The sequence below is a fragment of the Microtus oregoni genome, unplaced genomic scaffold (genome assembly GCF_018167655.1).
Source record: "Microtus oregoni isolate MIOR12 unplaced genomic scaffold, Mior012 000045F_ref0000178, whole genome shotgun sequence".
Taxonomy (NCBI): Eukaryota; Metazoa; Chordata; class Mammalia; order Rodentia; family Cricetidae; genus Microtus; species Microtus oregoni.
In genome coordinates this window covers 19,277,902-19,348,474 of record NW_024543219.1, presented here as the reverse complement: position 1 = coordinate 19,348,474, position 70,573 = coordinate 19,277,902, and the positions used below count along the sequence as shown (strand labels likewise).

The 70,573-nt window shown below is 46.2% G+C and overlaps 2 protein-coding genes across 2 annotated transcripts; one reads left to right on the top strand and one right to left on the bottom strand.

Annotated features, from left to right (window-relative positions):
- Window positions 1-17,035: 17,035 nt before the first annotated feature.
- On the top strand, window positions 17,036-30,537 carry Vdac2 (voltage dependent anion channel 2). The gene is made up of 10 exons (XM_041634076.1): window positions 17,036-17,176; window positions 17,377-17,435; window positions 18,378-18,446; window positions 19,250-19,299; window positions 23,391-23,543; window positions 23,641-23,693; window positions 24,226-24,453; window positions 26,320-26,470; window positions 28,819-28,876; window positions 29,985-30,537. Exons 2-10 carry the CDS (start codon window positions 17,402-17,404, stop codon window positions 30,074-30,076), a joined length of 888 nt encoding a protein of 295 aa, XP_041490010.1. The 5' UTR covers window positions 17,036-17,176; window positions 17,377-17,401; the 3' UTR covers window positions 30,077-30,537.
- A 2,251-nt stretch (window positions 30,538-32,788) lies between these two features.
- Comtd1 (catechol-O-methyltransferase domain containing 1) lies at window positions 32,789-34,434 on the bottom strand. The gene is made up of 7 exons (XM_041634158.1): window positions 34,294-34,434; window positions 34,072-34,196; window positions 33,746-33,851; window positions 33,537-33,655; window positions 33,406-33,460; window positions 33,130-33,263; window positions 32,789-33,002 (listed from the first exon to the last, which is right to left on the bottom strand). The coding sequence occupies exons 1-7, from the start codon at window positions 34,385-34,387 to the stop codon at window positions 32,850-32,852; spliced, it is 786 nt and encodes a 261-aa protein (XP_041490092.1). The 5' UTR covers window positions 34,388-34,434; the 3' UTR covers window positions 32,789-32,849.
- Between the last annotated feature and the right edge of the window lie 36,139 nt (window positions 34,435-70,573).

Sequence of the window (70,573 nt, the reverse complement as noted above, 5' to 3'; positions counted from 1 at the left end):
GCTGGTGCCACCACCCCCAGACTGCTGGACTTACGGGCTGGTGCCACCACCCCCAGACTGCTGGACTTACGGGCTGGTGCCACCACCCCCAGACTGCTGGACTTACGGGCTGGTGCCACCACCCCCAGACTGCTGGAGTTACGGGCTGGTGCCACCACCCCCAGACTGCTGGACTTACGGGCTGGTGCCACCACCCCCAAACTGCTGGAGTTACAGGCTAGTGCCGCCACCCCCAGACTGCTGGAGTTACAGGCTAGTGCCGCCACCCCCAGACTGCTGGGGTTACGGGCTAGTGCTGATGTGGGAGTGTCATATATCAATCTGTTGATTTCATTGGTTAAGCAATAAAGAAACTGCTTGGCCCTCATAGGTTAAAACATAGGTGGGAGGAGTAAACAGAACAGAATGCTGGGAGGAAGAGGAAGTGAGCTCAGAGACTCTACAGCTCTGTTGTCTGGAGCAGAGATGCCACGCTCCCTGCTCCCAGGTGGACACGCGATGAAGCAAGCTGCCAGGATGGACGTAGGCTAGAATCTTCCCGGTAAGCGCACCTTAGGGTGCTACACAGAATATTAGAAATGGGCTAGTCCAGGTGCGAGAGTTAGCCAAGAAGAGGCTAGATATAATGGGCCAAACAGTGTTTAAAAGAATACAGTTTGTGTGTTGTTATTTCGGGTAAGGCTAGCCAGCGGCCGGGGTGCTGGGGACGCAGCCTGGCAGCTCATAATTACAACATAGTGCCACCACCTCCAGACTGCTGGGGTTACGGGCTAGTGCCACTCCCAGACTGCTGGGGTTACGGGCTAGTGCCACCACCCCCAGACTGCTGGGGTTACGGGCTGGTGCCTGTTATTCTTTTTTAAAAAATGCTGCAAGATCCCCGGTGGCAGTAGGCAGCAGAAATGCTGTAGGTCCCAAATGGTGGCGGAGGGCCACGTGGTGGCAGGCAGCGGGCCCTGGGAGCAGCCAGTCCCAGGCAGAGACAGCTGCTGGTCCCAGAGCAGTGGTGGCGGGCCATGTGGCAGCAGGCAGTGGGCCCCAGGCAGAGAGGGCTGCTGGTCCCTGTGCAATGGCTGGTTCCAGGCAGGGAGACACATGGCGGGCAGGCCGAAGACAGAAACATGGATAGACACAACATGCAGGGTGAGGTTGAATGTTTATTCAGGGGGTTATGGAGAAGGAAGGGTGAAGGGGGGGACAGAGAGAGAGGGAGGGAGAGGGAGAGGGAGGGAGAGAGAGAGAGAGAGAGAGAGAGAGAGAAGAGGAGAAAGAGACAGAGAAGGGGGGAAGCAGAGAAGTGGGGAGAGAGGCAGAAGTGAAGCTGCCTCTCTGAGAGGAAGATGGAAAAGAGAACGAGCTCAGGCTGGAAGCTGAAAATCAGCCTGCCTCAGCGGATGGGGAGGGGAATGGGTGTGGCTTGTCTCTTAAAGGGACCAAAACCATAACAGTGCCACCCTCAGACTGCTGGGGTTACGGGCTAGTGCCACCATACCCAGTGTGCATTGATGAGTCTCTAAGCCAAAGCCCATGAATTCTTGAGCCACACCCCCAGCCTCAGTAGATTGCCTTCTGATAAGGATTTAGTTGGGCTCACAGACATCTGGCTGGCTATCAGCCCTTCACTTACTCCAGTGGCCTGTGCTAAACTTGGTCAGGAGCCTGGGAAAGGCATTTTCCCGTTCAGGCTCTGTGTGCACCCCACATCACACGGGTAATTTTGCAGAGGGTGCCAGGTTGTATGTGGTGGGCTTCACGCTCTTCGGTGTGACTTTGAGAGGATAAAGACCATCTCCACTACTCATGATGGCCCTGTCCTCAAAGTTTGCTCTGGAGATATTTGTTGAAAGTGTACTCACATACCTTCTAGCTTCAGAGGCCCTGCTGGCTTTTCCTTTCCCTTGTAGGAAGTCCAGGTGAACTGTTCTATCTGCCCTATCAGGAGAGAAGAGCCTAGGGGAACCTAGGCCTCACGGTCCACAGGAGTGAGCCCCGTGGGGACCAGCAGTCTTTCCATTCATCTTTTAGGGTCAGTGTTGTTTACAGCTCTCTGACGTGGTCTGTCCTAGCTTCTTGCCTCCCTCCTAAGTGCCAGCCTCAGCTCCATTTATTTTATTTTTTTTAAATTTATTTATTTATTAAGGATTTCTGCCTCCTCCCCACCACTGCCTCCCATTTCCCTGCCCCTCCCCGGATCAAGTCCCCCTCCCTCAACAGCTCGAAGAGCAATCAGGGTTCCCTGACCTGTGGGAAGTCCAAGGACCGCCCACCTCCATCCAGGTCTAGTAAGGTAAGCGTCCAAACTGCCTAGGCTCCCCCAAAGTCAGTACGTGCAGTAGGATCAGAAACCCATTGCCATTGTTCTTGAGTTCTCAGTAGTCCTCATTGTCTGCTATGTTCAGAGAGTCCGGATTTATCCCATGCTTTTTCAGACCCAGGCCAGCTGGCCTTGGTGAGTTCCCGATAGAACATCCCCATTGTCTCAGTGTGTGAGTGTACCCCTTGGTCCTGAGTTCCTTGCTCATGCTCCCTCTCCTTCTGCTCCTGATTTGGACCTTGAGATTTCTGTCTGGTGCTCCAATGTGGGTCTCTGTCTCCTTTCATCACCTGATGAAGGTTAATATTCAGGAGGATGCCTATATGTTTGTCTTTGGATTCACCTTCTTATTTAGCTTCTCTAGGATCGCGAATTATAAGCTCAATGTCCTTTATTTATGGCTAGAAACCAAATATGAGTGAGTACATCCCATGTTCCTCTTTTTGGGTCTGGCTTACCTCACTCAGGATAGTGTTTTCTATTTCCATCCATTTGTATGCAAAATTCAAGAAGTCCTTGTTTTTTACTGCTGAGTAATACTCTAATATGTATATATTCCACACTTTCTTCATCCATTCTTCCATTGAAGGGCATGTAGGTTGTTTCCAGGTTCTGGCTATTACAAACAATGCTGCTATGAACATAGTTGAGCATATACTTTTGTTGTATGATAAGGCCTCTCTTGGGTATATTCCCAAGAGTGGTATTGCTGGGTCCAGGGGTAGGTTGATCCCACATTTCCTGAGAAATCGCCACACTGCTTTCCAGTGTGGTTGCACAAGTTTGCATTCCCATCAGCAATGGATGAGTGTACCCCTTTCTCCACAACCTCTCCAGCAAAGGCTATCATTGGTGTTTTTATTTTAGCCATTCTGACAGGTGTAAGATGGTATCTTAAAGTTGTCTTGATTTGCATTTCCCTGATCGCTAACGAGGTTGAGCATGACCTTAAGTGTCTTTTGGCCATTTGAACTTCTTCTGTTGAGAATTCTCTGTTCAGCTCAGTGCCCCATTTTATAATTGGGTTGATTAGCCTTTTACGGTCTAGTTTCTTGAGTTCTTTATATATTTTGGAGATCAGACCTTTGTCAGTTGCGGGGTTGGTGAAGATCTTCTCCCAGTCAGTGGGTTGCCTTCGTGTCTTAGTGACAGTGTCCTTTGCTTTACAGAACCTCAGCTCCATTTAAAGGTCAACAGGTGATCAAGCCTTTAATCCCAGGAGGCAGAGGCAGGCAGATCTCTCTGAGTTTGAGGCCAGTCTAGTCTACAAGAGCTAGTTCCAGGACAGGCTCTAAAACTACAGCAAAACCCTGTCTCAAAAAAAAAAAAACCAAAACAAAACAAACAAAACAAAAACAAAAACCCCAGACAGACCCATTGCCTGTAGCAATGGTTCAGTAGGTAAAGGTGCATGAAGATCTGAGCCTGGCCCCCAAGCCCACTAAAAGCCCGGGCAGTGATATCTTTTGTACTTCCCCAGTATGAAGAGGTGGAGACAAGATCCTGGGACCTGCTGGCCCCTAGCCCAGCTGAAACAGTGAACTGGGGGTTCAGTGATAGATTCTGTCTCAAAAAAAAATCACTAAGGATCAATGACATGTCTCTGCAAGGTACTTGCTGCCAAGCCTGACACCCTGAGTTCCGTCTCCAGGCTGATTCTCATTCTTACGCCCTCAAAGAAATAAGGGTAGTGTGTGTGTGTGTGTGTGTGTGTGTGTGTGTGTGTGTGTGTGTGTGTTTTGGAGACAGGGTTTCTCTGTGTAGCCCTAGCTATCCTGGAACTACCACTTGTAGACCAGCCTGGCCTCAAACTCACAGAGATCTACCTGCCTCTGCCTCCTGAGTGCTGGGATTAAAGGCGTGTGTCACCACTGCCCAGCAAATAAATAAAATTTTAAAAGTGGCGGAGTGTGATCGAGGAAGCCACTTAATGTCAACCTCTGGCCTCCCTATGAATAGACACTACTGAGCACACACATATGCACACACATGAACACAACAAGCACACATAAAGGTGGGGGCCAGCCTGGATATGGTGGTGTATGCCTTTAACTCCAGTACTCCGGAGGCAGAAGCAGACAGAGCTCTGAGTTTGAGGCTACCCCAGTCTATACAATAAGACCCTTTCTCAACAAAAGAGAAAGGCAAGGGGATTTGCTGGGTTGGCTTATGACATCATCGCGGCTGTGGAGTTCAGCAATGGCAGTATGCATGCTGAAGAGGCTGGGGACCTGGAAGCTGCTCATTCCATGGACTGCGTATCTCAGCAGTCCTAACCTGCTTCTGGAAGATTCTTGGAGGGCTGCTGCTGGAGCTTTGTGTCAGCAAGCTCTAGCTGCAGCTAGATAGATGTGTTCACCTGCTCAAAGCAAAGGGAGGCAGACCAGGAGCCTTCATGCATATGCTACCCTCCCTCTGCCAGATAAACAAATCCTCCATTTTTTTTTTTTTTTTTTTTTTTTTTTAGTTTTTCGAGACAGGGTTTCTCTGTGGCTTTGGAGCCTGTCCTGGAACTAGCTCTGTAGACCAGGCTGGTCTCGAACTCACAGAGATCCGCCTGCCTCTGCCTCCCAAGTGCTGGGATTAAAGGCGTGCGCCACCATTGCCCGGCCAAATCCTTCATTTTTAAGACTCCATTTAATGCCGAGGCCTTCCTCATGCTCCCAGGGTGAGCGGACTTCTTCTTACTCCTTTGTAGTCCCATTCTTTTTTAAAGTAATTCCTCCTCCTCCTCCTCCTCCTCCTCCTCCTCCTCCTCCTCCTCCTCTTTCTCCTCCTCCTCTTCCTCCTTCTCTTCTTCCTCCTAAGACTCTGTGTAGTCCTGGCTGTCTTGGAACTCTGTAGAACGCTGGCCTCAAACTCACAGAGATCCCCTGCCCCCCGCCTCTGTGAGCCACCACCCTGACCCCATACTTCTTGTTTCTTTTTAATTGATATTTATTGAGCTCTACATTTTTCTCCACTCCACTCCCCTCCCTGCCTCTCCCCTCCCTGCTTCAATCCTCCCCCAAGGTCCCCATGCTTCCAGTGTACTCAGGAGATCTTGTCTTTTTCTACTTTCTACTTCCCATGTAGATTAGATCTGTATAAGTCTCTCTTACTGTCCTCATTGTTGTCTAAGTTCTCTGGGATTGTGGTTTGTAGACTGGCTTTCTTTGCTTTATGTTTAAAAACTACCTATGAGAGAGTACATGTGATAATTGTCTTTCTGTGTCTGGGTTACCTCACTCAAAATAATGTTTTTCTAGCTCCATCCATTTTCCTGCAAAATTCAAGATGTCCTTTTTTCTGTTGTGTAGTATTCCATTGTGTAAATGTACCACATTTTCCTTATCCGTTCTTCGGTCGAGGGGCATTTAGGTTGTTTCCAGGTTCTGGCTCTGACAAACAAAGCTGCTATGAACATAGTTGAGCACATGTCCTTGTGGCACAATTGAACATCCTTTGGATATATACCCAAAAGTGGTATTACTGGGTCTTGAGGAAGGTTGTTTCCTAATTTTCTGAGAAATCACCACACTGACATCCAAAGGGGCTGTACCAGCTTGCATTCCCACCAGCAATGCAGAAGTGTTTCCTTTTCCCCACAACCTCTCCAGCATAAGTTATCATCAGTGTTTTTGATCTTGGTCATTCTTACAGGTATAAGATGGAATCTCAGAGTTGTTTTGATTTGCATTTCTCTGATGACTTAGGATGTTGAACATTTCCTTAAGTGTCTTTCATCCATTTTAGATTCCTCTGTTGAGAGTTCTCTGTTTGGGTCTGTACTCCATTTTTTTTATTGGATTATGTGATCTTTTGGTGTCCAATTTCTTGAGTTCTTTGAATAGTTTGGAGATCAGACCTCTGTCTGATGTGGGGTTAGTGAAGATTGTTTCCCATGCTGTGGACTGTCATTTTTTCTTGTTGGCCGTGTCCTTTGCTTTATAGAAGCTTTTCAGGAGGTCCCATTTATTAATTGTTTCTCTCAGTGTCTGTGCTGCTGGAGTTATATTTAGGAAGTGGTTCCCTGTGCCAATGCGTTCAAGTGTACTTTCCACTTTCTCTTCTATAAGGTTCAGTGTGGCTGGCTTTATGTTGAGGTCTTTGATCCATTTGGACTTGATCCACACTACTTTCTTTTTTGTCTTTTGTTTTTTTTCTTCTTGGTTTTTCAAGATAGGGTTTCATTGTAGCTTTGGAGCCTGTCCTGGAACTTGCTCTGTTATTGACCAGACTGGCCTTGAACTCACAGAGATCCGCCTGTCTGCCTCTGGAGTGCAGGGATTACAGGTGTGCACCACCACTACCATCCTGCCCTACTCTTCTGTCTCAAGAGTTTTGATGGTACTCATTCATATGTCTGCCCCTTTCTAGTTTGTTAAGCAATTGGTCTCAATTCAGCCAACACTAGTTGCTTGATAAATACTTGTGGAGAGAATATGTGCCCCAGAATTTGAAAGACTAGTGTTGGCCCTTGAGATCAAGAGAGCCTGTGGAAAAGCCTTTTAGAGAGAATATAACTTTTTTTAGTGTGCTGGGGCAAGCCCTATACCATTGTACCATGCCTCCAGACTCACATGATCCTTGATGTCCGCTAAGAGACCACTGAAGCATTGTCTGGGACATCTCTAATTTACAAATAATGACAGTTGGATACTTTACACCATTTACAAACACAGAATTAGCTAAAATACTGTGAAATAAACAACAACAGCCATTTCAGTCTTAACTAGTAGCCCACTCTGTGGGAACAATGGATGAGTTGACTTAGGAAACATTCTCATCTATTGAAACAGATTCTCAAGACCTACACAAAGGAGCAGCTTATTAGCATAGCTCTACAACATTCCGGGTGGTAATAAAGTGAATGTCTTTTTATTGTGTCTTAGATGCAGACAAATCAGTCTCATCAACTGGCCCTCATTAACTTGAATTATCTTGAATTAACTGAATTTGCAATTCTGTTCACCACAGAAAAGCACTGGTTCGTTTTGTAGCTTGTCTCAGATGCTTGCTGGAACTCAGAGAAAATGGATGCCCTTTGGAAGGGGAGGGCATCTCCAGTACTCTTTGACTGAACTGGGACCGCATGAGTGTCTCCCTGCCTCCACAGGTACTGCTCCCAGCCTTCTCTGCAACAAACAAAATACCCTGCCATCAAAACAAAAGTCCCCAAACATATAGTATGAGCACAAGCATATAAACTTTGAATGACGGCCACAGAGGCTCATCTGACAGACAGAAGGAAGCTCTGGGGTAGGAGACCTGGCTACAAACAACATACTTGTCTACTAAGCAGAGAGGGCTAGGTTCCCAATCAGGAGGTGTTTCCTCTCCTCTCCTCTCCTCTCCTCTCCTCTCCTCTCCTCTCCTCTCCTCTCCTCTCCTCCTCTCCCCTCCCTGCCCCCCCCCCCCCGTGTGTGTGTGTGTGTGTGTGTGTGTGTGTGTGTGTGTGTATTTGGGGGTGGGAGAAATCCAGAAACTGAACACAGGCTGAGCTGCACTTCACTCAGCCTCCCTTGTTCACACTTTGATAGATATAATTTCCTTGGAGGCGTAGCTTCAAGAATAATCTTGGGGGATATTGTCTCCTCCCTGCAGAGGATTAAACCCTGAAATAGGTTTAAATCCATCGTGGAGCCTCTCTAGAGGCTGAGGCACAGCTGGGTACAAAGGTAGAAAACACAGGAATTCTGGTAGCACCATTATGGTTTGGGCTACCGAGATAGAAAACTCCTAAACCAAGGTAGCCTGAGGTCCTGAAGGAAACAGAAAGGCAGATTCTTTTTTTTTTTTTAATTATTTTATTTTATGTGCACTGGTGTAATGGTATCAGAGTCCCTGGAACTGGAGCTACAGACAGCTGTGAGCTGCCATGTGGGTGCTGGGACTTGAACCTGGGTCTTCTGGAAGACAGCAATCTCACCAGTGGTCAAAAGGCAGACTTTTGACTTGCAAGAAAGTCCATATTCTCAATGTCTTAATTTTGACCCTCAGTTGACACTTTTTTTTTTTTTTTGCCTAGCTAAGGACACTTTTTTTTCTCTGAGCTAAGAATTTCACTGCTAAAATAGTCCTTGCAAGGTGTGTAGGGTTTAAAGAAACTGGTGTCAATGAAGGAGCACAGAGTATATCTGAGGTTTTTTGTTTGTTTGTTCTGTGTGTAGCCCAGGCTGACCCCAAACTCACAGAGCTCCGTCTGCCTCTGCCCCTGAGTGCTGGGATTAAAGGTGTGCGCCACCACTACCCGGCTTGTGGTTTTCCTTTTAAACACTAATTCAAAGCTACATTAATTTATGTGTTTGTTCATACTTTGGCTTACATGTGGAGGTCAGAGGCCATCTTGTAAGAGTTTCTCCTTACAGCATGTGGGGCTCAGGGATTGAATTTAGATTGTCGATCTTGGCAACAAGTACCCTCACGTTCTGGGCCATCTTCACCTGCTGGGCCCTACAATATTTTGGTTGATCTCTACAATTGTTGGTTTTTCAGTATTTTAATTTTCAATATATGGTTTGAATCCATAGATGTGAAACTGATGGCTATGAAGAGCCAACCATGTTTATAATTCCCTGAACTATGGGAGAGACTCATCATGGTTCTGCCCCCACACCCCATAATTCATCTGTTTGTTTACACACCATCAGTGATGCCTTTACCTCAGGCCCTTCAGGGGAGTTGAAGAAGATGAAGTTTATACTCACCACTCTCACGAGTGTATAGTCTGACAAGTGGAAAAACCCACCCGAAGTTGTAAGCAAGCCTGGCGGTTCTGTTCTCTGAGTCCTGCAGTACACCCAGAGCTCTTACATTCCAGTTAGTCCTTAAGGGCGTCACAAGAGTGTCACAATAGCGGATCTCTGCGAGTTCGAGACCAGCCTGGTCTACAGAGCTAGTTCCAGGACAGGCTCCAAAGCCACAGAGAAACCCTGTCTCGAAAAACCAAAAAAAAAAAAAAAAAAAAAAAAAAAAAAAAGAGTGTCACAATAACCCGGCACTATACAACCAATGAAGGAGCTTCCTGAGGCCTTAGGATCTCCCAGGCTCTGCAGGCTTCTCCTCTGCACGAGGAGACCTCAGAGTGCAGATCAGAAGAAACAAAGGTCCTTCAAAGTGGCCGGAGCCTCCAGGGGGAGCTGGATCTTGTGAGACTATATCAGTACACCCGAGACAGGTGGATTAGTGCAGGTCCTTCTAACAGTCGATGCTAATGTGGGATTAGATTGATGTGCTGGAGATATGTTGTGGCTCAGCGGGTAAAGGGCCTCGCCTGAGTTCGACCCTGGGAACCCACATCAAGGTGGAAGGAGAGAACTCCACAAGTTGTCCTCTGATCGAGCTCCAGAGATGCTCCGTGGCACATGCCCCCAAGTAATAATAAGATATTATTAAGAAGAGGTACGTTGAAGGAATGTGCTTGAGGACAATGGAGGAAGGAGAGGCTTCAGATCCTGGTCCACGAAGATACAGTGCTAAGAGGAGCCGGCTGGGAGAAAGCACCTTCAAGCCAACGTAGGCCTCGTTCGACAAGTCTTGTGCATTGCAAGATGGGCCATTCTAAGAGCCACCCCTCCATCCTACTTGCTCCTCAGCTGGGAGCAGTTCTGTGACTCTCGGTGGGTCCTGATGGGCAGTCCCCGGTCCTGCACCTCACCACGGGAGATCTAAACCGTGTGTCTTCATGCTTACCATGATAGACCCAGAGCTGATTACATTTCAGGGCTGCTATGTTGGGGGTACTATTTCAGATTGACATACTTTCTGTGGCACTCGGGCTCTCCAGATCCTTCTCAAGAAATCCGGGGTTGTGTTGCATTCTCTCTTATTCATCAAAGAGAGTAGCAGGGTTCTTAGAACCTTCTGCTTAAAGAAGTGGATCAATGCTGGGGTAACTCATCGATTACCAAATCTGTCCAATCTCAGTTCTTTTCATGTGTGATAATTCTACTAATTCCTTGTGGGGTTAGCATTCAGCAAGGCTGTGCTGGTTTAGGAAGTCAGGTTTGGACTATGTTGTGGAGGCCTATAACCTGCACTCAGCTGGTCTGTGGATTGCTTCGTGGTGAAGTTCTGAGGCAGCGCCTTGTGCCTGGCTGTGTTCATCTGGCAGAAGTGTGTCTTGCAGACTGGAGAAGAGGGAGGCCCTCTGAGTCACTCCTGTCCGTCCTTACAGCCCTCCACCCCTTCTCCAGACAGAGGGTGTGGATCTTAACCAAAGCCCAGGGCAGGCTAGTAGGAGGGATAGCAGGTCACCCTGTACCAAACTGACCAACCTCCCACAGTGAGAAATAATGGCCCATTGTCCCTCTGCTTCCTCCACTGTTTTGCTCTGTATGGAGTGTCCAGGCAGCCTGCCAAACTGTCCTTGTGACTTCCTGGGGCCCAGAATTCTCCCTCATCTTCCTTCCACTGCCTCCCACACCAACTCCAGAGACACAGGGCAGCCACACAGCAGATACAGAGAGGCGTGGGGTGCAAGTCATAAGACAGTCTCAGCAGTGACCCCATAAAGCCAGCTCCTGGTCCCTGTTTAGTTACTGTAGAGGCTCTTACCCAAAACTTAAGTTAGGGAGGCAGCTATAAGACTGTGGACAAAAGCCACAGCAGGCCTAAAGCAGTGGCTTTTTCTTTGTTTTGTATCAGTCTCCCTCTGTGGGGAAGACTTGAAGTGGGCAGCAGTGTGCCTGGTGCTTAAGAGAGGCTGCCTCTGACTGTACCAGAACTGGGCTCAAATTCTGCCTCCCCACCCTTCAAGAACCGGCTGTGTGTACTCAGCCAGGGAGCTACTTATGTTCTCTGAGGGTTGCTCTAAGAATTAAATGGAGCATATGTTCCTTTCAGAGCAAAGGAGGTGCCTGGCATGTGTTAATAATGATTATTTTGATTATGTTCATGATCTTTGTCTATGTCAGCACCTTGCATGTTGGGGTGGCTGGATGTGTGGGTGGGTATGTGTGAGTAAGAAACAGTTCTCACAGTTAAAGAGCAGAATCTTCTAAAAGTGATAAAAGGCCATGTGGTGGTGGCGCACACCTTTAATTCCAGCACTCAGGCGGATCTCAGTGAGTTCGAGGCCAGCCTGGTCTACAAAGTGAGTTCCAGGACAGCCAGGACTATTACTTAGAGAAAGCCTGTCTCAAAAAGCCAAAAACAAAGCAAAAAAAGAGAGATAAAAGTAGCTGGGTGTGGTGCACACCTTCAATCCCAGCACTTGGGAAGGCAGAAGCAGAGGATCTCTTTGAGGTCAAGGCCAGCCTGGTCTATGGATCAGTTCCAGGATAGCCAAGGCTACACAGAGAAGCCCTGTCTCGAAAACCAAACCAAAACAAACAATCAAAAGTGATATAGGTAATTTTGTTTTGTTTTTTGTTTTTCAAGACAAGGTTTCTCTGCGTAACATTCTTAGCTGTCGGGGGCTGGAGAAATGGCTCAGAGGTTAAGAGCATTGCCTGCTCTTCCAAAGGTCCTGAGTTCAATTCCCAGCAACCACATGGTGGCTCACAATCATCTGTAATGGAATCTGGTGCCCTCTTCTGGTCTGCAGCATACACACAGACAGAATATTGTATACATAATAAATAAATAAATATTAAAAAAAACATTCTTAGCTGTCTTGGGACTCACTTTGTAGACCAGATTGGCCTCAAAATCACAGAGATCTGCCTGCCTCTGCCTCCTGAGTGATGGGATTAAAGGTGTGCACCACCAGTACGCAGCTGAGATTGCTCAGGGCTTAAGAACAATTACTGTTCTTGAAGAAAGAAGCTGGGGTTTGGCTCCCGGCACCCACATGGTGGTTCACATGTGTAACTCCAGTTCCAGGGAATCTGATGAGCTCTTCTGGCCTCTGTGTGCACCTCATAGTCACATGGTGCACATACAGGTAAAATACTCATACATATCAAAAATACAAAATTAAATTTGTTAAAAATAGCAAATGAAGCTGGACAGCAATGGCACACACCTTTAATTCCCGCACCCGGCAGAGGCGGATCTGAGTTAGAGGTTAGCCTGGTCTACAGAATGAGTTCCAGGACTGCCAGGGCTACACAGAGAAAAACCTGTATCAAAAAACAAAACAACATCCTGGCGGTGGCGGCGCACGCCTTTAATCCCAGCACTTGGGAGGCAGAGGCAGGTGGATCTCTGTGAGTTCGAGGCCAGCCTGGTCTACAAGAGCTAGTTCCAGGACAGGAACCAAAAAGCTATGGAGAAACCCTGTCTCGAAAATCAATCAAACAAACAAACAAACAAACAAAAACAACAAACAGCAAATTAAAACAATAACAACGTTTGCCAGCGGTCCGAATCGCTGGCTAGACAGGAATAGCAAAGTCCTTTCACATCGGTCTCTGTACCAACCCTGTGTCTGAATTGGGAGCAGCTATGTGAAGTTTGCACTTTGGGTCCTGTTAAGCTGTAAATCCACTGTCTGCCCTAAATGATCACAAACTAGATTAAGCTAGAGAAGGCCCAACTCTATTGTGATCTGGAAACTGAAGAACGCTTGTCTTTCCCTAATTCACTTCTGGGACATGAGTGTCTAGACCACTGTCTTTCATGCTGTAGTGTGCCTAAAAGTGGCTTCTTGAGGTTGTGGACCCCAGACCCACGCACACTGTTCTTCATGCACAATAGGAGCAGTTATTACATGTACTGGCTTTACTTCGGAGACCAGTTAATTCCAGGATCTCCTTCACGGCTGGCTGCAGGCGCTAACCTCCCCAAGTATACACCAATACAAGTCCCTGAGTGCATTTCTGCCCTCCCTAGCTCTCCACCCTGTGTGCTCCCCTATTCTGGCCTCTCTGCCACCCCATCTCTCTGTACTCTTTATGGGGTACCCTAGGAGTTTTAAAGGGTACAGAGAGGTGGGGTAGCAGAGAGCCATGCACCATACAGTACCTCTCCACAGGACCATACCCCAAGTCCTGCCGTCCTTTATGACCCGTTTGCCGAGCACTCTTAGTCATGGAGAACTTTGGCACCTGACTCAGAGTTGTCCTCCCCACCTCTATCCTTTAACACCCCCGGGACTCCAGCATCTCAGCCAACAACTCATACCAGTTCATGGTTTTGTGCAGTGCAGCCCACAACAATGCCCTTGCCTCGCTCCACCGGTGGACTTCACAGTGAGCTCACAGTGAGCCTCGTGCTCTCTGGTTCTCTCTGTATCCCTCTCCTTCTCCCCCTCCCCCTTTTGTTTTGTCGAGACAGGGTTTCTCTGTAGCCTTGGAACCTGTCCTGGAACTCACTTTGTAGACCAGGCTGGCCTCGAACCCACAGAGATCCGCCTGCCTCTGCCTCCCAAGGGCTGGGATTAAAGGCGTGCGCCACCACCGCCTGGCAGCCCCTTTCTCCCTCTGAGTCTTCAACTCCTCATTTTCCCCAGGCCTAAGCAAAAGGGGTTCCCACCCACTTCCGTAGTATAGATCCCACTCCAATCTTCTAGGATTGTGCCCATTCCTAGAAGGGGTGGCGTCTTCAGGCCAAGCCCCCCCCCCCCCCCATATGAAGACCCATTTCCACATAGAGGAGCTTTCTGAATCCCGTGAGCCTTCTGGAGCCTGTTCCAGGGCCTGCATGAACTTTACCCTCAGCTGGTTTGTGCTTAGGGTGGACCGAGTTGTATATCTACCTCTAAACCCACGCGATAGTCAGAGTGTGTAAACCTAAGGGGATGGCACTCGGCTGTGTGGGCTGGGTGGCCCTCTACCAGTACGTATCAGAGCCAGCGGCAGACAAAGAATGCCTGCATAGGGCCAGCTCTTCTGACAGGCCCTCTTTGAGCCCATGCAGGAGCAAGACTGACTTTACCTGCTGGATCTCAGAATTTCAGAATTGTGGACCAAGGACTCTCGTTTCCCACCTTTCTGAGCAAGGATGTCTTTAAAGTAATCCTGTGCTCATTTCACCATTGTGTGCTGGAAGTGGGTGAGGGCAGAAAGCTAGTCCCTAATTCACAGGAACTGAAGTCAGGGAACTAGTCATCTAAGTGGCCCCATTCTGACAGGAAGCTGGAGGGTTGGGCAGGTTATCTGTGAAGTAAGTAAATGTTCTTGCGTATAAGAATGGAAATGACTCTGTGAGCAAAGCATGGGTTGCGGAGTTGTAAAATATGTCCACATATTCACTGACACGTCTGTCACAGGATGCAGCCCAGTTTCCCTCCCCTTGGTATAAACTGGTCTGAGTAATTTACTCTTTTTTTTTTCTGCATTTTCTTTATCTCTATATTTTTTTTCGTTTTCAATATCATGGATTTTTGTTTTGTTTGTTGAAAAAAATTCCTTATGTAGCCCAAGCTGGCATCAAACTCACTATGCAGTCAAGAATGACCCTGTAGCCTGGCAGTGGTGGCGCACACCTTTAGTGCCAGCACTCAGGAGGCAGAGGCAGGCAGATCTCTATGAGTTCGAGGCCAGCCTGGTCTACAAGAGCTAGTTCCAGGACAGGCTCCAAAGCTACAAAGAAGCCCTGTCTCAAAAAACAAAACAAAACAAAACAAACAAACAAACAAACAAAAGACCCTGATCTTCCTGCCTCTGTCTGCCTGGTGCCAGGATTCCAGGCATGTGCTACCATATCAGGCTTGGTCTTTTAGCAGTTTGGATGTGAACACTCAGATTGCTTACTGAATCCTGCTCAAAGTGAAGACCTTGAAACAATTTCTCTTTAAACTTATCCTGACCTATCTATGCTCTCCACCCAAGATAGCCAGGAAATTAGATTCCCCCCTCCCCAGACAAGGTTTCTCTGTAGTTTCTCTCCAGCCCCCTTAACTTATTTTTATGTCGATGTATTTGTGGCGTATGCAGGGAGCAGCCAAAGCCCTGAGAAATGAAGTCCTGTGTGAATGCATATTAGACATGGGTATGGCCATGTCATGGAATCCCAAGGCCTCCAACACATGGGACAATTGGCAAAACTATTACCCATGTGGATGGAGCCCAAGAGAAATGGCAAAGCTTCCCTCGAAGGTATGAATGTTTATGGAAGGCTGATGAGTGGGAAAACTAGCAACAGTTCCTTCCTCCTCCCACATGTCTACAGCCTGAGACCACTGCCTGCAGACACCTCCTACCAAGACTGCCTAGCCCCTGCCCCTATGCAGGTTGCAGTGACAGCAATCAGAGAACCCCACCTCACCTCAGTTTCACTGTACGGACATCGTTTCTTCATCCCCTCCCCGCCCCAACCAGGGTTCCTGGACCAAAGCTGCATTGGCCATGGTGGTATATATACATATATTTTCCATGTGGGTGCATGTGCAAACGTGTGCACATGCATGCCTGTTTCTTCGTTGATGACTCTCTAATTTACTGAGGCAAGGTTTCTTGCTGAATCCAGAGCTTGCCAATTTAACTGGGTTTTGGATTGGGGAAGCCCAATTTGCCATATTTTCACAGTTTAGGACGAGAGTGAAAACTTCACAATGCTTGAGTCGAGGAAAAGTTCAGAGATAATTGGTTTGTGAGTGTGTATGTGTTCGGAGTCTTTGCTCTCAGTCCGACTGTATGACTAGTAAACATTATTAAACCTCACCTTAGAGATGAGGAAACTGAGGTTCACGGGCTAAATTACCTGAGTTTTATTGAATTGAAGCCTCAATTGTCTCCATGTCTAATTTGTATGGGTCTGTGTGGGTTCAGGCATGCACGCTTATGCCCGAGGAGAGCAAAGGACTTTGGGTAGTCTCTATTGCTCTTCTTCCCCTTACTCCCTTGAGGCTGAATCTTTTACTGAACTTAGAGCATTCGGTTTGCTGACCAGTTGGCAGAGAGCCTCAGTGACCCACTTGTTTCTGGTTCTGGGGCTATTAATGTGGTGTTGGGGATCGGAGCTCAGGTCCTTACCCGCTGAGCCCTCTCCCAAGGCCCTGTTCCTATCTTCATTAGCGTGCACATTTCTTCTTCCCCCTGTTTATCTCATGCTGTAGCTTAGCCTCAAACTGGCAGCAATCTCTCTGCTTCCCAAGAAATCAGGACTGGCTGCTCCCCGACTCTCCTTGCACAACCAGAGAATTTGAGAGCAGCCTTCTAATGCCTGGCAAACACGAACCCTACAGTTCTCCCCCAGCTCTCCAGGCATCTCAACCAGGGGATCTCCTACTGGATGGGGAGCATGGCTTCTGCACGTCTGTGAAGCCATCCCATGCTTGAGTGGGAAGGAGGCTGCAGGAGCGCAACCGTGAGGCTCTCAGAGCAGAGCCCACCGAGACCGGCCCAAATTGGTTCCTCGGGAGCCCAGCCCCACCAGAAGATGACATTGCAGTGGGCGTTGAACCCACGTAAGAAGGGCATGGAGGCGTCAGCCCTCACTTCGACCTCCCCGGCTCTGAAGTCCGGATCGGGCGGTGACTGCCGGCACTCTTCCTTGTTAGGACCCTCAGCCCGGAGGTGGAGGGGGTGCACGTGACCCTACGTGCTGCGGCGCCCCGCCCCGTCGTGACGCGCGTGTCCTCTCCCACCCTGGCCGCGCGGGTGCCGTTGCGCCGCCTCCGCCGTTCCCGGCCCTCGCCTCTGGGGCTGCCCCGTACATTGCCTGACCCGTGGCCCGCCAGCTCCTTCTCGCCCGGTCCCAGCCGGACGGTCCGAGACAGCTCACCCCGGGGGATCGTCGTGCCCTCAACCCCCGTGGCCCCTCCAGAGCAGGTGGGAGTGGGCGGCGGGCGGCGCGGCAAGGACAAGCGCAGCGGACAGCCCGGGCGGCGGCGGCGGGGTCCTGGCTGGGGGAGGCCAAGCTTGCGGCGGGGCGCAACGGTGTCTCCTTCACTTCGCCCTCCAGCCGCGTTGGCTGCCGCGCAATCGCCAGATAGCGGAGCGGCCTTAACTGCGAGCGGAGCGGCGGCGGCAGCGCCCCTCAGGACACCCGCAGGTACTACGTCGTCCGCCTCATGCCGAGCCCGGGGCCTAGGCCGAGCGGGCCGCCTGAGCGGACTCGGGACGGCCCTGCTCCCATAAGATGGCCGAACCGGCCCCGGCCCCGGCCCCGGCCCCGGCCCCTTGCCCTTCTGTCCGAGATCCCCTGTGGGCCCTCTGATCGTCCCCTGACCACACTTCTTGTCCCTTCTACAGCTCTCCTTTTCCCCGAGGCTTCGCTATGGCGGACTGTTGTGTACCGACATGCCCACGGCGTAAGTAGATCGATAGACATGTCGGCGGTGGGGCTGCTGTGTCCCCTTTGGGAAACCATAGCCGGTCCCTCAGCGATCCACAAGCCTGCAAGGACTCTGCTGACGGACACGGTGCTGGGCTGTTGGGTTGCAGATAGGGGCTCGCGCCCTGGGCGTTGGTTCTTAGCCGTACCCACCCTCTGCTTTTGGATGTGTCATTTACAGATCCGAAAGCAAAAGAGAAACTACTAGTTGTTGAATTCCATTTTGGAGAATTAGATCAGTCACTTTGCAGGAGGAAGTAGTTCTCCGGCGTGCGGAGACCGCTGCACTACAAGGTCATTTCTCGCGTTCCTAAGGGCGTGGACTTGCTCTTTTGAATGAATGAGCTGCGGGAGCTCAGGTTCCGTGCCCTTAAGCCTCACTGCTTTGGCGGAGTACTTGGGAGTCATATTAATGTGTTCAAAGTGCTATTTGATATTTAGTTGCCGTAGATACTTTACTGAAACATAAGATGGTTGTATTTTACCCCCTATGTTTCAAGATGTTAAATTTCCGCCTCCGTGCCTCAATGTTGGTTTTGTTCTTGGAAAACATACCAAGGGATTTGCTAGGGGAAAATCCCTAAGTTTTGGTTTTTATCTCAGTTAAATCAGTCAGTCCCCTTGAATTCGGGCAAGTGTGTGTACATGTACTAGTGTTGTGAGACTGGATACATTGTTCCGGAATTAGATAGGCTACCCCCGACCCTTTTAGAACAGTCTGGTAGAACTGCCCCAAGTTTATATTACCACATAGCTTTTAGGAGTAAACTATAGTTACGGATGGCTATTTAAAGTCAATTTTGTCGTGGTTCTAGAGGCCTCAAAAACATAGTTCCCCTTAGTCTGCTTCTATGTAAATATTAGTCGTAGTCCAATCATAATCCAGTCACATTAACTGTAGAATGTTTCTTTTCCCCAGCAATGTGTATCCCTCCATCCTATGCTGACCTTGGCAAAGCTGCCAGAGATACTTTCAACAAAGGATATGGTAAGGACTTTTCTTTTGATTTTAGCACTTTTTTTTGTGCCACGCCTCATCTTGGGATGTTTTTAGCTGAAAAGAGAAAATGTACTTGGATCCCTTAGGAAATTGGCTTGTTTTTCCAGACTGGATATCCTGATGGGTTGATGCTTTTTGTGTTATAGACTGCTATGCTGCACCAGGTTTCTTCAGGTCGAAGTTTACGAATTCTAACCTTTTAAGGGAAAAACTTGTACTCTTTTGTTCTGTGTTTTTTGAGACAGGGTTTCTCTGTGTAGCCCTGGCTGGCTTGGAACTCACTCTGTAGACCAGGCTGGCCTTGAACTCACAGAGATCCACCGGCCTCTGCCCCCAAGTGCTAGGATTAAAGGCTTGTACTTTTATTCTCTTCAGTGACAGCTCAGCCCCGACTTAGTGTTTTCATTTTGTGTTTGTGACTCCTGGGAGGACTGAAGCCTTAAGGGGTTGTGGGCTTTTTAGAGTGAGTTTGAGTGATCTCCCACTCCTTTGGGATAAAGGTCCTCACGGGCAGCTCTAAAAAATCGGGTATTCTGAGGAAGTGACTTTCTTATCTAACATTTAAAAATGCTTGAAAAGGGTGTGTCAGGGGGTGGAGCCAGTTACCTACCAGCCTGCTGGGCAGCTGCACCACCCTTGCAGCAGAACTGATGGCTTTTTAAGTGTTCCTATCTGTGCTGTGTGGCAGAGCTTGCTTGTGTCCCTGGGTGCTGGGATTGTTTGAAATGTAATGTGAATGACGGGTGCACACCTGCAGAAGAGTCAAATCTTTGCTCTCTGTTTTTTTGAAGGCTTTGGGTTGGTAAAGCTGGATGTGAAAACAAAGTCATGCAGCGGTGTGGTAAGTGACTTGGGAGTTCCCATGAGCCTTTTGATTTCTAGTCCTGTAAATGTCTGCAGCTATTTTGCCTTGAGGACGCAGAGGTTAATTTTTTTTTTGAGTGATTTACATGTAATCTGATTTATTGGCTTTGGATATGATTTCTGATTTTCATGTTTTCTTATATCCTGTCTACATATGTGTTACTATATGATTGTACAAAGAAGTTGGGAAATTTAGGTAGAAGTTGGTTATTTGGGTAGATTACAAACTTGAAGGCCAGGGGCTTGTAACCCTCTCTCCTAATACCCTCATAGTTCTAGGCTTAATAGTAACTGGCTTTTAATATAAAAACTGATCATTTAATATAATGGCTATATTCTATCAGTCATCCATAGAGATGTCTACATATGTCCATCCTAACTTTAATATCACTTAGCATGTTAATCCCTCCCAGCTGTTAAGAAAGGGATAAAGTAAAAGTATTGTGTGCTTTTTTTTTCTCGAAAGGTTTTTGTTTTGAAATTTGGAGAAGGATGTCTTGTGTAAATGTTAAACTATGATTATGGGGCACTGTTGATAGTGCATACTGTTCTGTATATAACTGCTGTCTATTAAAGTTGTTCCTGGTGGGGCCTCTTAAAGCTCAGAGCTGTTGCATTTGTGGGTTCTTACATTCGTCCTGTTGTGTGCTTTCCTTGGTTTGCAAAGAAGTCTAAATTTTTTTTTTTTTTTTTTTTTTAGTTTTTCCAAGACAGGGTTTCTCTGTAGCTTTGGAGCCTGTCCTGGCACTAGCTCTTGTAGACCAGGCTGGCCTCGAACTCACAGAGATCCACCTGCCTCTGCCTCCCAAGTGCTGGGATTAAAGGCGTGCGCCACTACCACCCAGCCAGAAGTCTAAATGTTTAGTGATGGCTGAGTGACTAACTTAGCTGGGATAAGAGGTTATAGAATATTTATTAGCTGATAGTTAATATTTTCTACTGTTGCTGGAGATTGAACTCAGGGCCTTGCATCTCTATTATTAATCTTTATTTTCAGCCTCTACCGGGTTTTTAAATGTTAGTGCATGTTACTTTACCGTAAAATAAACACCATTCTTGTCTTTAAAGTGCTTACTTTCAGGTGGGGGTGTAACGCAGTGCTTGAGGGCCAGTGCTGCAAGACAAACACCCCTTTCTAGTTGGTAGACAAACTTTAAGCTGAGAATAACCGGAGAATTGTATTAAGCACTATATTTATAAGCCAAAAATTCTTGTTGGAAAGGAAAAGCTTATTGTAAAACACGGTTAGGGAAAGTTATAAAAGTAAGTCTAAGATTTTGAAGGATATCTAGGAATTGAATCTAAGAGGGTATGTTTTTTTGTTTTGTTTTGCTTTTTCAAGATAGGGTTTCTCTGTAGCTTTGGAGCCTGTCCAGGAACTAGCTCTTGTAGACCAGGCTGGCCTTGAACTCCCAGAGATCCACCTGCCTCTGCCTCCTGAGTGCTGGGATTGAAGGAGTGTGCCACCACCGCCTGGTGAGGGTATGTTTTGTTTATACTTTCTGAATAAAATTGGATAGTATTGGTGCTGTAATATACAAACCTACTCAATTAAATTCTATTAAGGCCATTTTCTTTATGCAGAGATGTTCAGTCTACCCAAAATGTAAAGATAAGTTCACAGTGATGGAGTGAGTTGCTTTATTGTTGGTTTCATCTGACCCTGTTGTGCCCACAGGTTGATGTTGACATAGTTTCCTGAGCATTCATTGGCATACATTAGACTGGTCCTTGGTCGCAGGACTGATAGATGGTAGTAGGTGGAGCTTGGGTCATTAACCATTGTCATGAGGGATTAAAAACTGAGAACAACTGCTGCCCATATACATTTTCCATTTCAGTTGTTTGCTGGAAGAACGTGCTTCACATGTATTTAATGTTACCCTGTTTGATGTGCATGCAAAGCTACAGAGCTTTCCCTTTTGTCAGCTCTGTTGGCTCATCCCACAGCAGGCTGTGCTGTTACGGTTGAGAAGACAGACCTCCACAGTTAATTAAGGGTTTTCCTTGGTGCTTCTCAGTTAGCCAGTGACACCTCATCCCAGACTAGGACTCCTAACTTCATAGCAAATGTTCTTTCCTAATATTACCCGGTGCAGTTTAGTTTAGTTGGTTTTGGTTTTTCGAGACAGGGTTTTTCTGTAGCTTTGCTCTGTAGACCAGGCTGGCCTCTCAACCTCACAGAGATCCACCTGCCTCTGGCTCCCCAGTGCTGGCATTAAAGGTGTGCATCACTACCTGGCAGTTTCTAATATTTCTTAACTCTACAGGTATCACAATTTCTGATAAACTTAAAACAAAATTTAGGGGGCTGAAGAGATGGCCCAGTGGTTAAGAGAACTGGCTACTCTCTCAGAGAACCCAGGTCCAATTCCCAGCACCCACATGACAGCTCACAACTGTCTGTATGTTACTCCACTTCCAAGGAATCTGATGCCTTCATACCAAATGCACATAAAATAAAGCTAAATATTTCAAAATAATAATTAAAAAAATCAAAACAGCCTTCCAGTGACTAGGATGTAGCAACACTGACAGAGGAAAGGGAAATCAGAACTCTAACAGACTGCTGAAAGGTTACATTTTCCTTTGGGCCGTTCACTCAAGTGTGATGCCTGGTAAAGACAGATCCTTAGGTCATCTAGAAAATCCTGAGATACAGCCTCCTTCTGTGTTTCCCTTTCACTTCGTATGCAACAAGGGATTGGCAGGTTGTTCTACACAAATCCATGATTAAAACTTTTTAAAAGATTATTCATTTTTAATGGAAAGCGGTTTTTTTTTTTTAAATTTTACATTTATGAGTGTTTGGAGATACAGGTGGTTGTGAGTTGTCATGTGGATGCTGGGGACTGAATTTGGGTATTCTGCAAGAAGTGTGTTTACTTACTGGCCATTTTCCCAGTCCTAGGCTAAGCTTTTTATGGTACTTTAGATTAATTCCTGTATTTTTTTTTTTTTGCTTACTACATATGTAGTTTATATGTGTGATAAAAATCAAGACGCTCCCCTACTCCACTTTAAAAAGACTTTATTTTATGTGTATGGTTGTCTTTTTGACTGTGTGTGTATCTGCACCAAGTGTGTGCAGTACCCACAGAGGCGGTAGATACTCTGGACTCGAGTTAGACTTAGCTGCCTGTGTGTGCTGGGAATCAAACCCGGGTCCTCTGTAAGAGCAACAGGTGCTCCTAACTACTTAGCCATCTATCCGGCCCCATGGAAATGTGGTGAGTTGGGTGAAGTGTGATGGTATACATGTTTAATCCTAGCACTAGGGAAGCAGAGGCAGGTAGATCAGGCCAGCTTGGTCTACAAAGCGAGTTCCAGGATATCCAGGGCCACATAGTGAAACAAACCACAACAAAAAATAGTAAAAATATGGTTTGAAAGTTGTTTGGAAAGGCATGAAACCTAGTGAAGACTCATTTCCAAAAAACAGACATACTGGAGAGATTAGTTTAGCAATTAAGAGGGGGTGGTGTGCTTGCAGAGGACCCTAGTTCATTTCTAAGCACCTACATGGTGGCTCACAACCACCTGTAACTTCAGTTTCAGGGAAATCAGATTCCTCTGGCCTTCATGGCATCTATACTTCATATTCACTTATATGCAAATTAAAAATCTTTAAAAAGGAAAAAAGAAAAATAGACTATTTGGATTGTTGAATTTAAATTTTACTTACAATTTTTCACATTTTGTGTGAGGATTATGTGTATGTGCAGGCATACATGTGTCATGTGGGCGGAGGTTAGAGGGCAACTTGCAGAACTCTGTCCTCTCTTCCTGCCATGTAGGCTTTAGAGATGGAAGTTAAGTCATCAGGCTTGACAGTAAGCCTTTCTATCCAGTGAGCATCTCAGCAGCCCTGTATGTGTGATCTTTATTGACTAGTTAGAAACGTTAGGTGGCATTGTAGTGGCATCAGTCGGTCGGAGGTAATTGTTCACTGTTGGGTTTGCTTTGGAAGTAGCATAAGATAAAGATAGAATGTTCTATAAATTAGGCAGTGGTTTCTTCCAGGCTTAGGAGAAGGAGGGTTCATGAGGTTGTTTATTGTCTTGTTAGGAATTTTCAACATCTGGTTCATCTAACACGGACACTGGTAAAGTTAGTGGGACCTTGGAGACCAAATACAAATGGTGTGAGTATGGTCTGACTTTCACGGAGAAATGGAACACCGATAACACTCTGGGGACAGAGATCGCGATTGAAGACCAGGTAGTGGTTCACACACTTGCTTTTGTGTATTTTTGTATTTCAAAAAGGAAATCAAGCTGAACATAAATTCTCATAAGCTCTTTTTCTCCTAAAATAGATCTGTCAAGGTTTGAAGCTGACATTTGATACTACCTTTTCACCGAACACAGGGTAAGTGTTTATATTTTTATGAAGTGCTTTGAACTTGAAGCATTCTTGTCTGCTCAGGAGAGAAGCAGCTTCACTTCAGTCATTCACTTCTGCTTGTGAACACTGCTCGACACTGTTGGCTTGCTTCAGAAATAGCCTCTTCACTGTGGCAGTGCTAATTGTTTCTTAGAGTTTGTGACTGGTAGTTTTACAAAACTCTTCTCCCTGTCACCCTGTGGGTTTAATTTATTTCGTTTTTATTTTATTTTATTTGGTTTTTTCAAGACAGGGTTTCTCTGTAGCTTTGGTGCCTGTCCCGGAACTAGCTCTTGTAGACCAGGCTGGCCTCGAACTCCCAGAGATCTACCTGCCTCTGCCTCACGAGTGCTGGGATTAAAGGCGTGCGCCACCACTGCCCAGATTATTTCATTGTTTTTAATCCTGAAATTTTCATACTGCAGTTTATTTAAATCTTTCATGCCCCCCTTGTAGAGTTAGGTATATAAATCTCTGTCACTAGCATCATTTTGAAACTAGTCTTTCCTTTTTTCAGGAAGAAAAGTGGTAAAATCAAGTCTGCTTATAAGAGGGAGTGTATAAACCTTGGCTGTGATGTTGACTTTGATTTTGCTGGACCTGCGATCCACGGCTCAGCTGTCTTTGGTTATGAGGGCTGGCTTGCTGGGTACCAGATGACTTTTGACAGTGCCAAGTCAAAGCTGACTAGGAGTAACTTTGCAGTGGGCTACAGGACTGGGGACTTCCAGTTACATACTAATGTGTAAGTATTCCTTTATAGGCTCTCAGGATGCTGTGGGATGTCATTTCTTTTGATCTGTTTTTAATTTAAAGGGTGTCTGACATGGGATAGTTTTAGGAGCTCCTCAGAAGCATGTAGTGTAGATACTGAGAGTACATGCTTAATGTCACCGAGGCTTGAGATGCTTTATAGCTTTAGGGGGTTGGGAGTGGGAGGTTAGACTTTGACAGACTGCTACTAGTGCTGCTGTCTCTGACATGATGAGCTAGGATGGGTGGGGTCCTGGGTTGATAGGATTATTTTAGCATGTACGATCATGTGGTGCCTTACATTTTTAATTTGGGAGGGAGAAACGGCTGTATCTTCCTGAGATTGAGCCATCTCAGTGTACATAGTGAGTTCTAGGCTGGCCAGAACTACATAGTGAGCACCTTTCTCAATAAAGAAAAAAAAAATGGTGTTTTTTTACCTACTCAAGTTAGATTACATAGAAAAGGACTTAAGTGTTTTCCCCATAAAACAGTATATTGGTACGTAACAGAAGTACAAAAGGAAACCATTTTCCGTAATCCATAATTCCATTTTTATGACATAAAAATGGAGGTTAACTGTGGAAAACTGAATGTCCCAGGAATTGAACTCAAGTCCTCAGGCTTGGTGACAAGGGCCTTAAGACCCAGTAAGACACCTGTCTGTCTGTGTCTGGTCCTAGTCCCATCAGCTACTATCAAATAGTGCATGGAGACTTCTTATTAATTTTGAAAGCTTGGTCTTAGCTTAGGCTTGTTTCTAACTAGCTTTTATAACTTAACCCATTTCTATTAACTAACCTACAAGTTGCCATGTGGTTCTACTTCTTCTGTGTTCCCTCTGCATCTGGCTGGTGACCTGACCCCGCCTTCCTTTCTTCCAGAGTTCCCCCTGTCCAGAATTTCCGCCTAAACCTCCTGCCTTGCTGTTGGCTTTTTAGCTTTTTATTAAATCAGTCACAGTGACATATTTTTACACAGTGTAATCTCAGCTCTGCCTAGCCTGAAATTTCCTATCTTGATATATAAACTTTGTTTCAGTGAACATTTGTGTGTGTGCATGTGTATGTGCGTGGTACTGCTGGGAGTTGAATCCAGGGCTTCATCCATGGTAGGCAATATTCTGTCCTTGGTCCTAACCCCTCTGCTCTGTGTGTAGGTGATGCACACCTCAATCCTAGCATTTAGGAAATAGAGGCAGAAGGATCTCTGTGAGTTTGAAGCCAGCCTGCTCTACATAATGAGTTTCAGGACAGCCAGGAATACACAGAGAGACCGTGTCTTTAAAAACATGAGGCTGGCCGGGTGGTAGTGGCACATGCCTTTAATCCCAACACTCGAGGCAGAGGCCAGCCTGGTCTACAGAGTGAGTTCCAGGACAGGCTCCAAAGCTACAGAGAAACCCTGTTTCAAAAAACCAAACCAAACAAAACATGAGCCTGGGCTGGAGTGATGCCACAGCAGTTAAAAGAGCCCACATGGCAGCTCACACCTGTTCGTTACTCCAGTTCTAGGGGATCGGACACCACTATGCAGACGTATATCAGGTAGAATACCAGTATACATAAAATAAAATAAATCATTAAAAACATGAGACTGGGGCAGAAGGATTGCTGTGAATCTTGCCTGGGCTACAGAGTAAGACTCATCTGTCTCAACCAAACCAGAAAGGACTTTGAAGCTTTCAGTAGAACTTTAAAGACCAGCTCTTGCACACTAGGCAAGCATCCTAGTGGTGACTAGGCCACCTGCTCAGTGCTAGTGGTCGTTTATATAAAATGCGGTGCTACAGTGTTACCCTGTGCCTTAGAAACGGTTACATTGTCTATTCTAGATTCTAATTCAAAATATCTTATAGCAATAATGGGACAGAATTTGGAGGATCAATTTATCAGAAAGTGTGCGAGGATTTCGATACCTCGGTAAATCTTGCTTGGACGTCAGGTACCAACTGCACTCGCTTTGGCATTGCAGCTAAATACCAGTTGGATCCTACTGCTTCCATTTCTGTGAGTACTTCTTCACCTCAGAATGGGGTTTTGGTTGTGGGAATTACTCTGGGTATATTGGATGGTGTGGAAAGCTTGCCTGGGAATCACACAGGCCATGTTGACACATGTACTGAGGTTAGAATTGGAATGCTGCTTTTCTTGTGAAAGTTGGGATAGAGTTTGATTTTTCAAGCTAGCTCACTGGTGATTTGGATGAGAATGGCCTCCATATGGTAATAGATTTGAATGCTTGGTGGGACAGATTAGCAGGTGTAACCTTGTTGAAGTGTGTGTGTCACTTGGCAGGTTTTGAGGCTTCAAAAGCCCAGTCATTCCCCGTTAACTTTTTCTGCTTGTGCCTACCTGCCTGCTGCCCAGCTTTCCACCGTGATGGTCATGGACTCTCTGAAACCAGGAGCCCCGAATTAAATGCTCTCTTTTTATAAGTCACCTTGGTCATAGTGTCTTATCACAGCAGCAGAAAAGTAACTAAGACAATCACAGACGTTCACTTGAGTTTGAGAGCTGCTGGATTAGTATTGCTGATATCCCTGAGCCCCCAAGCCTGGCTAAGCCCCAGGTAACCCATGTTTGGAGTCCTGGGTTGTTTGTACTTGTGTTGGGGAATAATAATAGTATTTTTGATTTCATATTTTTGTGGTTTATGAAATCAGATTTGGTCTGAAAGGTCACTGAAGGAAGAGACTAGAGTTTGGCAAGAGAAAGGATTTAATATTACTGTTGCTGGTGGTGGGGATGGGGAGGAACATCTTCCTGGGACTGTTGGCCTAAAAACCTGCACCTCCAGGACCTACTACTCCCCCTCTTCTAAGGCCAGAGCAAGGTGGTTGGCCACTCTTGTCTGATTCTTGGCTCTTTCTTCTGTTTGTGTCTTTAGTCAAACATAGTGGCTTGGGTAGAAGAGCGTGTGCTGTGAGGGTAGGGGATTGATTTCTATTCCTGGCAGATCAGCGGCTGTTACTGTGTGTCAGGGACTGTCTGTACTGTATGTACTAGGGATGACAGGAAGTTAAACAGTCCAGGAGAGTTAGTGCTATTACATAAAGTACTCTTGATCCTCAAGAACTTGTGTTTCAATACCTTAAGCAGGTATGTTTTAGTCCCATCTTTGCTTTATGATAAAACATAAAACATATCACAGTGTAAAGTGAAAAATACCCAGAATGCTTCTCCCTTTGATAAGTCAGTGACACATTTATGACTCCTGCTGTATCTGACTGCACCAGGAAAGCACTCTGCTCAGCACACCGTTCTCTCTCACATTGCTGGTCTTCAGATGTGTGCTTGTGGCACCATAGCAGACTGGATGCCCGTGTAGAGACCCCTTTCAGCTAATAGTGTCCATGGGAAAAGGTGGCTTGGGGCCTAGGTGTCATTGAGTGACTGCTGCCAGTCATTGTGGAATCATGGCAGCGTTTCCCATCAAGTAGAGCTGTTGATGGCCCAGTGGAGCAGCGTTTTGATTGCGTTTTGATGTTTATACATCACAAGAAGAGTCACTGAATCATTCCAGATCCATTGTGCTCACAGCAAGATGTTAGCTTTATTTTGTAGCTCTCAGGATACTGAAGAGCCCAGTTGTCTGTCTAGGCTCTGGAGTTGGCAGTAAATTGCAGGTGTATTTGTGCTGTGGCCTCCAGGCTGCACGTGTCCTGTATAGTACCATCACATTGGTAGGTAACAACATTAGGATGCAGTGTGGATGGACTGGACCTGTGCGAGCATCTAGCTGGGGTAGTGGAGACTTGTGCTTGGAGCTGCTGCTTAACATATTTGCTCTTCAGCATTCCTGTCAACCCTCGAAGTCTGTTACCTAAATCCTAAATTGTCAGGGCATATAAGGAATTGGTAAACTTCCCCATTGGAGCCCCAACTAGTTATAGCCCAAATCTAGCAGCTGAGAGTTAAGAGCATGAAGAAGGAATTAAGCTGTGGGGATCTGAGAAAGAACCCTGGGAGTGGTGATGTGTGGAAAGCCACAAGCTTATAAATTCCTCATGTACATTCCAAAGATGGCTTTCACCTCTAGTGGGTCTGGTAGGCGTCATCAGCCACATTTTAGCTTTTGTGCATAGAGAAGACTCAACAAGGGTGACTTTTTGAGTGGTCTTTATATTGTGTGGATAATAGGGGTCTCCGTATACATCCCAAGGGGTATAAAATGTGTTGTTGGACCCTAATGACAATTTGACTTTGAGTTAATGTTTAAGTTGCACTTGGTGTTTGCTTAATTCATGATACTAAATTTTAGTATCCCATTGAGTTAAAGCCCTGGGCTCTATAGTTCATGATGGAGAATACCCAAGAGCTTTGCTCCCTTCAGAAATGTCTTTCTCTTTTTCCAGGCAAAGGTCAACAACTCCAGCTTAATTGGAGTGGGTTACACTCAGACTCTGAGGCCTGGTAAGTGTTGTTAATATTTGTAGCATTGTTTTTACAACCTCCCTCTCCTTTTAAATAAGATTCATTTGTTTGAAGTGTTTGGGTGTTCTTCCTGCCTTAATGTCCACACTAGAAAAGGGCATTGGATCCAGATACAGACAGTTGTGAGCCACCATGTGGGTGCTGGGAATTGAACCCAGGACCTCTTCTATCAAAATTAATCAATCCCTTCCTCCCTCCTTCCCTCCCTCGTCCGTCCGTCGTCCTTCCTTCTTTCATTTTTCTAGACAGGGTTTCTCTGTATATCTTTGGTTGTCCTGGAACTCATCTCTGTAGACCAGGCTGGCCTCGAACTCAGATATGCCTGCCTCTGCCTTCCATGTGCTGGGATTAAAGGCGTGTGCCATCACCCCTGCCTAAAATTAATTTTTTTTAGTTTATTGTTTTGTAAACGTTTCAAGCCTGTAGTGGGATGATCCTCCCCTCCTGGAAAGTTGCAGCTTATGACTCCCTCCCCCTTGCTCTGTGTAGTGAGGAGGCGGCCTGAACAAGCACAGCTGCCTTCCTCATTCTATAGAGAGCCCCACTCCTAACCATCTAACGCATTGTGTAGTTTTCTCACTGCTGTCTAAATGGTGTCTTGGACCAGAGTTTACTTGGTGCTTTGGCTGGTCTGTCTCTGCATCCCCTTGAGGCACAGGGGATTTCAGAGCAGCTTCGGGGTCATACGCAGGCAGATTGTCACTCAATGGATCTGAGGTGGAGAGCTCTGGAGCGCTTAGAGCAGTTGACCAGTAAGGTCGCAAAGCAGCCCAACATTTGTAGTGGGGACCCTACTTCCTACACCTGACCAGTTCCTGCTGGCATACCTGGCACCCTTCTTACATCAGCACTACCTACCTACCTAATGTGTGCTTCCCACTTGCCCCAGAGGTCTCTTGAGGATTCAGTTACAATCTGGGTAGTATAGTGACCATGATTTTGGCTTAGAACATTTTGAACTTATTACTAACCTAGTATTCACGGTTCATCCAATGCCCATTGGGATTAGTATGGTAGTTGTGGGCTTAGGCAGTAGTAGGGGTTGAGTGGTTGTCAGGGTCATCATGGTGGTTTGCTTTGTTTGCAGGTGTGAAGCTTACACTGTCTGCTCTGGTAGATGGGAAGAGCTTTAATGCTGGAGGCCATAAACTTGGGCTTGCCTTGGAACTGGAGGCTTAATCCAGTTGAAAGAAACCTCTGGGAACGGATATCAGAAGATTTGGCCTTAATATATTTCCATGTGACCAGCAGGCTCCTCCCCTTCCCCCCAGAAGGTCATCAAATCAAAGGATGATTAAACAAGAGCTGTATTTTAAATATTTAGACAGTTTCCTGTTGGCTGGTTTTAGTTGGATGGTTAACTGGTTCCAGTGCTGCCGTCGTGCAGTCACCACACCTTATTTAACTGTATTTAACTGTTAAATGTGCTACCCACCAGTGATGAAATAGACGTTTATGAAAACCGTGCCATGGTGTGCATGTTTGTTTTATGTTCTTTTAACATTGACTATTGTACTGAATGAGATGGATCAGTGGATGTTTTAAGATGAGGTAAAAGATTTTCTTTTGTTATATTCAGCCATCATTAGAATTTGATAATCCCCAAACATGACAAATTATGAATAAACAAGTGTACATAACTAATGACTCCACGTATGTGCAGTTACAGATTGGCCAGCCAGGGTCTAACCTTGGTTAATACTTTCTTCTGGTGAGCAGTTTGCTCTTTACCTAAGTCTGTGCGACCAAATTCCTGTGTTCTTAGCAGAATTCCACGAGGTCTTTGAGACTCCAATAAAATGAGAGGATCTATGCTTTAGCATTCTTCAGTTTCTAAGTTTGTGCACAATTGCAGAGAATCACTGTTAACTCATGCATGATGCAGCAGTGGTGCTGAGTGGTTAAACAGCATGACATCCCCTGAACCCCAACTACAGACACTGGGGGAAGAGGACCCTGAGTGGAGGAGTGCAGGGACGGGAGGGCGGGGAGAGGAGGAAGAGGGCACCGGCAGGAGGTCAGCTCTCTTTCCAGATAAACACTGAAAAGTGGACAACCCTTTTAGCCATTGTCTGGGTGATCTGTAGGACCCAATGATTCTGGTTTGAAAGCACAAGCGTCCCTGGGGAGGAGGTCCATCAGAGGTTGAGAGGGAGAATCACAGATGAGAGGAGTCAGTGTCACACTGCTTGATTAAGAGCCTAGAGTTCATTTGCAGCTTTGGAGTACTTGGGGCTTCCCCGTAGAAATGGTACATATGGAGAACTTCTAGGGTAAGGACTAGAAGATAGAACTTTGCCTTACCAAATAGGGCCTGAGGGACACGGGTGCCTTCCAGCCCCACTGTATGTCCTAAGGGATTGGCAGGGGTGGTGGGGGGGTGGCCATGTGAATAAAAAAACTGATTCTCGAAAGGTTCTGTCCCAAGCACCTATCTCTGGAAGGTAACAGGCTGAAATTTGATCTGGATCCATTGCTTGGTAAGAAGGAACTATGAAAGGTACCCAGACTTAGATGAAAGCAGTGCTCACCAACATAAGCCAGCAGGTCACTGGCCTGCAGCCCTTGGGTGGCCTAGCGCCTTTAGCTAACAAGTGCATTTCATACTGCATTTGGGGGTTCACCTGGTGGTGGTGTGGGCTAGTGTGTGTACACATGTGGGCACTAGTGTAGAAAAGTAGACTGGACCAGGTCTCCTGTGTGCACTTGAATATGTACTCTCGGGAGGGAGGGGTGGGCACAGCTGGTTCCCTGGAGAACACGTCCATGGCGGGGCTGTGGGGCTTGGACAGACTCAGCTGTGGGCTCCTGCAGCTGCACTCGGAGCAGCCTCTAGGTGTGCGTCACCAGGATCTTAACCCGTAGGTGGCAAACCTGCAGTGTCACAGGAAGTGCCCTTTTTGCCTGAGTTCTTGAGGCAGTGTGTGCGTGTAAAGAACTTTACCCTTAAGCTGGGCAGTTGTGAGGAGCAAAGGCCCAGGTCAGTCAAAGTTGGCTCCTTCACTGCCCACCCCCCAAAGGACAATGTTGGAAAAGCCTCAAGTTCTTTGTTTTTTTTTTTTTTTTTGGATTTTCAAGACAGGGTTTCTCCGTAGCTTTTTGGTTCCTGTCCTGGAACTAGCTCTTGTAGACCAGGCTGGCCCCTAACTCACAGAGACCCGCCTGCCTCTGCCTCCCGAATGCTGGGATTAAAGGTGTGCGCCACCACCACCCGGCAAGCCTCAAGTTCTTGAGGTGCCTTGAATGAGGCCTGCTGTCCTGTCTGCTTTACACCTTAGACATCAGTTCCCTCCCTCGGACCTTGAGTGGGGGAGGCAGAAATTTGGGCCAACCTTAGGTCCTCAGGTCTAGGCCAAGAGAGGTGGTTCTCAGTTGATGGAGAGGTTGGGGAGGCCACAGCCCTGTGAAACCATGCGTAGACTGTCAGCGGATCTGTCTTTGCTACAAAAGCACCCAGAACCAGGCTGCTCTCTTGCAGGGATCTATCTTGTCAGGCCCCAGGTGTGGTGTCTCCAGGAGCCTGTGGGTGGGAGGCAGGAGACATCTCTGATGTCTAGCCCTCATAACCTGTTGTGACTTTAATACATGCAGCTGTCACACTTTTTATTAAGATTATTCTATCAGGCCGGGCGGTGGTGGCGCACGCCTTTAATCCCAGCACTCGGGAGGCAGAGGTAGGCGGATCTCTGGGAGTTGAAGAGCTAGTTCCTGGACAGGCACCAAGCTGTAGAGAAACCCTGTCTCGAAAAACCAAAAAAAAAAAAAAAAAAAAAAGATTATTCTATCAGATAGGGCCACAAGCCTTGGTTCTAGGGAGACTGCTTTGCTGGAAAAGCTGACTTCCTGTAGGGACCACCACCTAATAAACGGCAGATAGGGATGCTCAGAAAATGGTGTGTCCTAGTCCTTTTATTGTCAGGTTTAAAACTAGGGTCACTGGCTGGGGTTCTCTTTAGATCTTGAAGACCAAGGAGAGCCCGTCACCCAGGGGCAGGAGGCTGATGTAGACCCTGGTGTCTCGCAGGATGCGCTCATTCAGGTTCCGCACGCACTCAGCAGCCTTGTCCTTGGGTTTAGGATGCAGCACCTCTCCGCGCCACAGGACCTGTGGAGGGAGGGGCGGGCCATCGGGAGTGGGGGGGCGGGGGGCGGTGCCTACGGTGTTGGGAGGAGCCGATAGCAGCGGGAACAGAGCCCTGAGAGGGAGCCGTCTAGCTTCAGCTAGTCCTTACTCTGAGCACAGCGAGCACTCCTCCAGGGCGTAGCAGCTGCAAGCAGCGTTCGTAGTAGGCGGTGCAGTTCTCCTTGTCCGCATCCACCACCGCTACATCGAAGGTTCCGGCCTCTCCCGCCGCCAGGAGCTCATCTTGAGGGACAGAGCAGGTGCAGCTGAGCTGCGGTTCCGGTGGAAGGAAGCCCCTGCCCAAGGTTCAGGGTCTCCAAGCTTGGTCCCCCAGGTTGGACAGTGCAGATGCGCCCCCCCCCCCCCCCCCCGCGCCGGTGCTTACCTAAAGTCTGCAGGGCGGGCTGCAGCCGAAGGTCGATCTTGTGCTCCGCTTCGGCCTGCGGAAGGAGGCCGATCAGACCGGCACGCCCCCGAATCCCCGAGCACGCGCAGCCGCAAGTGTGGGACTCTCACCTGCTTCCACAGGGGCCGCCCCAGCTCCGGGGGCTCCGTGTCCACCTCGCAGGTCACCACGCGGCCAGCCTCGGGAAGCGCCAGGGCTAGCGCCAGGGCGGAGTAGCCCGTGAAAGTACCTGTGGACCGGTACACTTACAGGCTCAGTCCAGGATGCGGGGCGGGACCTGTGAGCCGGGTTCCCAGCGACCTTGGCTGTGCGTCCCTACCCAGGTCCAGAGCTTTCTTGGCCTTGATGAGCCGCGCCAGGTTGGCCAGAAGCTGGGCCTGCTCGCAGGTCATCATGGAATCCCCCTGCGGCTGCTTCAGGGTCAGCTGTGTGTGGGGAGAGGGTGGTACCGTTCTTGCCAATCACCCGCCCCCGCACAGATTTTTGAATCCTGCAGGGGCGCGGTGGCAGGTGTGGCCAAGAGGGGACAGGTCTCAGGGAACCCGGAAGCCCAGGGTTCCCTGCCCAACCCAAGGTCACACAGCCACGTGAGATCCACCACGCTAGGAAATGAGGCGCCTGCTCTGGTCCCCCATTCCTACTGACCAGTCGCAGGCTCCGCAGCGCCGGGTGCTCCCGCATGGAGCGGCTCAGCAGATACTGCCACAGGGGACTGTCCTCGGGGGGCAACAGGCGCTGTTGTCTGGATCCCCACGAAGGCCACCGTCTCCCTGCCCGGGAAAGGGTGCCAGATCAGGGCCTGGGGTTTTAACAGGGTTCTAGGGCTCTACTCCGCGCCCTCCCATTCCCGGGACTGCCGCAGCTCACCCAGCAACAGACCAGTGGCGAAGGCGGCGCCCAGGGCGGCCGAGCCCAGGGCCAGCACCGCCGGAACAGATAGCCGAGGCAGTGACTGGGCCATGGTGCGGTAGCAGGCGGCGGTGAGGTGATCACGTGTGCTGGAGTAGCGGGGATGGGACTGTATCGAGCCTGGGCTCCACCTTGTCCAGGCCTGCCGGAAGAGCCGCAGCCTTCGGGCACCATCTGGTGACACCTCGCCGTATTGCAAGGTCGGGCTGGGAGAACTGCGCGCCACCCGGTGGCCTTATGCAGAACTGCGTCTGGCCAGAGAGCAAGCTCTGAGCCTGGGGTTCTTAACGGGGTCTGCTGTGTAATCGCCCCCTCCTGGCTGCCATAGTTGCTGAGGCTCCCAAGAAATATATGAGCATATGTCCCCGGGGTGGTTAAAACGACCGTGTGTCCAATGGAGAAGTTTAGAGAGACTTGAGGGACCCTTCCTGGAGAGGTACCCAAGTTAAGGGAACCAAGGACCTGATTTGGAGACCTGGGGGTGGGAGGGAGTTAGTGGGTTCTAAGACTGGGATGCTGGGTGTAGAATTTTGTGCCTATCCGTCTTTCTGAGTCTCAGTTTCCTTTTTGTAAAGCAGGGGTTACAGTCTTACCATGAAAGGCGTCAGATTTCTCACACACAGTAGGTGTTCAACAGTGGTAGCCACTGGTCGCAGAGGCCATCTTGGCAGGAGGCGTCTGAGTTCCCCTTGCAGAGCTATTCTACCAGACCAGTACTCCCTAGGCATTTATTGCATACCTACTGTATGCTGAGCTCTGATGGAAGGAAAGGCCCCTGTGGTTTGGGCTTGGAGACAACCGGACAGGCCCTAGTGTTACTAGCTCCTTTTCTACCTCCTGAAATCATGACTGGTCCTCACCTGACACAGCGCTGGATGGGGTTGTGAGCAAAAGCACAGGCACAAGCCTTATAGGCTATCAGCGCTATCTTTAAAAGACTTGCTGCAATCCGCAGGGTCCCTGAGGCGCTTGCCATGGAAGCCCGTTTCTTAACAACACTGGCCAGGCTCGGAGACCCTCCGAAGGCAGGCAAACTGGTGCAGGATGGGCGAGGGGCCCCAGTGGAGCTGAGTGGCTGGAATCCTGGGCCGGCCGCAGGAGGTAAGGGCAGGGGTTCCGGGCCAGGGAGCATTGCCTCCATTTTCAATTAGGGTAGATTGGCTTCTTGACCTATCGGCGTCTGCCTGGTACAGAGCTTTCTTTAGGCGCGTGGTGAGCTTTCCCAGCTGCTCCCGAAACCCACCCCTAGGACAAACTCTTTGTCCTCATTTCTCTGAACATCCCGTTTGATCCTGAAAATATCTCTAAGTTTGAGCCATGTTCTCCAGGTAAGGACCGTGGAAGGGGAAGTTCCTTAGCATAGAGCACACAGCAGACACTGTATGCTTTCGGAATGATGAGGTAGTCCCACTCAGTGGACAGTGGTAAAAACAGGGACAACGGAAGCCTTTACTGAGCACCTACTGGGTACCAGACGCTGTACACCCGGCATCCCTTGAGCAGTTACCGCATTGTTTCCATTTTCCAGAGGAGGAAAGGGAAGCCCTGAAGTGGCCACCTCATTGTCCAGCTGCCTTCTCTCCTAAATTCCCACCTTCATTACTTCTCTGGGACGCACACTGGGTGCCTCTCTCACACTGGGGATCCTCGTGGCCCACAGGTGCCTCCAGCCCGCGTACGGCACAGGGTGCCTCTCTCCCACTGGGGATCCTCGTGGCCCACAGGTGCCTCCAGCCCGCCTACGGCACAGGGTGCCTCTCTCCCACTGGGGATCCTCGTGGCCCACAGGTTTCCAGTGCACACCATAGCCTTCTTCCCCACCCTGGCTTCAGGCAGGAGCGGTGGGGGGAGGGATGCAGGCGAGGAGGGAGCCATGTCACCATATATCCCCGTCAAATTAAAAAACTAATTTGAAAAGATTAATGCCTTCCATTCTTGTTGCGTTGGCTCTGATACCTCTGGGCCTGCGGACGCTCTGCCTCCTGATTATTGAATTTTTATGGCCTGGTAATTAATTGCAGAGTCCCTGTTTTGTTCTATTTCTTTTTCTCTGACATTTTAATTTCAACAGAAAGCACTGGTCTCTATGCAGATTCTCTCTGGAGACCCTAATGGTCTATAAAACAGAATGACTTATACACGTGGCACCCACTTCAGTTGGCGAGCGATTGTTTGAAACCTTGCTGATCACGCAAAATTTAATTTTTCCACCTCCCTCCCCCTTTGCCCCTCATCTCTTGTCTCTTCCATTGCAGTGTCAGTACCTTCACTCACAAGGAAGGGAACGAGTGTCACCTCTGGCTCTGCTGCCGGGCCTTGTCGGTAGAACTGGGTCCATGCAGATAAATGGACATTCTTAGCCAAACTGGGTCACAGCTGTTCATAGACACAGGGCTGGGAGAGACCTCTGAGTTTTGGCCTGATGCCTCCCGCCTTCTCTTTCTTCCAGCCCTGCTAACACCACAGGCTTGATCTCTCTTCAGAGCCCCACCCCCAGCCCTGGGACTAGGCAGGCCTGAGCACAAGAAGACTGAAGATTAAATTGAGCTGAAGCGCTGGAAACTTGCATGTCTCCAGGAGCCAGGCAGGTGAGGCAGGTCAGGGGACGGTTCCCTGGGGCCTGTGTCACCATAGTGCTCCCCTTCTGCCAGAGGACACTACAACCGCTCAGAAAGAGAGCCGGGTGTGGCCAGGGTGTCTGGGTCTTGGTTTGATGCTTGCAAACCTCTGGGCTTGGTGTTTTAAACAGTCGGTGAGCCCGCAACTGCGTCTGATCCGGATCACCGGCTCCTATTCATTCCTGGAATCGAGCGGCGATGTGAGGACGTGAAGTGGATCCCTCAGGGTGGAGTGGGCCTCTGCGACCATCTGCCCATCCCTGTGTGGCCCCCCAGGAACCCTCTTCTTCCCTTTGGGCCCTGTGGGGTCTATTCCATATTTGGTTAGCTTCTCCTTCTCCTGGGCTTTCGAGACACCTTTGGATAGACTTCCAGTGCTTTCTAGTCCCTGTCTCTCATAGAGAGAAACTTGCAGTCTGACCCCATCACGTCTGGGTCACCTCTGCTAGACTCAGGGAAGGCAGCACCTCTTAACTGAGGTTTTGGGAGGCCAGGCTGAGACTTTGAGGACTCTAAAGGCAACTCAAGTGAATGGGTTGAGGCAAAGAGACCACAAAGCCGGGGTTTCTGGGTCCTTCAAACTGGCTGGGGCAGGGTGCCGGGTACGGGACCCATAGATTGGGTAACTTCTGTGCTTGCTGGCAACGGTCAAAACGCCCCAGTTTCCTCATTTGAGAGGCCAGACGAGGAAGCAACAACAGGGCTCTAGGGTTAGGCGAACGAGGGTTCAAGTGTGGCATGCTCTGCTGATCTCACTCCGGGTGAGGTCGGAAGCTCAGGTGGATGAAACAGGATCGTTCTGTTTTGGATCTTAGAGGTTTGGTGGCTGCTGTGTGGGGTATTGGGAGTGGAGCAGCCTAGTTAGAGGAAGCAGGGTCATTGCAGGGGGTGACCGTGAAGGGAATATTGAGACACCATCTTTCCTTTATAACTGCTTCCCATTCTTCATGAAACCAAGAGCCTTGTGGCAACTCCCCCTGCCACCATGAGGTACTGGGCCTCCATATCCACACAGTAACTGGCTGGATGACTATGAAGCCAAAACTGAAATTATGAGCCAAATAAACCATATTTCTTTCTCTCTTTCTTGTTTGTTTTTGTTTTTTTTGTTTTGTTTTTTCGAGACAGGGTTTCTCTGTAGCTTTGGAGCCTGTCCTGGAACTCACTCTGTAGACCAGGCTGGCTTTGAACTCACAGAGATCTGCCTGCCTCTGCCAGAGTGCTAGGATTAAAGGCGTGTGCCACCATCACTGCCCGGCTAAACCATCTTTCTAACCCCCTTTCAAGATGGCCTCTCCCTATATATCCCAGGTTAGTCTTAATGTCTAGTCTTCCTACCTTAGCCTCCCAATTGCCAGAATTATAGGGGCCAATGCCATGCTGGTTTCTTTCTCTCTTTTGGTTTTTTTCTTTTCTTTTATTTCTTTTTTTCTATGATATTTACTGAGCTCTACATTTTCTCTGCTCCCCTCCCTGCCTCTCCTCTCCCCCATCCAATCCTCCCCCAAGATCCCCATGCTCCCAATTTACTCAGGAGATCTTGTCTTTTTTTATTTTCTACTTCCCATGTAGATTAGATCTATGTAAGTCTCTCTTAGTGTCCTCATTGTTGTCTAAGTTCTCTGGGATTGTGGTTTGTAGGCTGGCTTTCTTTGCTTTATGTTTAAAAAGCACCTATGAGTGAGTACATGTGATAATTGTCTTTCTGTGTCTGGGTTACCTCACTCAAAATAATGTTTTCTAGCTCCATCCATTTTCCTGCAAAATTCAAGATGTCGTTATTTTTTCTGTTGTGTAGTACTCCATTGTATAAATGTACCACATTTTCCTTATCCCTTCTTTGATCGAGGGGCATTTAGGTTGTTTCCAGATTCTGGCTATGACAAACAATGCTGCTCTGAACATAGTTGAGCACCTGTCTTTGTGGCATGATTGAGCATCCTTTAGATATATGCCCAAAAGTGGTGTTATTTGGTCTTGAGGAAGGTTGTTTCCTAATTTTCTGAGAAATCACCACACTGACATCCAAAGGGGCTGTACCAGCTTGCATTCCCACCAGCAATGCAGAAGTGTTCCCTTTTCCCCACAACTTCTCCAGCCTAAGTTGTCATCGGTGTTTTTGATCTTGGCCATTCTTTCAGGTTTAAGATGGAATCTCAGAGTTGTTTTGATTTGCATTTCTCTGATAACTAAGCATGTTGAGCATTTCCTTAAGTGTCTTTCAGCCATTTTAGATTCCTCTGTTGAGAGTTCTCTGTTTAGGTCTGTATTCCTTTTTTTTTTTTTAAATTGGATTATGTGTTCTTTTTTTTTAAAATATTTATTTATTTATTATGTATACAATATTCTGTCTATGTGTATGTCTGCAGGCCAGAAGAGGGCACCAGACCTCATTCCAGATGGTTGTGAGCCACCATGTGGTTGCCGGGAATTAAACTCAGGACCTTTGGAAGAGCAGGCAATGCTCTTAACCACTGAGCCATCTCTCCAGCCCCCAAGAAAACTGTGTGAAGATGCAAATTTTTTTTTTGTGTGTGGTTTTTCGAGACAGGGTTTCTCTGTGGTTTTGGAGCCTGTCCTGGAACTAGCTCTTGTAGACGAGGCTGGTCTCGAACTCGCAGAGATCCGCCTGCCTCTGCCTCCCGAGTGCTGGGATTAAAGGTGTGCACCACCACCGCCCGGCGGATTATGTGTTCTTTTGGTGTCCAATTTCTTGAGTTCTTTTGACCGTGTTCTTTGCTTTACAGAAGCTTTTCAGTTTCAGGAAGTCCCATTTATTGTTTTTCTCAGTGTCTGTGCTGCTGGGGTTCTATTTAGGAAGTGGTCTCCTGCACCAATGGGTTCAAGTGTACTTCCCACCTTCTCTTCTATAAGGTTCAGTGTGGCTGGCTTTATGTTGAGGTCTTTGATCCATTTGGAGTTGAGTTTTGTACATGGTGATAGATATGGGTCTATTTTCAATTCTACTACATGTTGATATCCAGTTATGCCAGCACCACTTGTTAAATGTGCTTTCTTTTTTCCATTTGACTTTTTTTTGGTAGCTTCTTTGTAAAAAAATCAGGTGCTCAAAGATGTGTGGATTGATATCTGGGTCTTCTATTTGGTTCTATTGGTCCTCCTGTCTGTTCTTATGCCAATACCAGGCTGTTTTCAGTACTGTAGCTCTGTAGTAGAGTTTGAAGTCAGGGATTGTGATGCCTCCAGAAGTTCTTTTATTGTACAGGATTGTTCTGTCTTAGTTTTCTATTGCTCTATCTTGAATGTCCACACATTTTTTTTTATTTTAAAAATACTAGTGCACAGTTGTGCATCAGTGAGGGAAGGCAACTCTGCCAGGCCAGGACTGGGCAACTGCTTTCTCTCAAGGTTGTGTGTGTGTGGTGGGGGTGAGGGGTAGAAGTTGTCAGCACAGTGCACTTCATTCTTTTGAGAGTCCCACATCTCAGAGGCCAGACATGACGTCTGGAATCCTCTGGTGCTTCTGGTCTCTCTGCCTTCGTTCTTGGCATCCAGGAGCTCACGTGGAGACTTCACGTTCTCACTGTTTTCAGGTAAGCTGGCTAGGAACTTCATCTGCAAGGTCCCCTTTGCCAGGTCGTTACCAAAAGAGTAACGTTGATGATAGAGGCCTTGGGGGCAAAATTCTGCCTGCCACAATCCACAATCTCCTGGAATGGTTATAAGGAGGCCGGCCGCCTCCTGCCTCCACCCTCCAATAAAGGGATTCAGACAGGACAGTGTGCTTCTCAGGGTCTGTTGATGACAAGCCACAGCGCCACCTTGTGGCCCACCTCAGTTTTGACTTTACAACAAACCATGATTATCTCAACAGAGCTTGGAGTGGTCCAGAGGCTCAGCCGGGAAGTCCTATCACCTCTTCTATTTCTCTTCCCCAAGACAGAGTTTCTCTGTGTAACAGGCCTGTTACAGTCCTGGCTATCCTGGAACTCGCTTTGTAGAACAGGCTGGCCTCGAACTCACTGAGATCCGCCGGCCTCTGCCTCCCCAGTGCTGAGATTATAGGTGTGTGCCACCACCACCCGGCCCACTTGTCCTATCTTAAGATTGTTCTTACTAAAACCTAGCTCCTACCACAGCCCTCCTGTCTCGGTGAGACTCCGCCACAACCACCGCCAAGGTAGTAGGAGTCATATTGCCTTTCTCCGGGATCGACACCATGCTGGTCGGCCCTGTTTGCTGGAACAGTATCTGATTGGCTGAAGAGTGCGCCCGTGCTTGATAGAGTAGTCACCATGTCCAGCTAGACCCTTTATTTTTCCATCTTCCTTGTAGAGAAAGCTTTTGCCCTAGCTGGAACTTGCAGCATCCCTGGTTTTTGCTGCCGAGAGCAGGCACCTGGTAAGGAATTCCAGAGCCGTACAGGGAATCCTGCCCGGAGTGTAAACGGGATAATAGCAGTTAATACTTAGATCAGCCTTTCTGAGTCCGGGTCACTCCTTAGGATTTCCTGTGGGCTCTTTAATCCTCACATCAATAGTGCGCCAGGTGCCAGCCATTTCATCCCCATCTCATCGAGGACTAAAGCAACTCGCCCCACACGGCGCAGCTTCTGAGTGGTAGAGATTTGAACCCATGTGCTCTGGTTTCAGGATTTACAGTGTCTGAGAGTCATACTAGCCTGCAGGAAACTCCTTCCTCATCATATGACTTCTCTTTGGGCAAGAGAGCTGCTTGAGCCCCAGCCGTATCAGATGATCAGGAGGGAGGAAGGGATGGAACCGGACTCATTCCCAAACAGTGTCCTGAGGTTCCCCACAGACTTCTACGTTTATTCTTTGGACAACAGTCGCATTTGTGACACTCTTGTGTCAACAGATACCTTTCATTTTTGTAATTATGAAAAAGCAGTTGTAACTTTAAAGTTGACAGAAAGGATGGTGGTTACTGGGCACAGTTACCACAGTGAAGACTCAGAGGTCAACCACTGACCGGAGGTCCCACAGCTGGGGAAGGGCCAAACAGGTAGGGCCCCAGAGAGATGCTAAGTGGAGCCCTCAGCAGGGAGGACCTCTCGGTAGACTTCCCAGCCTCTGGGAACACCCAGGACCACGGCTCAGATCTCTAGTGCTTTCTAGTCCCAGACCCATCAGGGTGGCACCAGCACGCCAGGCACTGGCTCCATCCATCCCACTAACGCCTGCATCAGCTGTGCTTGCTGCACTGCTGAGGCGGCCTCCTGCGCACTGAATAATTCAAGCCTGTGTAATGGGATAATGAATTTACTGACACGCCAGTGTGGTCTCAGTACTTACAGTCTAGAAATCCTGACTCCCAGGCCCACTGGGCAGGCGGGCGGGCAGGCTGTCCTAACATCAAGAAGCTGTTGCCCCAGCCCTCCCTAGGGAACTCGGCCTGGTAGAGTAGAAAGCCCATTTGGGTCTCACTGGTTCTCCTACTGCTGAGGGAAGTGGTCAGGGGTGGGGAGACCTGGTGGGACCTGTAATGGGGAGTAGAGCCAGACAGAACAGCAGAGATGGGTGGGGACACCCAGCCCCTCCTGCATGCCTTGCTTCTCTGAATCCAGGTTGAGGCTTTGTAGTCTTGTCCCTGTTCTGTGCTGGGGATTTGGGGTGGCTCTGAGCTCCTGGGGAGGAGACCTGCTTCCTTTCCTGCTAACTTAGTGCTTACCTGTCTCTAGTTGTGGAGGGTTGCTGTCCCTCTCTGAAGACAAGCACTCCCCTGGCAGGCAGGTAGGCGGGGAGGGCAGGTAGGCAGCGGGAGGGCAGGCAGGGAGGCGGGGCCTCTCCTCTCAGTCTGGACACAAGGTGACTGAGGAAGGGTTGGATGGCTGAGTGGAGGGTTCCCCAGCCTAGAGAAACGTGAACATTGAACATTGCGTGGTTCTGCAGCTCTGAGCCTCCCTCTGGCCCACCCTCCCCTCAGCTTTAACCTCTTTCCTTTCCTCTCTGCCTCCTGCCTGGGGCGCTGTCTGTGGGGACAGATTGCACAAAGACACTTTTCCTGACCTGACCCCTGCCAGCTAAGGACTCCAACAGACCACGAAGAGGAGCTCAGAGCCCACGAAGCTTGGCTTTGGCTCTGCTATGTGTCAGGAAGTCCTGTCCCTATGGGCCTCAGTTTCCCATCTGTATGGTGGTGAGAGGAGGCTTTCAGGGTCCCTTCAGGCTCCAGAGTCCTGGGGTGTGCCCTGAAGGGCAGGAAGTGTTCTCTGATTCTGCCCAACCCTGGCACACATGCTCACAGGACTCTTCCTAGGTGTGCCCCTGGGCATCCGGAAGCCCTAGAGGATTCTACTGCTCCGCTTTGTCCTCAAAGTGGAGACTAGGGAGGGAAAAGACTTCCTACGGCAGGGAACTGGGGAGCCACAGCTGGGGGTTGAATAGCTGTGTTAACGTGTGAACCAGAGGATATTGGTGCACTTGTGTGGGGACCCTTCTCTGAGAGACCTGGGGCAAGGTAAGGGCACAGGACTTTTGACTCAGGGTGAAAGGAACGTCCAGGGCAGGACCCTCATGTTGCCTCTGTGCCAGCTTTGGCCAGAGGCAGAGGTAGGCCGTGGCTGACTTCCGCTTGGGGGTCATCTGTGCCCTGGTCCAGCACAATGCTAGTACCCGCAGCTGCTGCTTGGAGCAGGAACTCGTCAGGACTATGCTGGTGGCTAAAAGACAGAGCGGGTGGTTTTCCTTGGTTTTCCCCATAGTAGCCAGGAGGCTCAGTCAGGGCAAGGGAAGCCATTACTTCCTCGGAGCCTGCTGGCCCTGCTCACTCGGTTCCCACCCTCTGTATCCCAGGTTCCAGGCAGGCAGGCAGGCTTTGCTGTCTTAGATCTTCTAGCTTCCCAGTCAGAGGTCCCAACCCAGCTATTGTGATAGTCTTGAACCTTGGAGCATTCTGTGTCCCCAGCTTGGTCTCTGGTCAACCATCTAGGACAGCATTTGAGAGGCTGTGAGTCTCTAGGCTGTACTAGGAAAGGACAGAGCTTCTCCTGGATTCTCCTGGAACTTGTTCCATCTCCCCAAAGCCTCCATGGGCACAGGCACAGGGTCTCAGAGATGCTCAAATGGCCCAGCTGCTTGAGTGGCTTGAGCCAGATGTTAGACATATACACTGGGAGTCTCTGTAGTGCATGATGGAGCCAGAGGGAGAAGTGCTGGATGAGTCCAGCTGCCTCCAGGTTGAGCAAAACGTGGCGCATTTGGGTCCATGTGTTTCAGAGGTAACAGAAACCTAGTGACTCAGAGTTACTGGGACCAGTGCCAGAATCATAGTCTCAGCATGGTGTCCTGGGGGAATTGTCTGCTCCTGGCCTCTCCCTCAGCTTGGAGTTTTGGGCAATGGCACCCCCCAGCTTGTGGGCTAGCATCCTCTTTGCATGCATTGCCCTTTCCTTTGGTTTACACTGTGTCCAGATTTCCTTTCCTTCTTCTGGATTGTGGGGGTGAGGGAGTCTCCTCTTCCTGCTTGCTTCTTTTTAACATTTACAATGACCCTATTTTGACATAAGGTCACATTCTGAAGTACTGGATATCAGGACTGCAAGCTATTGCATTATTCAACCCACAATCCACCATTTGAGGCCTCTTTCTATGTATCAACGGTTGTTTAGAGCACCAGAATTATGGGATGGATGGGCTTGCAACTAAAATACCAGTGAAAATACGATGAGATAGGAATTTCCCAGAGCATCTCTCCAGGAGGTGGCTGCATGTGCTTGGAATTACTGATTTACTAAGTAACGTGGGCTTGGGATGGGGTCTAGAAATAGAGACAGAAATGTCCCAGTAACAGAATGAACTTGAACAATAGCAGGCGGTTTCTGTAACGCCTCCTGAGGTAGGGAGTCAGCTCGGGGTTTCCTTTGTGGGACTCCTTTCCTTTAAATGAACGTTGACAACTGAAAGACAGTCATAGTACTAGGTTGTGCTGGCTCCGTGTGCTTCTGTATGGCATAGCTTACTCCATCACAGCAAGACTGACTCTGAAGTGCCGTGTCCCGCTTGAGTGTCTGGTTTCCTTGCCCAGTCTTGGGGGCCAGAACACTTATTTTCTATCAGTTTCTTAGCACCATTCTTGGCACAAAGTAGGTACTTACAGATCTTAGCTCAAAGAATGAACACTGGAAAAAGAACAAAGGGATTTTAAATATCTATATAATGACTAAGGATTTAAAGATCAGTCAGCTTCAGAGTATCAGTGTTAGGGAAAATGCTGAAATCCCCTTTAGTCAGTGGGAGAGTCTAGAAGAGACAGAATTTCCAGAGACCAGGAACAAATTAAAATCGTTCTTACCAGGGAATAAGTGCTTCTCTGGGCAGCCTCAGATTCCCACAACTCGAATCTCTGTACATAAGAAGGAGGCAGAGATTATAAAGGTCACTAGGAAACTGGGTGGAGAGATGGCTCAGTGGTTATGAGCACTGGCTGCTCTTCCAGAGGATCTGAGCTCAATTCCCAGCACCCACACGGCAGCTCACAACTGTCTATAACTCCAGTGCAAGGGGATCTGACACTCTCACATAGACGTACATGCAGTCAAAAGCCCAATAAAATAAATAATTAAAAAACAGATTTAAGTTAACTACATAGGAAAAACTCAAAAGAGCAAACAGATATAATCGGAGGTGGAATTTTTAAAGTGAAAGGTTTGGGAAATTATAGCAAACATAGAAAGATGAAAAATGTACATGGAGTTAAGATATATTAAAGTTGGAATTAAAATCTTTAATATGTATCTATTCTAATTATTTGAAAGGAATTATAGAAATAAAGGGAAAGAGGCAATATTTAAAATAAGAGTAACATGATTTTCCAAGATTATTGAAAAAAATGTATGTCTGGTCAGGGGAGATGGCTCATTGTGTAAAGTACTTGCCACTAGCCTGATACCATGTTTGGGTCCTAGAAGCTATGCAAAAGCCAGATGTGGTAGCCCACATATATGTAATGCCAGCACCCCTATGGGAAGATGGGAGCTGGAGACAGAAGACTTCCCTGAGGCTCGAGGTCCCATACGCAGAGCCGAGTGAGGAAATACCCAGTTTCAAACAAGGTAAGTAGTGAAGACTGACACTCCATTTTTGGGTTTGTTCTATGATTTCTACACACACACACACCATGGCATGTGCACTCCTGCACTCACACATGAGCATGTGTGTACACATACACACACTCAAACACTAGACAAGAAAGCCCCCACAAATCTTAGTTTTGTGTGATGGTACATGCCTGTAATCCCAACGCTTGGGAGGTAGTGGCAGAACGGAGTTCAAGCCAGTTTCAGTGTTTGATGTGGGAGGTGATGTATGCTGTGGATATGTTTTATTGCCATTGGTTAATAAAGAAGCTACTTTTGGCCAATGGCTTAACAGAGTAAAGTCAGGCTGAAAGATATCTATCTATCTATCTATCTATCTATCTATCTATCTATCTATCTCTATCTATCTATGGGGAGAGAGAAAGAGAGAGAGAGAGAAAGAGAGAGAGAGTCAGAGAGAAGCCATGTAGCAGCCTGCAGGAGACAGATGCACTGGAACCTTGCTGGTAAACCACAGCCACATGGTGATACACAGATTAATAGAAATGGGTTAATTTAAGATCTAAGAGTTAGCCAGAAATATGCTTAAGCTGTTGGCCAAACAATATTGCAATTAATACAGATTTTTGTGATTATTTTGGAAGTCTGGGTGGCTGGGAAATGAACAAGCAGCCTCCCCTAACAAATTGGTGCCAACATGGTCAACTAAATTCATGTAAAAACCTGAGAGAGCTTGAAAAGGAATTCTACACACACACACACACACACACACACACACACACACACACACACACAGTTTAATGCAGCTTCTTGCTTTGTTTGTTGCTGGAAAGCAGATGCATGGCTCCTTTAAGAGGTGTCCTGACTCAGCTTTAGCAGTAAAATTGTGAAGCTAATTTAAAAAGTGTGATGGAGACTCCTTGGTTCACTGGCATGAAATGACTCTAAGTCTTTCAGGAGGTCTGGGTACAGAGCATTTAAATGGGGTCTGTTAGCAGCATGTTACAAATTGCTTAATGGTGACACAGACCTGCTGTGACCCTGAATCTAGGGTGCTGAGAGTGACTCTCAGAGGCAATGAACATCCCTCTGCCATGTTGGATTGGGCAGAACAAGCAGGCAGGACTCCATGAGTTGGTCCTCGACATACCCACTTAGAATTAAAAAAAAAGAAGCATTCCTGATCAAAAAATAATTATAGATATGCATGCAAAAAAGACAAATTCAGACAGAAAAGACTTCTAAATGGGTCACTAAATGTTGGATAAATGTACATAGGCTTGGGAGAGAGAAGAAAAAGAGTATAGAGAGTCATAAAAAGAAGTAATTGTTTTAAAAAAACAAAACAAAGTCTTTAAAGAGACAGAGTATGGACAGTCATAGATTAAAGAAAAATAAACTACATAAAGATTGAATATACACAGAGGCTGGATTATAAATATTATTGTGTTTTTTTGAATTTTTTGACTGTGAAGGAGCTAAGTACAGAGAGGAATTTCATTGTATGGGCTGCTAAGCTAAACCAACATATATATATATATTTTAACGGTATCTTGACTTCAAAATTTGGGTCTAAGGGTTTCTTGCTTTGGAAAAGAAGTTCTTCCTTTGTTTCCACAGAGAGAGAGAGAGAGAGAGAGAGAGAGAGTAGGCAGAGTCAGAGAGAAGCCATGTAGCTGCTTGCAGGAGACAGACACACTAGAACCTTGCTGGTAAGCTACAGCCACATGGCAATACACAGATTAATAGAAATGGGTTAATTTAAGATATAAGAGTTAGCCAGAAATATGGTTAGCTATTGGTCAAACAATAGTACAATTAATACAGATTTCTGTATGATTATTTTGGGAGTCTGGGTGACTGAGAAATGAACAAGCAGCCTCCCCCAACAAGTGCTGTATTTTGCCCAAAGCAAATCTAAACTACATAAGACCTTGACTCAAGCTAGGCGGTGATGGTGGTGCATACTTTTAGTCCCAGCACTTGGGAGGAAGAAGCAGGCGGATCTCAGTAAGTTTGAGGCCATCCTGGTCTACAGAGCGAATTCTAGGATAGCCAGAGCTATACAGAGAAACTCTGTCTTGAGAAATGGGAAAAAATTCTCATCTATAGGAATTTCAATAATTTCATGCAAGTTGGATAAAAATAAATTAATATACACACATATATAGGCACCATATGTATAGTCACAAAGACAAGTACCAGAAAATAGAAGCTCTGAAAGAATGAGAAAAAACCATTACCACTTTTATTATTAGAGGAGATTAGTGGCTGATTAATAACAATGGTATCTACTGTAGCAATAAAAGAGAAATATTAACTTTGAAACAAACAAATTTATATCTATTCTATGAGTATGAGTGTTTGCATGGATATGCACCCTATGTGTGTAGTGCATGCAGAGACAGAAGAAGGTGTTGGGTTCTCTGGAACTGGAGTTGCAAACAGTTATAAGCTGTCAAGTGGGCTCTGGGAACGAAACCCAGGTCCTCCGTAAGAACAGTGTCATCTTTCCAACCTCAGAGTATTAACTTTGAAACAAGCTTAAAAAATGAAGTTAAGCCGGGCAGTGGTGGCGCACGCCTTTAATCCCAGCACTTGGGAGGCAGAGGCAGGCGGATCTCTGTGAGTTCGAGGCCAGCCTGGTCTACCAGAGCTAGTTCCAGGACAGGCTCCAAAGCCACAGAGAAACCCTGTCTCGAAAAACAAAAAAACAAAAAATGAAGTTAAGCCAGGCATGGTGGCACAGGCCTTTAATCCCAGCTCTTGGGATGCAGAAGCAGGAGTATTTTTCTGTGAGTTTGAGTCTAGCCTGGTCTAGGTATCAAATTCCATCCCATCTAGGACTACACAGTGAGACCTTGTCTCACAGCATAAAAGTAAAGTTAATTCAACAGACAAAAAAAAAATGAATTGAAGATATGTTATCACCAGACCATGGTGATACACACCTTTAATCCCAACACTTGGGAGGCAAAGACAAGCGATCTCTGTGAGTTTGAGGTCAGCCTGGTCTACAGAATAAGTTCCAGGACAGGCTACAAAGCAACACAAACCCTGTCTTGTTTTCCCTACCCCACAAAAAAGCAAATAATGGTATTTATGTACAGTGGACTATTACCCATCCATAAAAATATGAAGTTCTGGCGTGTGTGGCAACAGGAATGGAACAAGACACTATGTTAAATGAAATAAGCCAGGAACAGAAAGATAAACATTCCCCCTCATTTACGGAAACCAAAATTGTCGATTAAGACAAAAAAAAAATCTGATTTCAAAAATGGGTAAATGAGGGCTGGGGAATCTAACACCATGCTAACGTGCATGGTTAGCATGCTAGAGGCCTTTGGTTCACCCTTAGTACCACTAACAGATAAATGGAAAAGAAATAAAGGGGAGGGAATGGGACAAACAAGCTGAGTAGGCATTCCTCAGAAGATACACAAACAGTGAGCAAATCTGTGAAGATGTCCTGCTACTGATCACAAAGGGAATGAGAATTAAATCCATGAGCGATCACCTCACCCTGGTCATAGTGACTCATAAAAAAGATGAAAAATGAGAGATGCTGGCCGGGCGGTAGTGGCGCACGCCTTTAATCCTAGCACTCGGGAGGCAGAGGCAGGCAGATCTCTGTGAGTTCGAGACCAGCCTAGTCTACAAGAGCTAGTTCCAGGATAGGCTCCAAAAAAACCACAGAGAAACCCTGTCTCGAAAAAACCAAAAAAAAAAAAAAATGAAGGATGCTGGCATGATGCTGAGGAAGAGAAGCTCTCCCACACCGTCAGTGAGTATAAATTAGTAAAGCCATTTGGGAACCATATGGAGGTTCTTAACACACATGAAACAAGTTGGGTGTGGTGGTACAGGTCTGTAGTTCCAGTATTCAAGAAGTTGAGGCAGGAGGATTGGGCATTTGAGGTTAGGTAGACTATCTCAAACAAACAAAAATTCAAAATAGAATTCCCACTTGATCTACTGACCACACTCTGGTTATATATACGAAGGAAATGAAACATTATATTTAAACATATATGTTTTTTCAGTGCTATTTATAACAATCAAGATTACAAAGCCAACCAAGATGCCAGTGGAGGAATGAATTAAAAATGAGTTGTGCATATACAATGGGAATTTTATTCCTCCGAAAAAGCTAGTGAAATTTTATCATTGTGCACCATAAATAGAGCAAGACACTATGTTAAGTGAAATAAGCCAGGCACAGAAATTTATTTATTTTTTTAAATATTTATTTATTATGTATACAATATTCTGTCTGTGTGTATGTCTCAGGCCAGAAGAGGGCACCAGATCTCATCACAGATGGTTGTGAGCCACCATGTGGTTGCTGGGAATTGAACTCAGGACCTTTGGAAGAGCAGGCAGTGCTCTTAACTGCTGAGCCATCTCTCCAGCCTCCAGGCACAGAAATTTAAACAGGATATGTCATTCCTAATTTATGGAGGCTAAAAATATTGATCCCAGTAGAGAAGCGAATAGAACAGAGGCCAGGAAAGGGGGATGGGTACTACTCACAGAGGGAGAGTTTCTAAGGCTACCAATACCACAATGGGGCCTCTATAGTTTACAGCAGCTACACACTTTAAAACTACCAAAAGCAAGGGGGCTCTCAGCACACAGAAATAATAATTAAGGAGCCTGGAAATGTTAGTAACTATATTTGATTATTATGTATTATGTACATGTATTGAATTACCACAGTGTATCCAACAATGTCAACTTTTAAAAAAAATTAGGCAGCTCTAGGCTTTAACCAGAATAAAACTATCTTTTAAGAATGAGCATGAGGTTGAAGAGCATTGAACATATCTCCACATGAAGACACACGAGAATGCTAACATGGTTTACTATGGCCAAGGACTGGCTTTCAGTGGTGTGAGATCCTGGGTTTGATCATCAGCAATGGAAGCAAAAGCCCCTCTTCCAAAACAGGAGGTGGGGAAAAGCAGAAAAAAAGAGAGGCAAGTAGAAACAAAAATCCAAAAAAACCCCAATAACCCCCAATTTCAATCAATTAAAGAATGCAAAAAAGAAAAATCCTTAGAAAATAGGACACCCCCCAAACACTCAAGATCAGATCACAGAAATACAACCAAATGGGTTTGTGATCTCTAGAAATAAAACCAGACTGACTTTTCCAGACAAGGGTATAGACTGAAATATTTAAATATTTACCTATGAAAGCATAGTGGGGCCATTTGTGGGGAGGAAGGGGAACCAGTGCAGACAGGAGAGGAGGGGGAGGGGTCAGGAGTACAATATGTGTGTTTGCAAATGACACAAGGAAGCCATCAGCTCATTCACTAAAAAATTAACAAATGAAAAAAGCATAAACTACCAGACTGGATTTAAAAAGATTGTGAGGCTTGTCAGTTAAGAGCGAGCACTGCTGTTACAGAGGACCCGAGTTCGGTTTCCAGCACCCACACTGGGTGGCTCACAACCACCCTTACCTCCAGCTCCAGGAGATTTGTCTCCTTCTTCTGACCCCTGTATGTACCTGCACTCGTATCTATATATACACCCAAAATAATCTTAAAAAAAGATTAGCCTACTTCTCATAGTCCTCTCAAGTGGAAGACAGATGAGAAGGAAGTCCCACAGTGAAAAAGAATCAGGGATGTGATGTGGGAGTGTCATATATCAGTCTGTTGATTTCATTGGCTAAGTAATAAACAAACTGCTTGGGCTCATAGCTTAGAACATAGGTGGGTGGAGTAAACAGAACAGAATGCTGGGAGGAAGAGGAAGTGAGCTCAGACTGACAGCTCTGCTCTCTGGAGCAGAGATGCCATGCTCCCCACTCCCGGGCAGACACACGCGATGAAGCTCCGACCCAGGATGGACGTAGGCTAGAATCTTCCTGGTAAGTGCACCTTGGGGTGCTACACACAGATGATTAGAAATGGGCTAAATTAATATGTGAGAATTAGCCTAGAAGAGGCTAGAGAGAAATGGGCCAAGCAGTGTTTAAATGAATACAGTTTGTGTGTTGTTATTTTGGGCATAAGCTAGCCGTGCAGGCGGCCGGGGTGCTGGGGACGCAGCCCCGCCGCTCTTATTACTACAGGGATGTGCTGCTGAAGAAAGCTACTTTTCTCATGCTAATGTCAGGAAAAATAGATTTTAAGACAATGCTGCATCACAAGAGACAGAGTGTGAATGTAATAAAATTAAAATTTGACAAGAGAAAATTAGAGGTGAAGTCATATATACCTAATAATACAGGTTCAAAATATATAGATTTCTTTACTATTTTTTGATTTATTATTATTATTATTATTATTTTAACTATGTATAGGTACATACATTTGCACATGAGTAGGTTCCAGAGGCCAGAGGCATTTGATTCCCTTAGCTGGACTTCCAGATGGTTGTGAACTGTCTGATGTGGTGCTGGGCACTGACTCTGGAAAGGCATTGAGTGCTCTTCAACACTGCGCCATCTCTCTAGTTCCAAATTATTTATTATTATTGCTTTTGTTGTGACAAGTGCCCGAGAGAATGCTTGCATAAGTAACTTTCTCTTTTCCCTCTTTTTCAATGAGATGGAGCTATTGGCATCCAGAGCAGCTGTTCCAATTTTGCTCCTTCCTGGAAACATCCTCTTGGATACACCTTTAGATACATCTTTTAGTATTTCTCAATCCAGGCAAGTGGACAAGATTAACAAGTCCACTCCTCATCATCTTGACACCCAGACATATCTCCTTGAAGTCCCACAAGGGCCCATGTTTATCTCATAGTGCAAATATGCATTCAGCCCATCTCCAAGAATTGCTGCAATCACTGTTCAAAAGTCCAAGTTCAAAGTCTCCTGAGAGACTCAAAGCATGCTCTCAGCTAGGAGCCCTGAAAAGAAACAAACAAAAACAGCCTAGAGGCTTTCAACATGTGATAGTACTAGGCATTCCCATGCTGAAAGAGGCAGATTGAGGCACAGATAGGGAACAATACAGAAAGACCAAGACTCAGCGGAACAAACATTAGCAGGGTCACGTCGTAGGCCTGGCCAGCAGGGCACATAGTAGGTAATGTAGGCTTCCACCGGCAGGGGCAGCTCCCACAGGGCATACAGTGGGTGATGTGGGCTTCCACAGGCAGGGGCGGCTCCAGCTCTAGGGTTTTGCTAGCTGCAGGAGAAAATTAATCACTTACTGACATCTTGTGCTGTAGCTTCAAAATATGTAACGTTCCTTTTCAAACGAGGTAAGTTTTCTTGTCACTGTGTGTCCTAGTCACACTTCTATTGCTGTGGAGAGACACCACGACCACGGCAACTCTTATAGGAGAAAGCATTTAATTGGGGGCTGTCTACGGTTTCAGAGTTTTAGTCCATTGTCATCACAACGGGAAATATGGTGGCACACTGGAGCAGTAGTGGAGAGCTGTGTCTTGGTCCACTGACTGGGTCTGGTGTGGACTTTTGAAACCTGAAAGCCTACCCCCAGTGACAAACTTTCTCTGACAAGGCCACGCCTCCTAATCCTTCTCAAATATTGCCATTTCCCTATGACTAAACATTCACATATATGAGCCTATGGGGTTATTCTTATTCAAACCACCACAGTGTGGCAAAATACCCGAGGGAAACAAATTAAGTTATAAAAATACCTCCATTCCGACTTTTGTTCCAGAGTCTCATTATAAACCTGGCCAAAAGCAGCCAGAAAAAACAACGCAACAGCTTGAATGTTGGACTGCTTTGAGATTTCCTCTGCCAGATTAATTAGGCTATTGTGTGGTGGAGTAGACAGGATGAATGCCAATCTAGATGGCTTTCTCCTTTCTCATTTTTTTCTGTCTGAATCTCAAACCTTTGAGATGTAACACAGCTATTCAGAAAGGGTCTCCTCCACTACATGGGTTAATCTTGTCTGGAAACCTTCATAGCCAAACCCAGAGGCCTGATACGCTAACCTAGTTATTTCCTAAGTTGATGAAGTTAGTGATCAAGGTGGACCATCTTATCAGATACATGGTTTGCAAATATTTTCTATTCCGTAGGTTTGTATTTTATCATATTCATCTTACCTTTTTTATTTTGCTATTTTGATTATTTGCTCCTTTAGTTACATGTCTGTGAGTCTTTGTATTGTGTGGGAATATGCATATTAACACAGGTGTTTGTGGAGGTCAGAGGCATCAGAGCCCTTGGATCTGGGGTTGCAGGCAGTTGTGAGCTACCCGACATTGGCTCTGGAATCAATTCAGGTCCTCTGCAAGAGGACTTGCTTTTAATTGCTGAGTGGCTCTCCAGCCTTGGTATTTTCTCTCTATTGATACTGTGCTTAGAGCCTAAGGTTCAATTGAAATTTCTTTGATGCTCATTCTTTTGGAGCCGTAACTAGGAACCTCTACTAACTCCAAGATTGTGAAAATGAACCTTTCTCCTTCCTTCTTTCCTTCCTGCCTTCCTCTTTTACTTCTTCCTTTCTCTGTCTCTCTCTGTCTTTCTTTCTTCCTCGGATCTCATGTAATCCAGGCTGGCCTCAAACTCACTATGCAGCTGAGGATGACCTTGAACTTCTGCTCTTCCTGTGTCTACCTCCAAGAGCTGCGATTACAGCTGTGCACCACCCAGTTTATGTTGTGCTAGAGAAGCACTCTCCTGAGCTACATACCCAGTCCCTTTTGGAACAGAGTTTGCTACATAGCCTAGGCTAGCTTCAAATTTGAAATCCTCCCCACAAGTGCTAGCGTTACAGGCATGGACCATGTTGTTGTTGTTTAAAGGTAATTTTGGCTGGGCCAGGCTGATGTGTCCAACCAGCCTGCCAACTGCTGCAAAGAATCCGTGTTCTGATGGGGCTACACTGCATGTGCAATCTCGCCTCTGTGGAGTGAGTACGCCTGCAGGCAGCTGGTCCACATGGCTGCTCGTGCTCATCTGGCGTTGCTGTGTGGGTCCATTGGTGTGGTCCACCGTGGCTGCTCAGTGGTTGCCTATGGGCTGTATGAGAATGTATAAAGCACAGGATAGCACACATGTAGTTCAACACAAAGCCATAAGCTTAGATAAAACATTATTGGAGTTTTTTTTTTTTTAACTCAGTTGTATGATTCTCAAGTATGAACTCTGTTGAGGGCATCACGTTGGCACATTGAAAGAGTGGACATATCTGCAAGACCCTTCTAATGTTCTTTTTCAATTTTACATACCATCCTCAGTTTCCCTCCCTCCTCTCCTCCTGTTCCCTCCCCCCACCTCCTTCTACCCCTTCTAAGGTTCTTATGTGACCCTAGTAATGGGTGACTCAAGGAGCAGATGTGAGACCAGGATTTTAGTGAAAGCCGTTTCGTGGGGGCAATGCAGGAGTGATGCTGGCGGGGACAGCGGGTCCTGAGCCGGGGAGGGTAACACAGTGGAGGACTGTTCTGATGAAGAGAGGTGACAAACAGCCCGCGCGCTGCCCTTTGGAGACCCTGGGAGAGCATAGTACAGCACTTCTCACCCTTCCCTCCGCCGACAATTCATCTCTTAGTGTTGTGGGACTTTCCCGGGCTCTGCAGGATGCCAGTAATAACCTTCCAACCAAAATGTCTCCAGATGTTATCAAATGTTTCCCATGGGAGCAAAATCACCCCTGCCAAGACATGGCAGGACATGTCTCAGAGTCACCCCATCTAAGAGGCAAGGGCCTCTCCATCATTGTCTTGGGGTTGCTTTTGAGGAGGTTCAAGGCCCACACTCCTGACCTATCCTGAAAGTCAATTAAACCTGGTCCTCAGCAGGAGGAGGTGCACAACGGTGGGATCGTTAGCAGCTTTGTGACAGTTGTGGTAAGAGGAAGGGGGCATCTACCCTTCAGGTGAGTGGACCCTGCCACTCTGGAAGCCCACGTTCCTGGGGCCTTGTAAAACAAGCATGCAAGGACCACGAAAGGCAGGCCACCCCAAGGCAAGGCTCCGGCCCTCAGCTCTGTTCTGAGTTCCTTACTGTATCATGGCCCTGGCTCAGGACCTGCAGGAGAGGGAAGAGTGGCAGGAGGCTGACAATGCAGCGAATGATGCGACTTTCCTTGTTAGGAAATGCTGAGCTGTGCCCACAGGTCAGCTCTGATTCCTGATCTACCTGCAACCTTTCGGGACGTTCTTCTTTTCCAGTGTGCTGTGTGGCTTTGATCAAGGCACATGCCCTCTCTGGTCATCGGCTTCTTTTCCAAAGTAACCTTGAAAGGTCCTTACAACTCTAGTGGCTGCTGAGAGTCCAGGGAGGCAATGGGAGCCTCCAGGCAGCAAGAAGGAGAAGCCTGGCCAGAAAACACCATTTCTGATAGCCTAGCCCCTTGTGGTGCTGCTGGCCTCTGATCTCTGAGCATTTCCTCAGCACGCCTGACACCAGCCCCCGGTCACAGGCTTGCGCGGCCCCTTGCTCACTCACAAGCATCTGTTACAGCATTTACCACGTTAATAGATTCTCTCTGAGAACGAGGCAGGTGTTCACCACCCAAGCCAGAAAACATCAAAATCACATGCTCTCTGAGCCTTTCTGTAGCGGGCAATCGAGTTTAGAATGACTCATACAGTCTAGCAGATAATAAAACACACATAACGTTTGCTTTAGGGGACAGGTGAGGGCATTTTGTGCTGTGCAGGGGAGAAACAAAAACTCTGTCTATTTGGAAGTCAGGTAATTGAATACAGATGGGCGGAGGTAAATGAAAGAATTTAGCAAATATCTCTGTGGAATAGCTAATGGGAATGAGACAGAATAGGAAATTAAAAATTATTCGAAGCAGATGGACCATTCTTTTGAGTTTTTAAAAATTTATTAGGGCCAAGGAAAAATGTGTCTGTTTATTTTCTATAGCCATGAAATTAATGGCTTGGTGAGTTTTGCTTGGGCAATTTTATGACTGCTGTGTCATCTGTCATAATTTGGGGGCTGTTTGATACGGATTTATGAATGTCTCCACCCCTCACCCTCCCTGATTTATAGGTGCGGGTCACATGTGAGTGAGGGCTGTCTGATTTTGAGAGTTCCATGCCAGTGGCAGCTCAGCCGGGCAGACCCTAGGTAGGCAGGGATTTCAGGGGTCTTTTTACCTAAATATGAGTGGAGAGGAGACAGAGGGTCACACTGAGGCTGTGGGAACTGGACCTGACCTGGCTGAACTCTGCCTGGGCTGGAGAGGAGGTGTGTGGCCAGGAAGGCCAGCCCACACTGCTCGTGTTCTTGACTCTTGACTGGGAGCTGAGGGGTACATTGCTGCAGTCTCTATCTGGAGCCTTGGACCCTCCCATCTACTGTGGTCATCATATGCCCTAAGATCTAAAGCTTAGGGAAAGAGGGGAAAAATCTCATTATTTGGGGATCTTTGTGGCCTGGAGTTGTGGTGCCAACGTATTCTCTACGTGAGGTGTAAACACTGGGTTTTGAGGTGGGTGGACTGGGTCTATTTTCATCTCGGTCCTCCTTAGCTGTGTGGCTTTGGGCTGGCCGCTACCCTCTCTGACCCTGTTTTCCCTCCTCTCCAAAGGTGGAGTAGAAACCTCTCATGTTAGAAAGGTTTTGGGGATCACCCTCAACATGAACCCAGCAGAGAAGTGGCAAGAAACAACCTGTCATCTCAAGAAGTATTTCCCTCCGGCAGATGGGGAAACTGAGGCACAAAGACTGCTATGTGATTTTCTGAGGTCACATCCCTAGAGCTGATTGGGGTTAGCTTTTCTCTATGGCTCTGGCTTCCTCAGTTGTGATGTGGCAGGCCCCTGGTACAATGGATTAGAGTATCCACCTGTTACTATATCCCCTGTACTCTCTGCCTAGGGTCTTGTTTCATTGCCTACCTGGTCTGCAGGTGAGGAAACCCTGTGAATTGTTAGAAACAATCAAAAAAATCTTGGTGTAGCACAAAGAAACAAACAAAGAAAAGTAGCTTAGCAAGGTACACCTTGAAAAAAGGGTATACCAGAACCCACACCAGGCTAGCAAGCACAGATGTATTTTATCCTAACATAGGTGACTGCATCTGAGCCCATTGGTAGGAGCTTGACTTCACAATCTGATGCAGTCAGATAAAGGGTAAGGAATATGAGTCCTTGCCCAGTTAACCCTTGATAGAAGAAACTGTTTCTCAGAGTATGAGTAGTGTGTATGTGTGCGCACGTGTACGTGTGTGTGTATGTGTGTGTGTGTGTGTGTGTGTACATGAATTTCTTATTTCTGTTTTTTTTTTTGATTTTTCAAGACAGGGTTTCTCTGTGTAGCCCTGGCTGTCTTAGAACTCACTCTGTAGATCAGGCTGGCCTTGAACTTAGAGATACCAGTCCACGCTTCTCTGCTGTGGGACAATGGTCTTGTACCCTGTAAAGATTTGTCACTTATATTGGTTTAATAAAATGCTGATTGGCCAGTAGCCAGGCAGGAAGTATAGGTGGGGCAACCAGAATAGGAGAATTCTGGGAAGAGGAAAGGCTCAGTCTGCAGTCGTCACCAGACACAGAGGAAGCAAGATGAGAATGCCTCACTGATAAAAGCTGCAGGACCGGGTGGGACAGAAACCTCTGTCAACACTTCTCTCTGTGTTTGTGTACTGGTCTGGTACACTGGGTATCAGGGTTTTTCTGATAGCTTTATGGAATGGGTCAATAAGATAACCTCAAAAAATTTATGGTGGAATCTTCACCAACTCAGTATTCTGGCCTCTCAAAGCTCCATAGTGACATCCAGTTTGCTCCCCAGCAGCAGGCTGCAGGCTTCAGGCAAACTTTAGCTGGTTAACACCATGATGGACAGGTGGAGCTGGGCATTTGCAGCCATTACTTCTGATATAAATCCTGTGTATAACACAACCTTGCTTGGCCTGAATCTCAGCTTTTGTGCTTTATCAGGTGGGGTGAGGTGGTGAGTTCAGAGAGCTGTGCAGTGCCGAGAGCTGGCAGTATTGCCAGCAGCTGACCATCAGAAGGAAACATGCATCACGTAGGACTGCTTCTGCAACCGTAACTCCTGAATGTATTTGTATGCACCCATCTTGGCTCACCTGGTAGCTGCCAAGCAGAGAGAAGGAAGAAGGCTTTCTCCCACAACCCCTTTTGTGGCTTTAAAGAAATATTTTAAAAGTAGTAAAATGAAGTTGTGGTTAATCTGTGGTGTAGCATTTCCTTCCTTTTTAATGCTGAATACTACTCCATTCAGTGTGTACACTGTATTCTGTTAGTGAATGCTTGCGGAGCTTCCAGCGTTTGATTTTTGTGAACAGTGTTCCTGTGTACTAGGTGTGTGACTATCTCTTGGTTGAATTGTGCTTTTAGGTCACTTGTTTATCCTTGCATCTGCTGAGGGAGGCTTGGGTTGCTTCATGTCCATTCCAGCCAGTTACATGTCTTTGAAAAGATACATGCTACTTGGGGGCTGGAGAGATGGCTCAGTGGTTAAGACCACTGCCTGCTCTTTCAAGGGTTCTGAGTTCAATTCCCAGCAACCACATGGTGGTGCACAACCATCTGTAGTGAGGCCTGGTGCCTTCTTCTGGCCTTCAGGCATACACGCAGACAGAATATTGTATACATAATAATAAATAAATATTTTTAAAAAAGAAAAGATACATGCTATCATCTCCCTGGGCATATATATAGAGGTGGTCAGATCTAGTGCCAGGTGTATGTTTAATGAGACTAGTGAGCTATTGTTTGAAGTGGTCAGGTCAATCTATATTCTTGACAACAGTGGGTCTAGAATCTTGTACTGGCTGGTTTTGTGGTTTTGTGTCAACTTGACACAAGCTAGGGGTCATCAGAGAAAGGGACCTCAGTTGAGGAAACGCTTCAATGAGATGAAGCTGTAAGGTATTTTCCCAGTTAGTGATCAATGAGCGGAGGGCCTAGGCCGTGGTGGGTGGGACTATCCCTTGGCTGCTGGTCCTGGGTTCTATAAGAAGGTGGGCTGAGCAAGCCATGGGAAGCAAGCCAGTAAGCAGCAGTTCTTCATGATCTCTCCACCAGCTCCTGCCCCCGGGATCCTGCCCTGTTTGAGTTCCTGTCCTGACTTCCCTTAGTAATGGACAGCAATGCTGAAGTGTGAGTCAAATAAACCCTCTCCTCCCCAACTTGCTCTTTGGTCACGATGTTTGGTCACAGCCCTTTCCTCCCCAACTTACTCTTTGGTCACACATTGGTTGCAACGACAGAAACCCTAAGACAATTCTCCACAGCCACACCCACACTCTGACGATTTTCATAGGTTTGGAGTGGTGTCTCATTGTGGCTTTAATTCATATTTTCTGACTGACTGACTGACTCTTCTCAAACCCTTGGCTAGAGGTCCATGATAGATGTCATCCTCAGTCACTTGTCCCTTGGGTTTTTGAAACAATGTCTTTCCATGAATCTCATTATAGCTTATTGATTAGCCTAGGCTGGTTGGTCAGCAGGTCTCAAGACTCTTCCTGCCTCTATACCCACAGGTTTTGGACTGCAGGCGCGCACTACCACACCCTGCTTTTGTTTGGGTGCCGGGGTCTATTTCAGGTTCTCATACTTGCAAGGGAGGGCACTTTACTGATTACCAGCCCCTCAGCCCCAGAAGATTCTTAACTTTGTGCATCTTGCTAGGCCCATGCTCTATCCCACCATCCTTGTAGTTTCAGGTATTTCATGCAAGTCTGTGGTCCAGAGCTGGGGATGAAGATCAATGATTGGAGCTCACCTGACACCTTGTGGTCTTAGGTGCAGCCCCCAGGATCATACGCACACGCGCGTGCGCGCGCGCGCACGCACGCACGCACGCGCACACACACACACACACACACACACACACACATCCTTGACTTGTTTTTAAGCTATTATTTTGCATGTGGCATGAGGTATGGATTAAACAATCTCCACTTTTTTCCTGGCAACGTCTTCCTACATAGCCCAAGCTGTCCTTCAACTCATCATTCTCCTGCTTCCACCTTCCCTGAGCTGGGATTACAGGCAGCACTATTATCCTAGATTCCTGTATCATTTTTTTAGCATCTTTTGTTAATAAGCATCCTTTCTATACTGAATCACCTTTGTATATTTGTTAAAAATTATAACCATTTCAGCTTCATGGCTCTGTTTATCTTAATGCCAATGCCAAACAATCGGCTAGCTTTTGGTAGCAGTCAATGCTCCCTTTCAGACATTAGTTTTATTTGTTTGTATGCATGCATATATGTGTGGAGGGTGTGTGTGTGTGGTGCGGTGTGCTGCAGAACATGCGCGGAGGTCAGAAGACATCTCGCATAAGTCAGTTCTCTCCTTCTCCAGTGTGGGTCTGGGCTTCTGAGTTTAGGTCATCAGGCTAGGTGAGAAGCACCTTTACCCAATGAGCCATCACCACCATCCCCCCCCTTTTTTTGGATTTTCGAGACAGGGTTTCTCCGTAGCTTTTTTTGGTTCCTGTCCTGAAACTAGCTCTTGTAGACCAGGCTGGCCTCGAACTCACAGAGATCATCCGCCTGCCACTGCCTCCTGAGTGCTGGGATTAAAGGCGTGCACCACCACTGCCTGGCTTCCCCTTTTTTTATTACATTATTTTATGTAAGTGTAAGTGTTAGAACTCAAATTTTGTTCTTTTAGTTCAAAGTTGTTTTGTGGGACCAAAATCTTTAGTGTTAGTTTTAGAAATTTTAGTCCATTTCTACAAAAAAAAAAGCCCATTTAATGTGCTTATATTCGGGAAGTCCTGGGTTTCATCCCCTTTCCAGGAAAGAAAAGCTGCTAGAATTGTTTTGATACTATCCACCAGTTGAAGTAATGACACCCTAACAGTCTGGCCTATGAAGAAATAGTATTTTTCCATTTATGAAGACATTTCTCTTCTCTTTCATTGATTGAGAATTTCATAGTGCACATAGTGGGGTTTCATTGTTGTTGATTTTTAAGGCAAGGTCTTATTATGTAACTTTGACAAAAAATCACCCTGTAGATCAGGCTGGCCTGAAATTCACAGAGATTCACCTGCTTTTGCCTCCTGAGTACTGGTGTTAAAAGCTCAAGCTTTGTCTATAGCATGTGTTGATCAAGCTTGTCTCTGACTCCCTCCCCTCTAACCTCTCCCCTACTCCACAGCAATTTGTCTCCAACCTCATGTGCTTAGTCCACTCAGTGCTGCCCACATGTACACAATGTACATGCATGTAGTGCCCTCTACTAGACCACAAATACCTCTTAGGGTCTGTAAGCCTGAAGAAACCCGCTTCTCCCTCCTCAAGTAGCCATCCATTGCAATAGCTCCTCAGCTAGGAATGTGACTTCATGAGCCCCTCCCATCTATGCTGGGATGTAGACTGGCTTAACCTTGTGTGGATCTTATGCATGCAGTTACAGCTACTGTGAGTTCATGTGTACAACAGCACTATCATGTCCTGCGAATACCATTTCACTGTTGAGGTCTGCTCCCTCTTCTGGGATTATTCCTGAGTTTTGGGGAGATGATGTAGGTGGGTCTTCTATTTATCTGTTGCTTTCATTGGTTAATTAATAAAGAAAACTGCTTGGCCTGATAGGGCAGAATTTAGATAGGTGGAGTAGACCAAACAGAATGCTGGGAAGAAGGGCAGTGAGGCAGACACTATAGCTCTCCTCTCCAAGACGGGCGCAGGTTAAGATCCTTCCCAGTAAGCCACCACCTCGTGGTGCTACACAGATTATTAGAAATGGGTTAATCAAGATGTGAGAATTAGCCAATAAGAGGCTAGAACTAACGGGCCAAGCAGTGTTTAAAAGAATACAGTTTGTGTATTGTTATTTCCGGGGCTAAGCTAGCCATGCGGAGCCGGGCAGGACGAAAAGCAGACCAACCCACAGCTCCATCTGCAGGGAGAGGGGTATGTGATATAGGTGTCCCACTCAGATGTGAATACTCCATCGTCTAGTAGTTCCTGCATGCTAACCAGTTATGACTCTCTGGGCTTATCACCATCTACTGCAAAAAGAATCTTCTCCAATGAGAGTTGAGAAATGCACTGATTTATAGATATGAAGGAAACAAATTCCAGAAGATTCCACCTCAGCAAAGCTGGTCTCTTCTTAGTCACCACCAATTTCTTAGCTCTAGGTGACTAGCATCAAGTATCCCAGCAAAGCAAAATTTCGCTTTAGTAATTCTGGTATCTTGTTAATCACAGCTGTTTTTTTTTCAGCTCCAGCTAACCAGAACTACAGGATTTTAATTCAAAATACCAAATGGCCATGAGAAAGTCTTTAACCTTCTCTTTGAAATGTCACAAGCCAGGCCCCCATCTTCTGCACTGCTCTTAGGTTCCTAAAGAACATCCCACTGAGCTCCTTAAAAAATATACTTTGTTTTCTAATTTTTTCTTGTAATAAATATGACACAGGTATATTATACAATGAAAAGCTTAAGATACTGAAGAAATCTAGTCAGGGTTAGGGTTATCAGAGGGAAAGTTCTGTGCTCAGGAACCAGTAGGATGAATATGGTGAAAGTGGCTAGTCTACTGAAAGACATCTACAGATTTAATTCAACACCCTTCAAAATTCCAACACAATTCTGCACAGAAATTGAAAAAAGTCATCTTAAAATTCATATGGAAACACAAAAAACTATAGATAGCCAAAGAAATCCTGAACAATAGAAACACTGCTGAGATATCATCATTCCTGTAGAGGTTTGAAAGAAAAGGGCCCCGCAAAGGGAGTGACACTATCAGGACTTGTGGTCTTGTTGGAGTAGGTGGGTCTAGTTGGAGGTAGTGTGTCACTGTGGGGTGAATTTTGAGGTTTCTTTGAGGTCTCTTTTCTTGAGCTTCACTCAGTGTGACAGTCAGTTGACATCCTGCTCCCTCTGGTCAAGATGTAGCCAACACCATTTCTGCCTGCATGCTGTCATGCTCCCTGTCATGCTGGAAATGGACTGAACCTCTGAAACTGTAAGCCAACATCTCAATTAAATGGTTTCCATATAAGAGTTGCCTAGGTCATGGTGTCTTTTCATAAAAATAAAAACATAACTAAGATAGATATTAGTGAGGTATTGCTGTGATAGATGTGGTTTCTCTGTGTAACAGCCCTAGCTGTTCTGGTACTAGTTCTTGTAGACCAGCACTTGCCTCCAAAGTGCTGGGATTAAAGATGTGTGCCATCACCACTTGGTGAGACCTGACAACGTTTTAAGGAGGACTGTAGAAAGACTTTGGAACCTTGAGATAGGAGAACTGTTGAATCATCCATGAATCTCTGGGATGAACCTGGGTGATCTTTTTGATGTGTTCTTTTTTATTGATTTTTATTGAGCTCTACATTTTTCTCTGTTCCCCTCCCTGCCTCTCCCCTTCCTCTTCAATCCTCCCCCAAGGTCCCCATGCTCCCAATTTACTCAGGAGATCTTGTCTTTTTTTACTTTCTACTTCCCATGTAGATTTTATCTATGTAAGTATCTCTTAGTGTCTTCATTGTTGTCTAAGTATTCTGGGATTGTGGTTCGTAGGCTGGCTTTCTTTGTTTTATGTTTAAAAACTACCTATAAATGAGTACATGTGATAATTGTCTTTCTGTGTCTGGGTTACCTCACTCAAAATAATGTTTTCTACCTCCATCCATTTGCCTGCAAAATTCAAGATGTCCCTTTTTTCTGCTGTGTAGTACTCCATTGTGTAAATGTACCACATTTTCCTTATCCATTCTTGACGGAGGAGGGTCATCTGTCTATGTGTTACTTTCATTGGTTAATAAACTGCCTTGTCCCTTTGATAGGACAGAAAGTTAGGTAGTGGAGTAAACAGAACAGAATGCTGGGAAGAAGGGAAGTTAGGCAGACGCCATAGCTCTCCTCTCCAAGATGGATGCAGCTTAGGATCTTCCTGGTAAGCCACCACCTTGTGGTGCTACACACATTAATAGAAATGGGTTAATCAAGATGTGAGAGTTAGTCAGTAAGAGGCTGGAGCTAATGGGCCAAGCAGTGTTTAAAAAGAATACAATTTGTGTGTTGTTATTTTGGGGCATAAGCTAGCCAGGCGGCCGGGAGCCTAGCGGCAGGAATATAGCCCAGCCCACTGCTCCATCTACAAATGGCACCCATATGTGAATAACTGAATCCACAGAAAGCCTGAGAAAACTTGGGAAAGAATAGAGTAAAGCATGTTTTCTTGGTAGCAGCAATTTCTCGGGTCTGCTCTGCTTGCTAGAGGCAAGCAAGCGCTCTCATTTAAGAGAGGCTTCCTGACTCAGCTTTAGTTGAAAAACCCTATAGCTCTTTTAAGAGGTCCTGCCACGAAACACTTAAATACTGTTGATGAAAATCTGAATGCATGCTTTTCAGTTTTCAGCTGTAGCAGGAAAAAAACTGTGCCATTTTAAAATGCCAACTTTCTGGACTGTCCTGCCAGAACAAACTCTGACTCTTTCAGGCAGGCAGTCTGACTGAGTGTGGTCTGTGAGCAGAATGCTGTAGCTTGCTTGCTGGCAGGGACCTTGAAACACTGTAGAGTTGTGGCAATGAACACGGCTGTGGCTGGTACCTCAGCCACAAGGCTGGAATCGCAAAAAGCTAAGGAATGGCCTGGATCCAGCCGGCAAAACCACGGCTTTAATCCTACCAATATTGCTTGGTAACTTAAAGACTCATGTGGTCAAAAAAGAGACATAAACAGTAAAAGAAAGATTCAAAGTCGAAGAAAACGTCTAAATGATTTACAGTTTGTTAAAAATATATGCAGGCTAAAAGTTAAAGTTCTTAAAGTAAAAAACAAAAAAAAAGAAAGAAAGAGAGTGATTGGGTGTGGTAGTACACACCTTTAATCTCAACACTTGGGAGGCAGAGGTAGATTGACCTCTGTGACTTCAAGGTGTTGCAGGACACACCTTTAATCTCAATGCCTGGGAGACAGAGACCAGTGGATCTCTGTGAGTTCAAAGACATCCTGGTCTACAGAGTTATTCCAGGACAAAGATATACAGAGAACCTATCTCAAAAAATAAAAGTGAAAATAAAGGAAATAGAGGTTAAGTAAAGCTACATAAAGATGGAAAATACACAGAGAATCTTGATACTGTATGCTATTATGCTCTCTTTGAATTGTTTGAATGCTGAGGAAGGAGCAACAGCTGCTAAAAGACATTTGTAAATGCTGCTGAACTAATCCAAGATTGATATTTTGAAAATACCTTGACTTCAAAATTTGGATCTATGTTTATGATACTTTGGAAAAATCCTTCTTTTGTTTTCACAGAGGATGAGACCCTGTGGATTGCTTCTATCCCAATATGGTATGATAGACCACGCCCTCCTGAAAGGTTGCTGTGAACACCCTCAAAAAATTACTTCGCTTAACTGCTGACTGAGATGACCCAGGCACACAGGTTATAAGATGAAAGACCTGAATAACAGCGCCCCCATTCAGCAGGAAGCAGTTTGGAGAGAAATAACTATGTCCATATTCCCAAATATTGTTTATAAATGTTCTTTTACATTTAAAGGGGGATATGATATAGATATGAGTAATTTGCATTGGTATGGATTTTAAGGTCAATTTTGTTATATGTATATGTATTTCTAATATTGATTAAGGTATTGTGATTGTGTAGTTCATTGTTAAAATGTAATGTATAATTAGGAAATACATGTTGTTAATAGGTAATCATCAATCATAGTCAAGTTTGTAGTCATGTTAGTTAGACTTTCTAGATATATAGAGATATATTTCAGTTAGATAGGCATTCTTCATCTCTTTCAAAGACTATAGAATTTGGCATTTGAAATGTTTTAATAACTTAGGGCTTTTCATGACAATGAGACACTTTTGATTCTGGCAGCACCAATCTACTTCAAGAGGAAGATGGGCATTGAAGAGGATCTTTATGGAGTTTGATAACCACTTGGGCAAGAAACTACCATTGCCTGGACTGTTGCATAAACTGAACACAGAGAACCCGCAGAGAGAGGACTGCTGAATTTGCCTAACGGTGAGATGATCTTTCGGGGTTCCTGATTCATGAAAGAGTCTGTGAGACATTCAATAAAGTGACTGAAATTTCTTTGAAATTTCCTGCTTCATGGAAATGTCTGCTGGAAACTATGGGCCTATCAGCCAAAGATGGATGCCCCAACAGTACAGAGGAACTTTGGGTGAGTGTACAGGCAGCAAGATGTCTCTGGCATTTCTAGAGTTTGGAAGTTGCTTATTTCTTGTTTACTTAGGTAATATTATATCCTCTTGAGTCTTTGATGGAGTTGAAGAATGGTTAGTTATAGTTATAGTTTTCCTTAGTTATGATAAAGATAAAATAGATATAAATATTGTAACTGTAATTCTTGCTTGATAACTGTTTTGTTATATGTAATTTTACTATTTTAAAGTTAAAGCCTTTCTTTTTTGTTTAAACAGAAAAAAGGGAAATGATGGAGGAGGGTCATCTGTCTATGTGTTACTTTCATTGGTTAATAAACTGCTTTGGCCCTTTGATAGGACAGAAAATTAGGTAGGTGGAGTAAACAGAACAGAATGCTGGGAAGAAGGGAAGTTAGGCAGACGCCATAGCTCTCCTCTCCAAGATGGATGCAGCTTAGGATCTTCCCAGTAAGCCACCACCTTGTGGTGCTACACACATTAATAGAAATGGGTTAATCAAGATGTGAGAGTTAGCCAGTAAGAAGCTAGAGCTAATGGGCCAAGCAGTGTTTAAAAGAATACAATTTGTGTGTTGTTATTTCGGGGCATAAGCTAGCCAGGCGGCTGGGAGCCTGGCGGCTGGGAGCCTGGCGGCAGAAACGCAGCACAGCCCGCTGTTCCTCACTATACATTCTTTGGTCGAGGGGCATTTAGGTTGCTTCCAGGTTATGACAAAAAAAAGCTGCTATGAAAATAGTTGAGTACATGTCCTTGTGGCACAATTGGGCATCCTTTGGATATATACCCAAAAGTAGTATTAGTGGGTCTTGAGGAAGGTTGTTTCCTAATTTTCTGAGAAATCACCACACTGACATCCAAAGGGGTTGTTCCAGCTTACATTCCCACCAGCAATGCAGAAGTGTTCCCTTTTCCCCACAACCTCTCCAGCATAAGTTGTCATCAGTGTTTTTGATCTTGGCCATTCTTACAGGTGTAAGATGGGATCTCAGAGTTGTTTTGATTTGCATTTCTCTAATGACTAAGGATGTTGAACATTTCTTTAAGTGTCTTTCAGCCATTTTAGATTCCTCTGTTGAGAGTTCTCTGTTTGGGTCTGTACTCCATTTTTTAAATTGGATTATGTGTCCTTTTGGTGCCCAATTTCTTGAGTTCTTTGTATATTTTGAAGATCAGACTGATGTAGGGTTAGTGAAGATCTTTTCCCATTCTGTAGGCTGTTGTTTTGTCTAGTTGACTGTGTCCTTTGCTTTACAGAAGCTTTTCAGTTTCAGGAGGTTCCATTTATAAATTGTTTCTCTCAGTGTCTGTACTGCTGGGGTTCTATTTAGGAAGTAGTCTTCTGTGCCAATGCGTTCAAGTGTACTTCCCACTTTCTCTTCTATAAGGTTCAGTGTGGCTGACTTTATGTAGAGGTTTTTGATCTATTTAGAGTTGAGTTTTGTGCATGGTGATAGATATGGGTCTATTCTCATTCTTCTACATGTTGATATCCAGTTATGCCAGCACCACTTGTTAAATATGCTTTCTTTTTTCCATTTGATATTTTTTCTTCTTTGTCAAAAATAGGTGTTTGAAGATGTGTGGATTGATATCTGGGTCTTCTATTTGGTTGCATTGGTCCTCCTGTCTGTTCTTATGCAAATACCAGGCTGTTTTCAGTACTGTAGCTCTATAGTAGAGTTTGAAGTCAGAGGTTGTGATGCCTCCAGTAGTTCTTTTATTGTACAGGATTGTTTTGCCTTTCCTGGGTTTTTACTTTTTCATATGAATTTGAGTACCGTTCTTTTGAGGTCTGTGAAGAATTTTGCTGAGATTTTGATGGGCATTGCATTGAATCTGTAGATTGCTTTTGCTAAGATTGCTTTTAATGTGTTCTTTAATTCAATTTGCATATATTATATTAAGAACTTTTGCATTTGTGTTAATCAGGGAGATTGGCTTTATAATTTTCTTTTTTCCTTTTGTTTTAAATTTGTTTTTGGGTCAGGGCAATACCAGTATATTAGTCATGTTTCTCTTGCTGTTATGAAGCACCATAACCAAGGAAACTTATAAAAGAAAGTCTATAAGAGGTATAAGATTCCATGATGCACAGTAGAGGTAGCAGGTGGGTGTCATTGTGGCCAGAGCAGCAGCTGAGAGCTTACATACTGAATCACAGAGTGAACACAGGGAGAGTGAACTAGAAATGGCACAGATCTTTAAACTCTCAAACCCATCCCAGTAACATACTTTTTCTGTCAGGCCCAGCCTCCTAAACCTACCCAAACAGTGGTACCAACTGGGGACCAAGTATTCAAATGCATGAGACTATGGGAGACATCTCATCCAAACCTCTACAATCAGCTTTAGAAAAAGATTTTGGAAGTGGGACTGAGGATATGGCTCAGTAGTTAAGAGCATTTGCCGCTCTTGTAGAGGTTCCAGGTTTGGTTCCTAGTGCCTATATGGTGGTGGCTCACAACCATCTGTAGCTCCAGTTCCAACATCCTCTCTGGTTTTTAGTATTCTCTGGTAGAATTCTTCAGCGAATTTATTAAGCCCTGAGTTCTTTTACTTGGGTGGTGTGGGATAATGCTCTTGTATACTGTAAAGATTTGTCACTCATATTGGTTCAATAAAATGATAATTGACCTGTAACCATGCAGGATGTATTGGTGGGGTAACCAGACTAAAAGAATTCTGAGAAGAGGAAAGGCTGAGATGCAGTCTCCAGCAAGATGCAGTGAAAGCAAGATGAAATTTCCTTACTGAGAAAAGGTGCCAACCCATGTGGCTAAAAAGATAAGAATTATGGGCTAATTTAAGTTTTAAGAGCTAGTTAGTAATAAGCCCGAGCAATAGGCCAAGAACCCTATAATTAATATAAGCCTCTGTATTTTTATTTGAGACTGAATGGCTGTGGGGCCAGGTGAGACAGAAACCTCCATTTATAAATGGCACATAATGTTTGGCAACTATATCCACGTAAAACCTGAGAGAGCTTAGGAAGGAATTTTATTCACAAAAGAAAAGTCAAGCATGACTTCTTGGTAGCAGCATTTTCTTGGGTAGGCTGTTTGCTAGAGGCAAGCAGAGGCATGACTTCTTTAAGAGAGATTTTCTGGCAAAGAAAACCAGTCTACAGGGGGCTAGAGAGATGGCTCAGAGGTTAAGAGCACTGACTGCTCTTCCAGAGGTCCTGAGTTCAATTCCCAGCAACCACATGGTGGCTCACAGCCATCTATAATGAGATCTGGTGCCCTCTTCTGGCATGCAAGCATACATAGAAGGAATGTTGTATAGAATAAATAAATAAACAAATCTTAAAAAAAGAAAACCAGCCTACAAATCACAGAGAACCTAGACAACAGTGAGGACCCTAAGAGAGACATACATGGATCTACTCTACATGGGAACTTAAAAAAGACATGATCTCCTGAGTAATTGGGGACTATGAGAGAGGGTTCAATGGGAGGAGAGAAGCAGGGAGAGGAGCAGAGAAAATATATAGCTCAATAAAATCAATAAAA

Excerpts from the sequence above, each read along its gene's own strand:
- Vdac2 (XM_041634076.1), top strand. The coding sequence starts at position 17,402 with ATGGCGGACTGTTGTGTACCGACATGCCCACGGC. Across the intron at positions 23,544-23,640 it reads AGATCGCGATTGAAGACCAG|ATCTGTCAAGGTTTGAAGCT; the intron begins GTAGTGGTTCAC and ends CTCCTAAAATAG. Across the intron at positions 28,877-29,984 it reads CACTCAGACTCTGAGGCCTG|GTGTGAAGCTTACACTGTCT; the intron begins GTAAGTGTTGTT and ends CTTTGTTTGCAG.
- Comtd1 (XM_041634158.1), bottom strand. The coding sequence starts at position 34,387 with ATGGCCCAGTCACTGCCTCGGCTATCTGTTCCGGCGGTGCTGGCCCTG. Across the intron at positions 33,656-33,745 it reads CAAGAAAGCTCTGGACCTGG|GTACTTTCACGGGCTACTCC; the intron begins GTAGGGACGCAC and ends ACCGGTCCACAG. Across the intron at positions 33,003-33,129 it reads GAGTGCTCGCTGTGCTCAGA|GTCCTGTGGCGCGGAGAGGT; the intron begins GTAAGGACTAGC and ends CTCCCTCCACAG.